Source organism: Rhamphochromis sp. 'chilingali' (assembly GCF_963969265.1).
Source record: "Rhamphochromis sp. 'chilingali' genome assembly, chromosome: 19".
NCBI classification, from domain to species: Eukaryota; Metazoa; Chordata; class Actinopteri; order Cichliformes; family Cichlidae; genus Rhamphochromis; species Rhamphochromis sp. 'chilingali'.
The window spans coordinates 31,054,150-31,124,613 of record NC_137946.1 but is presented as its reverse complement, the minus strand read 5'-3'; the positions used below and the strand labels follow the sequence as shown (position 1 = coordinate 31,124,613).

At 40.3% G+C, this 70,464-nt stretch overlaps 5 protein-coding genes across 7 annotated transcripts; 2 read left to right on the top strand and 3 right to left on the bottom strand.

Moving 5' to 3' along the window:
• Nucleotides 1–12,590: 12,590 nt before the first annotated feature.
• Nucleotides 12,591–19,099, bottom strand: mrpl22 (mitochondrial ribosomal protein L22). The gene is made up of 7 exons (XM_080866648.1): nt 19,017–19,099; nt 18,872–18,914; nt 14,426–14,558; nt 14,280–14,345; nt 13,736–13,813; nt 13,451–13,520; nt 12,591–12,887 (listed from the first exon to the last, which is right to left on the bottom strand). The coding sequence occupies exons 1-7, from the start codon at nt 19,039–19,041 to the stop codon at nt 12,679–12,681; spliced, it is 624 nt and encodes a 207-aa protein (XP_080722774.1). The 5' UTR covers nt 19,042–19,099; the 3' UTR covers nt 12,591–12,678.
• Nucleotides 19,100–19,296: 197 nt separating this feature from the next.
• On the top strand, nt 19,297–38,699 carry gemin5 (gem (nuclear organelle) associated protein 5). The gene is made up of 28 exons (XM_080866645.1): nt 19,297–19,564; nt 21,070–21,224; nt 21,902–22,083; nt 22,538–22,689; nt 22,886–22,978; nt 23,309–23,441; nt 23,988–24,153; nt 24,597–24,809; nt 25,252–25,337; nt 26,573–26,655; nt 27,614–27,750; nt 28,963–29,036; nt 29,880–30,061; nt 30,232–30,371; nt 30,529–30,700; nt 30,777–30,995; nt 31,080–31,136; nt 31,211–31,336; nt 31,522–31,617; nt 31,763–31,900; nt 33,454–33,601; nt 33,713–33,832; nt 33,939–34,149; nt 34,225–34,479; nt 34,691–34,853; nt 35,542–36,046; nt 36,288–36,375; nt 36,930–38,699. Exons 1-28 carry the CDS (start codon nt 19,423–19,425, stop codon nt 37,092–37,094), a joined length of 4,401 nt encoding a protein of 1,466 aa, XP_080722771.1. The 5' UTR covers nt 19,297–19,422; the 3' UTR covers nt 37,095–38,699.
• cnot8 (CCR4-NOT transcription complex, subunit 8) lies at nt 38,263–45,535 on the bottom strand. Of its 2 annotated transcripts, none has more exons than XM_080866646.1 (7): nt 45,451–45,535; nt 41,800–42,026; nt 41,206–41,399; nt 40,458–40,619; nt 39,695–39,839; nt 39,437–39,547; nt 38,263–39,068 (listed from the first exon to the last, which is right to left on the bottom strand). In XM_080866646.1, the coding sequence occupies exons 2-7, from the start codon at nt 41,914–41,916 to the stop codon at nt 38,940–38,942; spliced, it is 858 nt and encodes a 285-aa protein (XP_080722772.1). In that variant the 5' UTR covers nt 41,917–42,026; nt 45,451–45,535; the 3' UTR covers nt 38,263–38,939. The 2 variants fall into 2 exon arrangements, with proteins under 2 accessions (XP_080722772.1, XP_080722773.1); XM_080866647.1 differs by having other exon boundaries at nt 45,472–45,492.
• Nucleotides 45,536–46,131: 596 nt separating this feature from the next.
• fam114a2 (family with sequence similarity 114 member A2) lies at nt 46,132–54,546 on the bottom strand. Of its 2 annotated transcripts, none has more exons than XM_080866318.1 (14): nt 54,297–54,546; nt 52,547–52,789; nt 51,950–52,049; nt 51,678–51,779; nt 51,029–51,144; nt 50,771–50,905; nt 50,429–50,593; nt 50,182–50,305; nt 50,014–50,099; nt 49,674–49,769; nt 49,415–49,539; nt 49,243–49,315; nt 48,740–48,793; nt 46,132–47,817 (listed from the first exon to the last, which is right to left on the bottom strand). In XM_080866318.1, exons 2-14 carry the CDS (start codon nt 52,763–52,765, stop codon nt 47,716–47,718), a joined length of 1,497 nt encoding a protein of 498 aa, XP_080722444.1. In that variant the 5' UTR covers nt 52,766–52,789; nt 54,297–54,546; the 3' UTR covers nt 46,132–47,715. The 2 variants fall into 2 exon arrangements, with proteins under 2 accessions (XP_080722444.1, XP_080722445.1); XM_080866319.1 differs by having other exon boundaries at nt 51,029–51,129.
• Nucleotides 54,547–55,164: 618 nt separating this feature from the next.
• On the top strand, nt 55,165–59,076 carry LOC308387262 (microfibrillar-associated protein 3-like). Its single transcript, XM_080867214.1, has 3 exons — nt 55,165–55,241; nt 56,235–56,520; nt 57,884–59,076. The coding sequence occupies exons 2-3, from the start codon at nt 56,280–56,282 to the stop codon at nt 58,609–58,611; spliced, it is 969 nt and encodes a 322-aa protein (XP_080723340.1). The 5' UTR covers nt 55,165–55,241; nt 56,235–56,279; the 3' UTR covers nt 58,612–59,076.
• Nucleotides 59,077–70,464: the final 11,388 nt, after the last annotated feature.

Below are 70,464 nucleotides of genomic sequence, written 5' to 3'. Positions count from 1 at the left end.
CAAATTTAGTTGAAATTTAAATATTTTAACTATGGTGTGTGAGGTGGGCCCCTGGGTGCCTCCTGTGAGGGCTGTCTGTTTTCCACATTCTGCAACGGTAAAATACGACTTTGAGGCGGATATTTGTTTTACTTTATGGGCAACAGTTGTTCTTGCTGTTGACAAAACTCGCCTCATGGTTGACTCTTTCCCACAGAGGGGGGTGCTTTAATAAACTTATTCGAATATGAGCTTTTTTTTCCGCTAAGGCTTATTTTAGGGGAGGAGATGTACGAAATTATTTACCGGGTTACAAGCAATGATAATATCGGCTGTTGACTCCTCAACGTCATCATTTTCTATCTATTGAGAAAACCCATTGTAAAAGTAATGAAGGAAAAAACTCTTCCGCCGTCTCACTCCTCCTTGACCCGCGGTGTGTGTGTGTGTGTGTGTGTGTGTGTGTGTGTGTGTGTGTGTGTGTGTGTGTGTGTGTGTGTGTGTGTGTGTGTGTGTGTGTGTGTGTGTGAAACAAGATCGCCTGTCGCTGCAATTATGGTTTGTTTTTCAGTCTCTCAAAAGGAAAAGTAGTATTCACTAAGGAATATTTATTCGTTTTTTACACATAGGCAGCCTGTAGGTTACAAGCGGATAGAAAGTTCTTCTTTTCATCACAAGCTATGGTGTATCTTAAAGGTTTTTTACAGCGTCTGTATTATAGGAAAATAAAATACTATTGAAATCTCTACAGGAAGTCACTCTTTATTTCCATTACAAATGCCGGTGCAGCTTAAGAAAGTAAAATTACACCCGCTATTGTAAAAAAAAACAGAGAAAATTGTCATAATATTGAAACAGAATTCAGACTATGAGTTTGCGGAAAACTAGCTGCCGCTCTGTCTCTCTATACAGCACAGAATCAGCTGCTGCATCACCGCTGTGCTTAGGGAACATGACGCATCAGGTCTGAAAATGACTAGACACTTCCGGAGTATTTCCGGTAGGGTCATAAGGTCCGGATCGAGGCCTTCCATAGTAAATATGCTGTATTTGAATATGTCATATTCAAAGCCTTCTTCTTTGGGAGAGCAGATCTCATCGGACACAGGAACGCTGCTGGGCTGCAGAAGGAAATCCATCTTGCGTCTGTGCCTTAGAAATTGTGACGGACTCCACCTCTCTGCTTTTTTATTCTCCTCCCCCGCTGCACTCCCTCCCTCTAAAAACTTTTTTTTCCCAACAACAGATGGCGCTCTTCCGGAGGTTCCCCCCCTCCCTTCTCAGGATGCAATTCGACACGCTTAGCAACAGATGGCGCGCTTCCGGAGGTTTCCCCCTCCCTTCTCAGGATGCAATTCGACACGCTTAGCAACAGATGGCGCGCTTCCGGGGTTCACCCCCCCTTCTCCAGATGCAATTCGTCACGCTCATTACACACTTCCGGGGGGGAGGGGGGAGGTCAAAAGGTCATGATTAGGGCCATCAATCACTTCGGATTAAATTTTGTCATAAGCTGTATGGGAGTATCTCTCTAAGAGTGTACATTGTTAGGGTTGGCTGTGTGGCCCCAAAACGCAAAACTAGAAAGATGAGAAACAAAAATTAAAAGTAGCTTTATTGCTGAGCTCTTACAAAATACAAAGAAAAGAGGGTTAAGAGCAAATAATCAAACAACTGAGAGTCTTTTAGGAAAACATAATATGAGGATGGACACAGCCATGAGGGAGAATGCAACAATACACACACACACACACACACACACACACACACAAGACAACGAGCGAACAGGCAACAGGTGGGAGGACAGTTGAAACCAATCGCAGATAATGAGACAGAGGAAGCGGAATTTAATACAAAGCACAAGAGACTATCAAAATAAAACAGCAAATTACTAACACTGAGACCAGGATGAGGACATATGCACTTGACACAGAGACAGAAGATAAACAAACACAGAGACAAGGTTGGAGGACAGAAGAGGAATACAAAAGAGAAAAATAAAACATCCATGCAACTAAAGGCACAGATAACAGGAACAGAACCATTACACCAGGCCATCTGAAAACCAAAAACACAGACTAAACCTAAAGAACTTCAGAGCAGGAGCACAGAGCAGCATTAAATTACACCAGAGGGAACTTGTATAAGATAAGGGGGGGACAAGACATGTAAACCCTAAGAAATAACACAAAGACAAATATCAAGAACACAGAATGCAGAACCATAATACAGATGTCAAAATAAAAATTAGCAAGTTAGAGAAAATGTAAACATCCTAAAACTCAAAGCCATGGGAACCATGACCTAAACACAGTAATGTTTTTCTTTATTTTAATTTTATTTCTTCTGGGGGGTTAAGTGGCAGGTGATTTCAAAAGAAGCAAAGAACAAGAAACAAAGATGCACTGCTTGTATCTGCTGTCTTAATTCTTTGTTCACTAGGAACAGTTTAAAGCTTAGGTGAGAGAATAAGAACGTAGGTGGGCTTGTAAATCCACAGTTCTGCCTTGGTGCTCAGCTTTCTCTTTGCCAGAGCAGATCAGCACAGCGTCCACATTACTGCACCAGTTCATCTTTCAAATTCCTGAATTACTCTTGTTACTCTTGTTCCCAAGACCCACAGATATTTCACCTTCTACACTTTGGAGGGACAGCAACTCATCCATAGCCCAGAGTGGGCACTCCACCCTTTTTTAGCTGAGAACCATGGCCTCAGACTTAAAGGTGCTAATTCTGATTCCTGCCACTTCAGCTTGTGCTGCACACTATTGAGGTATGAGTTGGAGGATATCACTCAATCAAGCCAGAAATGTGCAGACTACTTCCTTGCACCATCCTCTGATCTTTGGCTGTGTCTCCAAATTCTGTCCTCATAAAAATTATGAGCAGAACTGGTGACAAAGTGCAGCTTTGGTGAAGTTCAAAAACAAGTCTGACTTATTACCAGATGCTCTGAGCACAGTCTGAATAGTACATGGTCTGAATAGCATTTAACAAAAGGCTCAATGCCAAATACCCCATACTCTGAAAGCATCTTCCATTGGACACTGCATATGAATATTCCAATACACAAAACACATCATGTAGATGGGAAAACTCCCACGTATCATGAAGTCTCCTCAAGAGGGTAAAGAATCTGCAGTATTCCCAGACCAGGATCTATCCAATAAGAGGAAAAATGAGAACCAGTAGCAGACATGCAAATTTCTCCTTCTGTTTGTGACAGTGTTGATGAATTGCCTGTTGCTGTGGAAATACCTTCTTAGACAAGGGTAGATTGGAAGAAAAAGTAAACACATTATGACTCACCACCACGCGTTTATAGCGTTATTATTTTCCACAAGCATTAATTATAGTTTCTGAGACATGTTTCCAAAAGCTCTATCACCAAGATTTCAAATAAATACTGTCATGTTTAATAATAATAATAATTATTATTATTATTATTTTATTTTATTTTTTTACTATTTAATTTGTAAAAATGTGTACACACACACACACACACACACACACACACACACACACACACACGTAGGAAAATATTTAGTATACACATCCAGAAATGCATACACTATTATATATTGTACATATATTTATTAGTTTCAGGTTGGCCATTCTTGTATTTTGCTCGTTTGTGTTGTTGTGTTTGCACATCTCTGTTGCTTGTGGGGCTCGCACACAAGAATTTCACTCGCATGTGCTGTGCCAGTGTGCCTGCACATGTGATGTGACAATAAAAAGTGATTTGATTTGATTTGATGTTCTGGGGGTCTGTAAATAATCAAACCACTGCATTCCTGTTGTCACCCAGGGACCTCCTGCAAATGACTTGTTTTCATTCCCTTCCATCAGCTATCAAAGCACAGAAAGACAGAAAACACAGCAGATGCACACTTTGACTGTTCTCCTGTAGAGAAAGTCAAATGTTACAAAAAAAACCCCAGCAGAACGACTTCTCATCACATTTTTGCACCAACATTTGACAGATAATTAACACGTTTCACAAGTACAATAGAAAAAGATACAAAAACTGACTGTCGTGCATTAAATGAATCAACAACACTGTGCGTGCATGCCAAGTTCTTGCATGTGGAAATACATGCGAGTTTCTGTTCAGTAAAGGAGAAAACAATGAACTGTAGAGCATCTGTGTGGACATTTGATTAAGTATTGTGGAGCTGTAATGAAATCTTCCAATGCACATGCACACTATTTGAATTACCTCAAGTCAATTTTACTGTAACAGTCTTTAATAGTATGTTCTCTGTCTCTGCCTGATGCTCATCGTCTCTGTATTATACCACTTTGTGCTGAGAGCTGCAGCACGGGTGACAAATTGAAATATTGAAATTCATCTTGATGAATTGAAAGACATGCGGTGCGTACACCCAGTAGGATTCTGTCAGATTGGTTTCTGTGTGTCGCTCGGTGGGTGTGTCATGTGGGATGCGATCGCTCGAAGAAGCCTGAAAACACACGGAGGGAAGCTGTCCTCTGCCCCATGTGAAGCGTGACTCTCAGGCCTTGAGTTGCAATATGCAGGTGAAGTCAGTCATGATGCAACAGTGACACCCAGTGCAAGGAAAATACTGGAGGAAACACATCAAGTATTTACTGATCATTGTGGATTATGGAAATTATTGATAATGTTAAAGTTATCTCATGTTTTAAATCATATAGTAATTTAAACATCCAATGCTTGAGCACTTTAAGCATGAGGGGGGGGTGACTAGATTTTATAATGAAAATAAAAAGTGGGCCATACCTTTTATCACCATAATGAATCATTGTAGGGTTATTTTAAAGGGCCGGCTAGCAGAGGGGTTACTTATGTTGGGCCGACTAGGTGTTTAATGATATTCAAACAGTAGATCACTGACACTGTGGACAAAGTTAGAAATCGATGTGATCACTTCTAAAACACTTAAAGAAAAGAGAGGACTGCAATATAGCTCTCATTTGCTGTTCCTTTGCATCATGTATAAAAACAAATACCTTTGAATAGCCAGAGTGCTTATGCTGAAGGCAGATATAATATGATTTAAACTGGGATCAGACTCATAATAATCCAAATACACATGCTGGCTCAATGGGAGAATAAAGGAGGAAATAGTGATATAGAATAGAACGGGAATGAAGTTTTTGACTGTCCCTGACTCAGGAACACACTGTACTCCCACATCTGCATTATATACTAAACTATTCTATATAGTTCACTATACTGCAAAACTGTTAATATTTCATTTCTCAAAAGCAACAAATATTGAAGTATTGCAATGACCTCATAATTCATCAGCACAAAATCACTTTATTTAGTACTTTATTTAGACCGTCTTCTACCGCTGCTCCATTGAAAGTGTGCTGACATATTGCATCGGTGTGTGGTTCTCCAGCTGCACCACAGCACACAGAAAGGCACTCCAGAGGGTCATCAACATGGCCCAAAAAATCATTGGACATCCTCTTCCCTCCCTGAAGGACCTGTACAGCACTCGCTGTCTCAAGAGGGCACGCAGCATCCTACGGGACTGCACACACCCAGGACACCGGGTGTTTAAGCTGCTGCCGTCTGGCAGGAGGTTCAGGCTGCTGAGGTCCCGAACAAATAGACTCAAGGACAGCTTTTACAACAGGGCAGTAGCCCTGATCAATGTAAATAGCTGACCTGACTGGATACCTCCCTGGACTTTTTAGGGGGAGGTAACAATGTTTAAAACGATAACAATAATATTTATATTTATAACAAGGTGCAATAATAATTAATGTGCAATAATAACAGTGTGCAATACACATACACTTATTCTTCTTTTTTATACTAAGTTAATATACTGTGTTGTGTTGTTTGTTACGTTGTGATGTGTCATATCGTGTCGTGTTGTGTTATATGTAGTGCCGACGTAGGACAGTTTTTCCAATTTGTACTATGTATGACTGTGCAATGACAATAAAGAGTTATCTTATCTTATCTTACTGTGAACTCAAGTGAGGCACATTTTCCCTGACAAGTGCAAAGACTGAATATAAATGTGTAAGATGAGAAATGTTATGCTGGTTATTTTAGTTATGGAGCCTTTAGCCCAGGGGTGGCCAATCTCAGTCCACGAGGGCCGGTGTCCCTGCAGGTTTTAGATGTGTCCTCGAACCAACACAGCTGATTTAAATGGCTAAATTAGCTCCTCAACATGTCCTGAAGTTCTCCAGAGGCCTGGTAACAAACTAATCATGTGATTCAGGTGTGTTGACCCAAGGTGAGATCTAAAACCTGCAGGACACCGGCCCTCGTGGACTGAGATTGCCCACCCCTGCTTTAGACCATGATTGCTGTTGGTGTGTGATATGGTTTTATACAGTTTAGCCTGTATGACATTACAACCACAGATGCATAAGTGCGCTAAACTTGTATTCTCTATGAGGGTCAGTAGGACAAGACGCAGATATCTGTATAACCAGCAACAGGACAGCTGATTGTACGTATACTAAAATGCCTTCCCTGCAATGTGTTAATTGCAATTAGCAATTTTCCTGCTGACATTATGAGCTTATTCGCTAGTCTCAAGTAACATTGAACATAACACATATTCATTTCGTAAATCATGGTACATTTTAAATGTATAAAACCAGGATATGCTCTACTGTGCAACTGACAAGTCGCTAGCCTTTGATTGTGCATGCTAGCCTTTCACTATTTCACACCTGCCATGTGGTTGTGATGTCTCTCACTGCCATCATTTACATACAGTCTGTGGTACTTATTAAGTAAATCTGTTCACCGTTTATCTTCCACATGGCTGTGAAATGACAAACTCAGAGGCATCACCAATATTATTTTTGTGGATGCAGATTTATTGTATTTCATGTGTTTTTAGAGTAAAAAAGTCTACAGGAACATAAAAAAAACTACAATTAGAAAAAAATGATGGCAGTATACTTTTTCAACGGTGGAAAACACCAGAGTGCGCTCTAGCTGACAAGGATTCAAGGTGACCACACTCACGGTGCAGTTTTTCAGCCCGCTGCTAACCTGCTGGGAATATTTAATGTTCAAAAGATCATAAGATTGTAAGTAGAGTATCCCTCATGTTATTTACCATTCATGTTGAAGAGTGAGGAGACTGTGTTGGTAGCTTCCTATTCATTCCAAAAACAAATAAGCTGTAACAACAGAACAGATGAGGACTTAAGTACTTCACTTTCTGCTTCCTCTCTTTACTCTAAGAACAGATGCGTCCCTGTCACAGAATCACAAAGATAAAGACTATAAGGTAAGGATGTTGTTGCTGTTTTTGTCTTCTTCTTCTAGGGGAAAAGAGGTGAACGTCATTTCATTGGAGGCTGTCCAGAGAGCTAACAAAGTGTTCCATTTCTGGATTTGTTTCTCAAGGGCAAAGCATCCAGCGCCGGCCAGCAGGCAGCCTGCTCTGCCGCTTTTATGCCGAAGATTTCATTTGGGAGCTAACACTATTTTGCGGCTGTCGTTCTCTGCACACTGCCACCGCAGAGAGGCTGGGAAAAAAACATAAAATGGAAAAGTTAAAAGGAAATGAATAACACCCTCAGGCACTCCCCACACAACTGGCTTCTGATTTCTATTTGTTTCTCAATCCGAGCCTCTGCTGAGCCGCCCAGCACACTGACCGACAACAAACATTAAAAACAAATGAAAGAAAGCATCATGGCATCTCATTCTTTCATCAAGGTGTGTGTGTGTGTGTGTGTGTGTGTGTGTGTGTGTGAGGTGGTCTGGGTTGTGTAGCGCATACGCCTGTGTACAGAAGTGTTTTCAATGCACAATTTCACCCGTCATGAATAATGAACTCCAGACAACTTAAATCTCTCCTCAACTTAATTCCCAGTGCTGGCAGCACGTTTGCTTGTCTTGTTGCAGGATGAGTTCATGCTTGGAAAGATATGATACATAATTCACCCCATGTAACCACCGAACTCCAACATGGCATCCCTGTGGAGGGGTGACGGGAGAGGTGTTGCTGTATGGAATCATAGTTCCTCATTTTTGATCATTTATTTATGTGACGTGTGAAAACCACAGCGCACAAAAAAACCCTCATAAATATTTCATCATATCAGTCACTTTGGACAAAAGGTATTAGGATTCTGGAAACCGTGCATAACTTTTGCATTGACTTACCCTGCGTGCTGTTGTGGTTATTGGAGACTAGTCTGAACTGATTCACATGCAGTTTAGTTCAAACATTATTTAAATCACCAAACCAAGCAGAGTCCACTCACTGCTGTTACTGATGAGCCTGGTATGCTGCGTAATCCTGCACCACCACCTTTCCACACGTTAGTCTTCACGATCATAAATACTGATTAGAAGTTTATTTCTGGGAGCTAGGGGAAGAAATTCTGTCATGCTCGTGGGGAATCTGAAAACTCTATCAGGAATGGGGGGAAAAAAAACCCAAAAAGAAAGACAAACTAAGGCAAACTTCCTGGTTCAATAAAAAAGCTCATTTTTGTATCAGCATTTCCTTAATCTCAATCCTACTTGCACATTGACATCAGTAAGATGAATTTTTTATTTCATTTATTTTTTACTTTTTATTTGTATTTTTTGATGACCCTCGCAGTAACATGCGCATTTCCCCAGCGTGGGATTAAAAGTCTTTGTCTGTTGGTTTATTTACCCATAGTCTAAATCTAATGTATGTATGGAAGTGTGTATGTTGGAATGAATGTAAGACTGTACGTGTGGCTCATGTGTTTTAAAATCCACCCCAACAATATGGGGGGGGGGGGGGGGGGGGGGACATTGAAGCTCAAGATTTAACAGTGAGGTAATGGAGCAGATAAAAAATGGCCTGGTTAAATGTGTTTTGTTTTACTGAGTGGTAGAAGCAAATAGCAGTGCCTCACAAATCCTGAAAGAAGTCCACTGCCTGTGCAAACCATTGGTGCAAACACAGTCAGTGGACCAAACCACTGTGAGGTACATGAGAGGGGTGCGGTGCCACCCCAGCTGCACTTTTAGCTCCACCCCTGCAAAGATGTAGCTTTTTATATGTTTTTTTTAAACAGATCTACATTTATATACTATGACTTTGACATAGTGGAAGAAGTATCGTCCCCAGCATCCATTTCCAGAATGTTTAACAGTAACAGAAACAGGATCAGCTGATTCAGTTCTGGTTCACAGGGACCCCAGACAGGTCACCAGTCTGCTGCAAGGCCAACACACAGAAACAGACAAGCATTCCCACTCATATAATAATTATAAGTGATGATATTGCTAAATCCACTTGTTTGTCATGCAAATGAAAGTCACCGGTTGTTACCTGTTACCTCTAATGAGGGATTTATGGTCTACTGTTTGTGTCTGTTTGACTAAGCAAACAGAGGAATTGTGGGAATTCAACAAATCTCCAGAGTCCTGACACCCAACAGCTACTGCATGTAGATCTGGCCAAGGCACTACCACACCAGGACACTGAGAAAGCTCAGAAGAACCAGAGGATCTTCTTCGGGTCACCAGGCGAAATCTTATCAAATATTTTGTACTCCTGAAGCGACTCTAATGATCGCTGCTTAATTAACTGACTGTGTGGATAAATTCAATTCACCGAACTTTCTTCAGTGTATTTAAAACATAATCATTAAAACAACTCCTTGCTTAGATGGTACTTCTGTTTTGACTCTTTACATTCATGCACTGCTCAGAGGACCAGCTTCTCCAGAGACTGTGATCTGCTCTCCACGCTCTGCATCATCCTTCTGGGTCATTAAAGCCCTCACGTCTCCTCCTCAAATGAAACAGCTTAGCCTCTTTTATGTACTGTTGACCTGGGCTGTAGAACACCTCGCTGGCCTCCTACTTGCAAATGGACAGGTGAATTCCTGAGAGCTAAAATGAGAGCTGCTGATACTGGGAGGTGCTGAAAGGTCTTTGCGGGGCAGTAAATGGTAAACAATGTATTTATCAGCTTATCTAAGAAATGCAAATTTGATTATAACATGTTTAGATGCATTGATGCTGTCTGGGTGTTTGCCACCACCTGGAATAGGCTCCTGTAACCTGTCATAAGATGCATCAGCAGTAAGGTTTATTGATGGATGGATAATGTCATTGATTAGTGTCAAAAATGAATATTGTCTGATATTGTAAAAAATCAAAGATGAATGTTGGTTTCCATCACAAAAACTCAGTGTGTGTGTGTGTGTGTGTGTGTGTGTGTGTGTGTGTGTGTGTGTGTGTGTGTGTGTGTGTGTACACTGTAAAAAAAGAACATTCAGGTTGTAACCTCAGCTGAGAGAGAATGAAGAGAAAAAAAAGGAGATAAAGCCTGTTGCTGTTTGCTGAAGTCAGTGCTTTTGTGTATGTGTGCTGTGGGACCAAGACAGCCTCCAACCTGAGATTGAGGGCACTTGTCTGCTGAAATTGGGGCCAGCAAATGGCATTTTATTTGAAAATGTACTCAGAACTGCTCAGACCTGATGTGGGCTTTGGAGGGACGGTGACAGGCAAATACACAAACTCACATCACGGACAGGAACATAAAAGCCAATTAGGAACAGCAGAGACCAAGGCTCTGGGCTTCAACAAAACACTGCGACCTTTCGAAAGTACAAATTCCCAATGAGGAAACACTTTGATGTCTCCTCCTGAGCGTCATTTCCAACGCATTCAATTCAATTTATTTTGGAGAATAACAGACATTAATGACGAGCGTGTCTGAGAAATCCAAAAGAAAAAGGCAAGCAATAAATAGATGAACACATGAAAGACACCGCATTAAGCAAACATAATTGCATTCCTTGGGAGCTTTAGATAAGAAAGCAAAGGCAGCGGAGGAGTGGATTCAAGTAGCAAATTGAGGTTGAACAGTTAACAACGAGGCCGAGCTTTATAAAGACACCTGTTGCTACCTGTGAAATCTCATTGTAAACACTGAATATTTTTCCTCCATTCTTCAGACGAGGCTTCCCAGCCAAGCAACTCACTTTCAGCTTATGGATTCCTGCAGCTCTGATAGTGTCTGCGAGTCAGACTCTCACAGAGCTGGCATCGAAGTGAAGGGATGAAAACCAGCAATGCTGGCAGATTTGCTTCAGGGGAGGAGCCGTAGCAACTGCTGTCACCCAAACATGCTTACCACATACAGAGGAGGAAGGCTGTGACAGGGTGACACTTGGGGTCTGTTTTCACCTGGGCATGCACTGCAGGAACTATGAGATTTTCTTGAGGTGCTGTAGGATGCTTTTTCCACACATGCAGCCATTTTGTGGCAGCAGTGGGATGAAAGGCACAGCTGAGGGAGTGTCACTGCTACATCAGAGGCAAATTGCAGTGTTCATGTCAGACGTTGCTGTGGTGTGTGCAAAGCTGTTAAAAGTAAAAAATCCTCCTTTTTTTTCTTACATCTGCTCACAAACTTCCAGGAATGTGCAACTTTTAAATTGGCTGCACAGCTGGTTTTCAGCTCTAGATGGCTACAGCACCAACAGATTATTTCTAACAGATGCTGTGGCACAACACTGCCCCCAACAAACACTGTGAAATCTAAAGCAATATATTTGATGTAGAGCTAACTGCTTCATTATAAAGTAATAATTAGAATATTTAATTTATCCTGTTCAGGGTTGTGGGGTTGGTGAGAGCTAAGTACGCTCTGATCAGGTGACCAGCCCAGGGTTAACACACACACACACACACACACACACACACCCATTTACACTTAAATTTAGAGTCAGCAGTTAATGTAACATGCATGTCTTTGGACTGTGGGAGGAAACCAAACTTCTCAAAGAGAACCCACTCAGGACCAGAGACAACATGCAAACCCCACACTGAAAGGCAATTTCTATAAAATAATAGAAAATAATTCTATAGAAATGATCATATGTGCATCGCTGACAAGCTTCTGATATTTTGTTTTTAAATGTTATTGTGGCATCCTGCAAAACTGCATTTGTATGTCTCCCAGCAGCAAACCTTTAATTCTAAAACAGAGTTTTTATTTATTATGAGGTTGCAGGTGTGGACGAAAAGAAGGTCAATCAAAAACGCACAAAACTTAGTTTGAAATGCGTGTTCAGCTCAGCACAGTTACAGCCGAAACCAATACGAGCACTGGAGTTGGTACTAGCCCTCAAACTGATGTTGATTTGAATTAGCATTTTAATACAGAATCTACATTAAAATATATTATTTGGGATGCCTATTTGTCATAAGAACGAGACACAAAAATACTTTTATTTACATAAAATATTTGGGGTTAATCAGGTATTTTAGTAATTTAAACCCTACTGGAATATATCATCAATATGTTTGATGTTATATTGAAACTTCTGACTGTATCAGCCCACATTTCACTGAACTCTTTGACTTTATAAGCAGATGTTGAAGAAGTGGGAATTCTTAATGTGTAATGGCAGGAACTGAAATGTACTCCCCTTCAGTTATATAATACACACTTGTATAAATTCAGCCCTTTCTTTCTACAAAATAAAAGCTTGTTTTTCCTGATAATACACTTGATTACTTTAGGCAGATTATGAAACATAATAAAAAATAAATAATTTAAGTCTTTTCTTATTTCTGCACGCTAATTGTATTTTTCATAAAAAATATTGTTGTAAAAATAAGGCTCAGAAATTCTCATGTATTTATTTACAGAAAAAAAATGATACATACACATAAAAATGGTTACAGTGAGATTGAAATGGTGTCAGATGTCTGCTCTACAGACTGTGGATGATGGTTCGGTTCTTCAGGGACTGGACGTACTCTTTGGCCTGGTCAAAGCTAGTCTTCTTCTCAATTTTGGGTGGTGCGCCCTCCACCAGCTTGACGAAGTAGTGGCAATAAACTTTGTCCATTATGCCAAACATACCCCTGCCGTGGTAACGGATCCGTTTCAGGTACTTCCCTTTGCCAGAATACGACTCGGCTGCAGGAGCAAAGAAAGGATGGGAACAGAGTGAAGTTGAAAGAGGGCAAAAGATTTGGAGGAAGAGAAAGAGAAGGGATAAGTTTTAATTTGGAAGAGTGCCCCGCGACGAAAACAGGCCAAAGTAATGAAGGCTGTGCCGGTGGACTTCAGGCTTCTCTGTAATAATGTTTGCAACTCCACATGAATTACTCTGCACAGCATCTCATCTTAAACAAGGCAACAAGCTACCTGCTTTCCATTACTAAAGGTCATTTGCTCACTTTTAAAGGCATCTTCTTGCCTTTGGTGAGAGTGTGTGAATTGATTTGACATTTTCAAGTAGTTTCAGAAAAAAAAAAAAAAAAAAAATCTTTGAAAAATGTCCCAAAAATAATAATAAAATATTTAAACAATATTGCATCTTTAACTTAAAAGCATGCATATTTAGTGCATGTTTTTATTCTTGACAACTTTATGTTAAGACACAAGAGCCTCATAGAGGTTAGCACACTGCATTTACACAGCAGACCATCTACCTAGAGGCTTTGCTCTGGTACTAATGTGCAGATGTTCACACTCACCTACAAACAGGTTGGATTTGTACTCTACATTGTGATTCTTCACTGCCATCTCCTGAGCTTCAAGAAGGACCTGAAACACACAGGCAAACATTTATTCATAAACTTCAAGCTCATAAAGGATGATGTTAGAATGGTGTGTGAACACAGCTCAAACATCTGTAGCATAAGCAGTGAAACCAGGAACGCTTTAATCCAACAGGAATTTGATTAATCTTCACTCTGAGATTGTGTGCACACAAACACACGGTAACAACCAGTTAAAAGGGTGACCATGCAGCTCCAAACCTCTTTCATTATTTTTGCTCCTTTCTTGTCATTAAACTCCAGCTGTGCAATGGCCTCATCGATGCTCATCCCTCTGATCTGGGAAAAAAAAAATTAAAAAGAGGCTGGACTAAATAATCAAATCAAAGTTTCTGAACAGCTGTTAGGACGGCAAGATGCTGGACTGCTTTTTAACTCTGGCATTGAGCTTAAGCCTACAAACCAGAGCAAGTCTATGAGAACATGTGCCACAAACACAGTAGAATGTGTGCACATACACAGTCTAGCGTTTTGAGATAGAACATATTTAAAAGAATCCAATTGTCTTGGACTAATGTGAAGTATGAAGAACAAACTGAATATATGATGATCATGACACAAGAAAAGTGATTTTTCAAAATTACAGTGTTTTAAATAAAGAAGCTGAAATAGCTCCTTGAGCATTTCTGATCAGATGACAACTTTAAAATATGATGCTAACTCTAAGTTCACGTCATTACTTATGGCTGTACACTACAGATCAGGATGGAGCTGTTGAATGATTTGAATATATAGTATGTCTTACCATTTTGGCCAAATACCACATTTTGTCTTTGCTGTACTTAATCTGCCTCCTACTGTGGTGAATCTCCTGTGGGAAGAAAAGACTTCTATCAGCTCCTGTTCAGGACATCTTTTCACTCTGCATCACACACTGGCAGAAAGACTCACTGCTGGTCTGCGAGGCTCATCAGGCAGCTGAGGTGGATACACTTTTAGGTTCCTCCTCTCCCAGGTTTTGGATTCCAGGGATGCGCTGGTGTGGAGACATGAGATCTGCTGGGAGCCACCTAGAATCTGTAACCTGGGAACGTGGAGAAAATGTTTCTGAGGTGGGTTCAGTCCAGTAGTGTGAGGCAGGTGTACACCACATCTGTCCATCTGTTATTTTCCACTTATTTAAAGTCAAGTCATTGTGGCAGCAGGCCAAGCAGGGTAGTCCTGACATCATTCTCCCCAGGAAGAGAGATGAGGAGGATAGGAGAGGGGGAAGGAACACTCCACTTATCACTTACTCCCCTGGAGGAACTGGAAAGTGATGCTTTGTAATAAAGACTTTCTGGTGTCGTTAATATTGTTTCCACTATTGAGCCGGTAAGAGATGGATCCTGTCTTTGGTGCTTTGGGGTTTTCTTTTATTAAACCTATGTATGCTATTTACTTTTCTCCCCCCCTTCCTTCCCTTTGGTAACTGCACTCAACTTCACTCAGATCAAATCCCAGTCAGACAATTATGGGAGGCTTAAGAATGGATTTTTTTTTTTTTTTTTAATAAAATAGCCTGCAGTTCATTAGCCTTCACAGTAATTTTTTAATTATGACAAATCTGACTGCCAGGATGAGATTAACCACCTGTTGACTGCTGTAAGGAGAACAATCTCAAGATTAATGCCTATAAGACCAATGAGATGATAGTGGACATTAGAGCAGGGTGATATAACCAAAAATATTTATCACGATATACATCTGAAAATACTTTACAACTCAACAACTTTATTAGTGCAAAAAACCCCCCAAAAAACCAAAAAACAAACCCATCAATGTATTTTTACTTAAACTAGCAGCTTTTTTTAAAAAATTTTTTTTTTTTATTTTTTTTTTTATGTGCATCAAAGTTATATAAAAATGTAACAGTGCAAATGCAAATTCCTCGCTGACAGTTTAACCAAAAGGCATTTCCAGTGGAAACTGGCCAACATATCCTCAGCATAACCATGTATAATATCCACAAAACTTAAAAAGAGGTTATACACACACAATACGGTAATATTATGTTGAAGCACAGTACGTATCACTCCGCGAGGCTCCTGCCTACGATAGCCGTAATGCTCCGACAATCCATCAAGCAGTTCAGCTTCGTAGCTTAGCAAAGTCGTACTAAATATTTGACAGATTTTCGAGCACCGTGTACATAAAATAGTTTCGAGGTCAGTAAACACAACTACAATTCATACATAAGGCACACGGGATTATAAGGGGCACTGTTGATTTTCAGAAAAATCAAAGGATTGATTGTAAGTGTGCCGTACAGGGAGTGCAGAATTATTAGGCAAATGAGTATTTTGTCCACATCATCCTCTTCATGCATGTTGTCTTACTCCAAGCTGTATAGGCTCGAAAGCCTACTACCAATTAAGCATATTAGGTGATGTGCATCTCTATAATGAGAAGGGGTGTGGTCTAATGACATCAACACCCTATATCAGGTGTGCATAATTATTAGGCAACGTCCTTTCCTTTGGCAAAATGGGTCAAAAGAAGGACTTGACAGGCTCAGAAAAGTCAAAAATAGTGAGATATCTTGCAGAGGGATGCAGCAGTCTCAAAATTGCAAAGCTTCTGAAGCGTGATCATCGAACAATCAAGCGTTTCATTCAAAATAGTCAACAGGGTCGCAAGAAGCGTGTGGAAAAACCAAGGCGCAAAATAACTGCCCATGAACTGAGAAAAGTCAAGCGTGCAGCTGCCAAGATGCCACTTGCCACCAGTTTGGCCATATTTCAGAGCTGCAACATCACTGGAGTGCCCAAAAGCACAAGGTGTGCAATACTCAGAAACATGGCCAAGGTAAGAAAGGCTGAAAGACGACCACCACTGAACAAGACACACAAGCTGAAACGTCAAGACTGGGCCAAGAAATATCTCAAGACTGGTTTTTCTAAGGTTTTATGGACTGATGAAATGAGAGTGAGTCTTGATGGGCCAGATGGATGGGCCCGTGGCTGGATTGGTAAAGGGCAGAGAGCTCCAGTCCGACTCAGACGCCAGCAAGGTGGAGGTGGAGTACTGGTTTGGGCTGGTATCATCAAAGATGAGCTTGTGGGGCCTTTTCGGGTTGAGGATGGAGTCAAGCTCAACTCCCAGTCCTACTGCCAGTTTCTGGAAGACACCTTCTTCAAGCAGTGGTACAGGAAGAAGTCTGCATCCTTCAAGAAAAACATGATTTCCATGCAGGACAATGCTCCATCACACGCGTCCAAGTACTCCACAGCGTGGCTGGCAAGAAAGGGTATAAAAGAAGAAAAACTAATGACATGGCCTCCTTGTTCACCTGGTCTGAACCCCATTGAGAACCTGTGGTCCATCATCAAATGTGAGATTTACAAGGAGGGAAAACAGTACACCTCTCTGAACAGTGTCTGGGAGGCTGTGGTTGCTGCTGCACGCAATGTTGATGGTGAACAGATCAAAACACTGACAGAATCCATGGATGGCAGGCTTTTGAGTGTCCTTGCAAAGAAAGGTGGCTATATTGGTCGCTGATTTGTTTTTGTTTTGTTTTTGAATGTCAGAAATGTATATTTGTGAATGTGGAGATGTTATATTGGTTTCACTGGTAAAAATAAATAATTGAAATGGGTATATATTTGTTTTTTGTTAAGTTGCCTAATAATTATGCACAGTAATAGTCACCTGCACACACAGATATCCCCCTAAAATAGCTAAAAGTAAAAAAAAACTAAAAACTACTTCCAAAAACATTCAGCTTTGATATTAATGAGTTTTTTGGGTTCATTGAGAACATGGTTGTTGTTCAATAATAAAATTATTCCTCAAAAATACAACTTGCCTAATAATTCTGCACTCCCTGTATTTTCCAAAAAACACTGTAACAACAACGGCCCGCTAGCATGCTCTACCAAAAATAGTGCTTTGTTGTGTGTCTGACGGACGAAAGCTAAACCAGTTCCACACCACTGAAGTTGCAGCATTTTTACAAACTGGTTCATCAGTTTCATTCAACGATCAAATATACAATAAACATAACAACACGAAATATAAAATATTAGAAAATATCAGGAGAAAGTAACGGACCCCTGGAGTTGTGTCACTGGTGTTACACTGTAAGAATTTCCTAAAGTTCTATAAGGAATTGCTCGTGGGAAGAACAGTCTCTTCATTCATCAGAATTCTTCTTTGTTGTTTCATAATTTCATATGAAGGTTTTAGCTGAACTCGATGGTGTTGCTGTGTGTTTGCCATATTCAGCTTGTTAATAATTTTACATCCATCAAATATTTTAACTGTTAAGCAAATAAATTGTGGTACAAATATCATACAATCACAATTACAACAAACCTGACTGAAAATAATACGTCATAACGAATCCTAATAAAAGATCCTTATTTGTTGCATCATTATTATTATTATTATTATTATTATTATTATTATTATTATCATCATCATCATCATCATCATTAATAATAATAAGTCAGCACATGCAGTCTGTAAGCAAATGTACAAAAACATTTTTTTTTTTCAAATCATTAAGCTGACATTTTTGTGAACACATAAATTCAATACGCTAATTAAAGGTTTAAAGGTTAAGATTTTTGTTTTCCATATCCTCTAAATCAGACATTTCAGTTTAATGACCCTGTTCCACATTAACTGCATTATATTGCACGCTAGAGTTGACTGGGGAGTAAATAGTAAGGGTGTTGCTGGTTCTGAAGAGCACTGGGATGTCCTATTTGTAGAAAATATTTGTGACTTTCTCTGAGACAAAAACTGGTTTATCTCAACTGTCACACAAGCTAAGCCACATAGTGCATGCAGTACAGCAAGGAGTGCTCAGATCTGCACACAGGAGAAACCCAACAGTCGGTTCACAACAGGACAAGACCCAACTGTACATGTGCACCAAAAGCATGAAGGTCACTCTTTCAGTGATGCCAGTGTTCACATAATAGTCATGGTCTCGTGATGGGTGATCAAAAATAGATCAACGACCCTCAGGACTACCTTCAAAGGATATAAACCCACCTAGAAAATTAAATAAGCGGGACTATACATCATTTCTTTTCTTTTTTTTTTTTTATAAACTGAAGCAACATCTTGGATGAGAGATGAAACGTCTTTACAAACCTAAAGAAATCCAATAGCCTTCTTTTTCTCCCAAGACTAACTATGCTGAGTTTCTTGGTTACCTAAACTTGAAGAAATAGCGGCTGTAAAATTAAGATAACTTCCTACACTGTCTTCAATTGATACCCGGAATTCCCACTCTAATGATGCAGGACTGGGTAACATAAAAAGCCAATCTGAGCTGAATTTGTCCTTCTGCAGAGAGCGTTAGCGGTACAGCTAACCTGCCACTCGTATTGATGCACTTACCGTGAGAGTAACACCGAAGGTATACTCCTAATAAAAGAGACACCTGAAAACGAGAAGACATCACTTTACTTAAACTGTAGACGAGGTTTATTATAAATACAACGAAACGGTCAACTATTGGCTAATATATCTGCATTTCTCTCACCACGTCCTGTCATTGCAGCCGCCATGTTGGTTTTTTACGACATTCATGCCTTCGCTTTATGGCAGTGTCAATATTAGTCTATTGCGTTTTCACAACGCATGTAATTCCTTTACTGTAGTTATTTATCGTCATTTAAATGTCGTGTTAAAAGGGAAATTAATAAATAGCTTTTGTTTTTGTTCAAAATAAATTTTGGAAATTATTGCTTTTAACTCGACAACCTGGGATTTTAGATTGTCCCAGCTAGGCTTCCGTCGTAAGCACCGGTAGGATTTACGACACCACGCTGTGTGTACGGTCATAAGTGTTGTAGCTACGATAGTGCAGGTAACATGTGAGAAGTTTGGATTAGGTTTCTAGGACTTTATTAAAGAAAAAAAAATATTTTTAAAGTATCCAGGGCGTCATGCGGGAACGGTCGCTTCCCGCCTCTCCCAACTGGTACTGCTCGCGCTGCAGTGATGTCAGCAGCAGCGGTTTGCTGGGCGTCGGGGCCAAAAACATCATCTACTTGATAGATGTGTCTGTATCTTCGTGCAGAGTGGCAGGTGAGTGAGCAGTCACCGCTGGACACCACACATAGCACAGACTTGATCGTGGCATTCATGTTTTAGTCCCCGCAGCCAGAAACACCGCGTTAAACTCAGGTACAACGTATCTGCCTGACCAAATCGGAGAGATTAGAGGATCTCGGGCTTTGATGGGCTGCAGTAACCAATGAAAGGATTTTACAACATTCGATGGAAATAAAAATGATGAACTTACCAAAAACACCACAAAAGTCAGTGTGAAAAAATGTAGTGACAGGCTAATCGATTGTGGTAGTTTGTATGGCCCTCATGTGCTTGTATTAATTTCTGAGAATGTCAGGGCATGCTCCTAATGAGACGATGGATATCCTTTGGGATCTTTTCTGTGATCTGTACCAGGAGCTTGTCCTGGTGCTAGTCTGTACACCCAGGTGGCGTCAGGTTGAAGAAAACACAATGGCAAAAATGTGTTTTATTGGATTTAGGTGCGGGCCAGTCAGTGTGGTTTCTTCATTCTCCAGGAACTGCCTGTATACTCTTACCACAAGAGGCCGAGCATTGTGTCCAGCTCTCCTACAGTATCTTTGTGTGTCCTATAATCTCCTCCACGTTCTTGAGACTGTGCTGGGAGACACTACAAACCTCCTGGCAGTGAAACTTAGTGATGTGCCATCCTGGAGAAGTTGGAGTACTTGCCCAGGTTCTATAGGGTCCACTGTTTTCTACTGACACTGACCCCAGCCAAATGCAATGCTAGTAAAAAAAAAACAAAAACCAAAACAGTCAAAAAAGATGAAGCGGGAAAAATGTAATTGGCCTCCACTTGTACAACCACTCCTGTTTTGAGTTTGTCTCATTGTTGCCTCACCTTTTGTTGTTGTTAAATGAGGGTGTGCAGGATGATGAAGGACACAGGGTGGTCAGGCAGGCTCAGAATACTGGCTGTTTTTCACCACAAAGCCCTCACTAAAATAGACCTATTGTATATTTTATTTTCTTATTGAAATACCAGTAAAGGTCCTTCATCAAATCATCTATTTGGATCACTTAAATGTGAAGAAAATCAATCTTTTCCACTTCTCCCACTCACCACTGATTTACGAAAGTGCCTGCACAACTAAATTAAGAAGAAGCCAAAAATAAAGGCACGTGTATGCAGATGGACTGTTTATTTAGATTGGCACTTTAAATCCAGCACAAGTCTGTGCTCTCTTTCTAGCAGTGATACTTTTAGCATGCAGGGGTGAGTCTAAAGGGGGCACAGAGGGCATCAAGTTCAGAGCTTTAGTAGCTGTACTCTATTTTATACATTTCTAATGTAAAGTTTGTATCTAGTAAAACCTCATGATTTACTATTATAGATTAAGTTAGAAGCTGAAAGCAAAAAAGTAATAATTATTAGTATATTTTCTCCAGTTTGTCTTGGGTTTATAACTGTTGGAAGCTAAAATCATAATTGAAATTAAACAGATTAATCCTCCAGTCGCAGTGAAATCAGTGTCCTTTTCTGTGTGTTTTTTCAGGTGAGCTCGTGGGCCATAAGGACTTGGTGTCCGGCTTCTCGTTTTGCCAGCATGCAGGGCAGAGTCACATCTGTGTCAGCTCCTCCAGCGATGGCAGTGTCCGTTTCTGGGACTCCAGCAGCAAGACTCTTATTAGGGAGCACACAGCTCATCAGGTGAGTGTCCTGTCCTGTGTCCACTAACACAGAAAGAGGTTTTGTGTCGTGCTTGCGCCCCCTACAGGATGTTGTGTGCTCTACACCAACTTGGAAGCAGCTTGTATGTGTGTTGTGCCGTCTCATGTTGTTTTTTTCACATTTATATGAAATGGTCCAATCTCCTTGATGAGACTGGACCCCTGACCAGGTCTGGAGAAAGAAAGTTAAGCATCAGAGCTCGACAGGACTCAGTGGGATGCGCAGCAAAAACATCGTCTGCAGCAGCTCTGTGATTCTCTCTCGAGGGCATTTTTAAAACAGTCGTCAAGGTTACTGAGGGCATTGCATATTTATTTTCCATTCTTTGCTTGAGCAGATGCCTTAAAGCAGTATTTTGTCTGTGGATTCATCTGAATAATAAACTGCATGTAATGACATGTTGGTTAAATATCATTGGGAAGATGTTTAAACCCAGAAAGGATATTTATTTGACAAATCATGAAACGCATAAAAAAACGTTAGTATATTGATTCATCATGCCAAAATGTTAACAAAGGGTTTTACATTTAGATAATAGTATCTGGTGTTTAGTATTTGCTATAAATGTCTTTGGAAGCAGCTCACTGCCCGTCAGCACACACCTGACTAAGAAGAACTTGTGACACGCACTCACTCGGGTCTCTTTTTGTCCACAGAGCTCCGTATCAGCGCTGCACTGGTCCCCTGTGGATAAAAACCTGGTGGTGTCCGGGGATGAGAAAGGCGTGGTGGTCTGTCACTGGTACCACACGGGTGACACGACCAGCTTCTTCCCTGAGCCCAGAACCATCTTCTGCCTCACCTGCTCTCCTCATACCTGGAACTATGTGGCTGTTGGGTAAGGATACCAAGAAAGACGACCGCTGGACAGATTAGTCTGCTGGATCATGAACATTAAAGCGCTTTGCATGAACGAGGGTAGTTTTTCTGCATTTTACCAAACTGACTGTCAAAGGTTACATTAACATTATAAAGTGAGTGAAGTGGGTCTACTACTAAGTGTTTCAAAGTAGTTTTTATCCATAAAAGAGAGAACTCGCTTTAAATTTTACTCGTGTGAAGGGCAACTTTCTGAGCTCAGGTTTGTTTGAGGAAAAAAATGTCTGAAGAAACCTTTTTGATCAGTCGAGCATCTAGATTACAGTTCTTTTAAAGTCTTTCACAAAGCTGTAGGTAACAGACAAAAATCTCAATAAACATGTTTTCATGATCATTTGAAGTCTTGATTGTAAATGAATCAAAATTTAAATTCAGTGAACATGATGTCGGTAACTGTGACAATGCTGCTGTAGGTACAAAGATGGGATGATCGTGCTGATTGATGTGAGTAAGAAAGGCGAGGTGATTCACCGTCTCCGTGGACACGACGATGAGATCCATGCGCTGGCGTGGTCACCTTTGGCCCATGAAGATGCCCTCTACACCAGACCTGAAGACGGTGAAGGTAACGTTGTGTTTCTTTGTATTATTGTCGGGTCTTTAGCTTACAATATAAAGCACCCTGAGGCAACCGCTGTTGTGATTTGGGCAGTATTTAAATTATCCTCTTTATTTTTCTTTTTAAAATATGTTCGTTGTGCACGAAGAAGCCAATTCAACACAAGTATATGAGACTTTTTTTTTTTCCTCTCATGTAATAGCAACCAATGGAGTGTCTGGAGGAGGTGGCTGCTATCTCGCATCTGGGAGCAAAGACCAGACTGTAAGGCTCTGGAGTACAGCCAAGGGAAAAGGTGGATTTATGTTCATTTTTAAGATTTATTTTTTAATTGATGCTGCAGAAATCAGCCTTGAAGAAGAAAATGTTTCATTCACTATGAGTGTTTAAAATTTCACTTAAACACGAGGGTTAGAGTTTAGGAAAAAAAGCACAGTGTATACAAATTCTGATCACCTCTGAAGCTCGTGTTAGATTTTATTTCCCTCCCCACACGCAGCATAAAAAGCTTCTTTTTTTTTTTTTTTTTGATAACTCCATGATATGACAAAGGTTTACCGCAGGTGATTAGATCATACCTGGTGTAAGACGTAATCCTTTTAGCATCTTCACCTTCACCTTGCAGGTGTCATGACTCTGAAGCTGCCCTACCTGAAGAGGAGAGGCACCGCAGTCGACCCCGGGGTGAAAGAGCGTCTCTGGCTCAGCGTTCATTGGCCGAAGGGACGGCCGACGCAGCTCGTGTCCAGTTGCTTCAGGTACAGTGTGTGTGTGCAATCAGTCAAACGGTTTAAAGAAGATTTTTTTGGTTGTTGACTGAGTAACAAAATGATCACGACAAGAAGTGATTGTAAAACTGTGGCCCGTTTTGAATTTTTCCTCATCACTTTAACATTTACATAACTTGCCTGCTTTAATATTTTTTCCTTCAGTATAAAAAACACAGACTTTTTTTTCTCTCTGTTTCAATGAAACTGTGATGTAGCTGCAAGCAGCAGAAATTGAAGATTGTTATTTCAGGATTGTAACAATTGGGAGCAAAATCACTTGTAATTGCTTTTTAGACCTTTTTATTTGGCCTCTAATTTTCAGGATATTGTCTGGAGGTGTGTTTGTCGAAAGTCTCTTGGCAAAATGTCAGGAACAAAGCAAAATAGAACATAAAACAGACCCATTAAAATGTAAAACGGTAAAGTGCTTTGTCAATGCTGGATTTAGTTTCCTTTTTTTGGGCTTCTTCATTAGCTGTATCCAAGAGCTTGGCTGATAATTGAGTTGATAGGCTTAATTTGGTGTCTCCCCAGTGGTGAGTTGGTCATGTGGGATTTAACCAAGACAGGGAAGCAGAGGTGGACCCTGTTCGGCACATCCTCAGAGGGTCAGAACCACAGCAGGATCGTCTTTAACATGAGTTCGGTTCACCTGCAGGATGGCAGAGAGCTGCTCATCAGCACCTCCATGGACAGAGAGGTGAGTGACCTTTGAACTTACAGTACATGGCCTGTGCCAGTATGGAATTCAGTACAGGCCAGTGGGTGTTTTTTAACTGTAAAGCTCTTGCGAGGACAGCTGTTGCTGCCAGCCCGTATCCTCCTCTGTGGAAAGTAATCGAGCAACAAAACCCAATTGGCAGTGGGCTCACGCGAATCAGGAGACCTCCTTGGTGGCCAGAGGGAGAACGAAAGCCAAAGGCAACAACCGTCTGACACCACGGTCTGATTAATCTCCCAGCACTAGTTAAGATTCACTCGAAGAAGCTTTTTTAGCCATGAGTGCACTGCTGTGTTCCAGCGTTCATCTGGCCTGTTTTTTAAAGTGGGAATTTTGCATGAAAGCAAATAAGGATTTCTGTCATTTATTATTAAACTGCCTTTAAAGAGGGAAGTTCATTGAAAGCTGGTTCATTCTTCCAGGTTAAGTGCTGGGACCTGGCCTCTCTGGAGTGCTGCTGGACTCTGCCCACCCTGGGCGGTTTCGTCTACGCCCTGACCTTCTCCCCCGTGGGTACTGGATGTCTGGCGCTCGGTGTCGGTGACAACATGATCCGGGTGTGGAACACGCTGACCACTCAGAACAAGTACGACGTCAGGTCCTTCTGGCAGGGGATCAAGTCCAAAGTCACAGCGGTAAGGAGTTTCTTTTTGCAAAGCACAGCTGATTTATGGTTAACTATTAGGGACAATAAGAGACATGATCAGTTTATACCCAGGAAGAATATAAATGGTTTACTTCACTTTAAAGTCTGTGTGTGTGAGGAAGTTTTCTGAAAGACGTTAAAGGATGAGATCTCAGATCAGTAAAGAAACAACTTCTCGGATGAAAAAACAATTTGTCGGCTGTCCGAGTGTCTGCTTTAAAAAATGATCCAGCGGAGCTGCTGATGAGACTTTGAGAGGACATTAAAGTCAGACTTATGTTATCGGCTTTAAGCAGCCTTTAAATTTTATTTTGTTCTTCAAGCTTCCATCATGTCTGAGGCTGATGATAGTGGCTAAATTATTACAAGCTTGTTGCTGTTCGCTGACACAAAAGATGAAGTGCATAAAAAAAGGGTTTCATTTGTTGTAGCTGGCGTGGCATCCGACAAAAGAGGGATCTTTGTCTTTTGGAACAGATGATGGGAAAGTTGGTATCTATGACGTCTTCTCCAACAAGTAAGGTTCATTTCTCTAAGATTAGCTGTCTGACCCCGCCCCATGCTTATCGTGTTTATTGCTTGTGCTTGTTTCATGCTGTTGCCTTGATAGACGATCGGTGACAGCACGTACAGAAGCATATATCAGTGTGTGTCGGTGGTATTCAAAACACTTTCATTGTTTATGAAGAAGCGTATGTGTTAAACTTTGGTGATCCATGCTGTGTTTTTCCACAGAGGATCATTTATGTTCATTTGTAAAATATGATCTTTGCTTGATTCCCTTTTCAAAACATCATTATGTATCTCACTTTCTTTTAATTGGCTGCCCCTCGTCTGGCTTCCACAACCGGAACTGAGGGCTTGTATGGAACACCACCTCCCCTTCCCTTTTCCGAGATTCCCAAAACAAACTTCAAGCCTTTCCTTTGAAAGCAAAACAAAATAAAACTGATACTGTGATCTACAAACTGCATCAGACTTGCCTAATTGTTAATCAAATTTGCACATATTAAAGAGCTTATACTCCTAAGAAGTAATTTCAGAAGTGTTTTGATTTTGGCACTGGTACCAATCTTTGGGGCATCATTTAGTGGATTACAGGGCTTTACCAGTGTCTGAAATGACCATACAGTGAAATCCCATCAACCAAAAGACCCAAAGCATAAGTAAAACACCTATTTAAAATGTGGCAGCTGTAGTTCAGGAGGTACAGCAGGTTGTCTGCTGATCCGAAGGTCGGTCTGGCTCCTCCGACCTGCATCTCAGAGTGTCTGCGGGCAAAAAGCCGAACTCCAAACGTTTCCTGTGATGCATCTCTCCAAGAGCAAGTGCATGAATGCTATGCTTAGAAAAAAGCACCTGTAAAAATGAATGTGAAAGAGGTTTGTGGTGATCTCATTATTTGAATCTGTGGTGTTGCTAACTTTCATCCACCAGTATTATACCAGCATTTGACAGAAAAAAAAGGAAATGCAGAATAAATCAACTTGAAGAAACAAACAGAACTTTAAATAATTTGTAAGAAAATTGCTTTCTTATTTATTTATTTTTATGCAAAACGTCAGAACTGTTGTGATTTCAGTTGGAGTTTGACTTTGTGACTTTCAGAAAACTTTTCAAAGTCTATCTTTTGCTTGTTTTCTGGTGCGAGTCTTGTGGTTTCTTCTTATACTCCCTTGAGGCCTGTTTTCCTGCAGCTATACACATCACACATCCCTAACCGAGCGTTTGTTCTGCTTCATCTCCTCCCAGGCCTCCTCAGATATCGAGCTCCTATCACAGAAAAACGGTGTACACGTTGGCCTGGGGGCCCCCGGTCCCCCCAATGTCATTTGGTAAGTTCTTAATGAACTCTTAGCAACTGCTGTTGTTTGCTCTGAACGCTCTGACCCAGCAAAAAGCCTGGCAGTGGGACACCAAATAAGCAGAGAGTCAGCGAAAAAGCCCGACCATCTCTGCACGCCTTTTCGTAATCGACCCTGTAATTGAGTGAGCTGAGAAAACACTTACTCCTCACCTCCTTCCTCTTGAGCTGCATGTGGGGAAATCAAGACGTAGGAAGTTAATTTTACCAGCTGTCGGCAGATGACATTTTGATTAGCGTATCAGTCACTGGGCTTCAAAGCCATAAATGTAATTGTTGCACTGCCAAAAATTCTGCTGATGGCTCCTAAACAAACAAAAGTAGCTGCTAATTAGTTTACCCACAGCATTGGCACCAGTTCAGCTCCATTCGTGGACTTGTGATTGGTTCAAATTGTCAGGATGACTTACAATAGGTGTGCAGAGTAGATCAGGACCAGCTGCTTCTCAGGGCTGTCAGCCGCCATGCTTCCTTTGCTCTTTACATTAAGGCTTCTACATACCTGGTGTTCACAGATTAGTCTATCTTATCTATATTACCTATAATAATGCCTGTGTATATATTGAATGGGTAGTTATAGTAACCAAGTCTTTAATTCATTTATATCTTTGGGACTTGTGGTCCTTAAAATGTTTAAGTTCGGCTCTCCTGTGTGAAGATTGCAGTCGTGAAGTCATTTCAAGTTAAAGATGCCATTACAAATTTACGATTTGCTCGAATTAATGAGGTGTCCAATTAACTAATCATTTAAGTTCTAGTTAAAAACTAAAAGTATTTACTGTAATGCAGTAAAATGTCTTTAAGTAATTGGCTTTAACACACTGTTATGTAGCGGTAAACGCTATCAAAAAACACTTGAAACCCACAGTTTGTCCACAGTAGACCTCCGTCATGAAGACACTGAGTTTTATGTTCTGTGTGGCATTCAGGGACAGCAGGAGGAAAACCTTCCTTTAGTCTGTACAGCTGTGCCGGCGAGGGCGTCATACTCCAGCACGATCCATACAAGCTGAACGGAGAGGCGTCGGACATCGACAAGCTCATCAGAGATACTAACGACATCAAGGTGGGAGGGGCTTTGATGTGATGATGATGATGATGTAATTATGCAGTCCCTTTATCCTCAGATAAATAACTCAGAAGTATTACTCACTGATCCTTTTTGATCCTAACGATTCTTTCTTTAACACGTAGTTACCCATAATGCAGTGGTGGAAACCACTGTCACGCACATGAACGGATCATATTTGTAAGGGGTGGGGTAAAAAAATTGATATAGGATTATGTGGTGATATTGTATGGATCCAGGGATGACAAATACCAATATTTTATTAATTAAATTAAAATATTCTGGAAATATTATGCACATGAGGGCTCATCTCATTCGCCACCTCCCTGAGATAATGCTAGCTTGTAACACTGGTTAACACTGGACACACTTAGAGCTAATTGCAGGATCGTAGCACATTCCTGGTTCTACAAACTTGTTTAATCTGTTTTTATATGCACAACATTGCTCACCTCTCTCTCCTCCACTCTTTGTCGTGTGCTCCCAATACGATGAAATCCTTCACTGACAAACGTGGACGCCCTGTGAAACAAAAACTAGCCTTTCTGCAAAAGCGCCGTTAATTTAACCTCTAGTTTTAAATCAGGATGATAAATCAGGATGATTTAAAACTAGAATTTCCCTCTTTCTTTTTTTTTTCTTTTTTTTTTCATGTTTCGAGAGGATGGTGAATAAGTGCTGCTGAGATTAAAATATAATAAAGCAAATCTTCAGCAATCTATTGCTAATCACTTTGGTGGTCACTGATTCCTGATGTAATTCCCAACAACCTAACTTTGTACTGAAATAAGATCAGTTATCAAACAGGACTCTAGAAATAAAAGCCTCTGTTATAGGCTACATTGCAGATAAAGGCACAAATAACCCAGCCTGACACCCTCCTCACCATCATCTCACTTCCAGCACCAAGCAAAGAGAGCTTTGTGTGCAGTTGGTAAGATGGACAGTAAAGCAGTCACATGTATAGAGACGTGTTTTTGTTGCTTTGTAGTCTGTTAGCAGGACTTTTATCTGTGCAGAGATTTCATTAAGCCCTCAGTGAACCAACAACATGTCAGGCAAAATAAAACCTGACACACTAAGAAAGCTGACAGCACAAGTTCACTCTGCAGGTCCTTCGTGCCTGCAACAGTTTGTTTCATGTCTGCTGCTGAATGTAAATAAAGGAGATTTGAATAAGTTACAAAGGTAAAATTTGCTTCCCAACAGCACAAGCTGTCTCCACACACCGACCTCAGCTGGAAGCCAGATGGGAAAGTTGTTGCCATCGGCAACGAGGATGGGTGAGTGAACGGTCTGGCGTGACCCATCTTGTAACACACCATCAGCAGCCGGCGGGAGTCCTCTGAGGGTCCAACTGTCTGCTGACAGTGTCTGGACTCGAGGCTACAGAATAATGAATTTTGTTCTGTTTGAACTGTTGCCCCCTCTTATCTATGTCGCTCTCAGGGATTATGATTGGGTGCCACACTGACACATGTAGATGTCTACACTTCCTGAACCAGCCAGGTTCAAAGCAAACCACATTTGATTTATTAGATGCAATAGAAAATGGCTTGCAGCTTGTTTGTTTCACTTTGTGGCTCATCATACGTCTTCACAAGCAACTGGATTCATGAACCTACAGAGTTATTGCACAACTCTGCACAAAGTTCTCACAGGTCATTAAAAAGTCCAAAGGATGAGGTCATAAAATGTGTTTTCTGTAGGTGTTAGAATGTATGGATGGTGTGTTTAAGATAATAAAAATTCAGGAGGGCACTCCTGAAGTCAGGAGATGCACTTTAGCATTTTTTCAATAGCTGTAATGTAACTAATAATGGTCAATATTCAGCTGTAAAAATGTAATTTTTTGCAGATATCTTGGCTACGTTGAAGTAGCTGATGTCTAAAAAAGCATATCAACAGCTGGTAAACCCACTGTACACAACCTGCCAATAGATGAAAAGCACAGCTGGTAGCTGGTTGGTGAACAAAGTCAGATATTTCTTCTGTAATCTCATACGTTGCATCCCGTACTGCCTTCTTTGTTTGCTTGTCGTCTCGGGACTACAGTTGCTTTTCATTTCTGCTTGAAGTGTTTTTGTGCTTTTTGCGACCAGCTGACCAGCTGCTCTGTGCTGCAGGTGTATCGACGTATATCAGGCTCCCAGTCTGAAGTTGCTGTGCAGCATCCAGCAGCACCACAAGATCATTAACACGTTACGGTGGCATCACGACCACAGCTCTGCACTTGAGCTGCACTGCCTCCTGGCCTCGGGCTCCAGCAACGCCATCGTTTACGTGCACGATCTCTGCTCTGTTATAGGTGAGTCCTCTTTAACATGTAGTATGTCAACCGAACTGTACTGCAATCCTCATTATGTCAATTTGGAAGAATCTAAACTGTCAGTAAAGAGCGAGTAAAAAGGTAAATGACATATTTAAGGCTTTGATGGCTGTGGTTGTATTTACATCAGTGTTTTGTTTGTTGTGCAGAAAATCCTCCAGAAAGCCCCGTGGTGCTGACGGAGCCCTATCGGAGGTTGTGTGGCCATACGGCTAAAATCACCAGCATGGCCTGGAGTCCGCATCACAACGCTCGGCTCGTCACTGTCTCATATGATGGCACAGCGCAGGTCAGTGGATGGGTGTAAACCTGTAAATGATGGTGGTAGATGCATAAGAATCTCTACCTCAACACGTTGGCTTTTCAGTTGGTAGACGTGTTTTTATGTTGCTCTCAGCATGTCGACACATCTTTGGGTTTTATTGTTGAATATTCTTGTTCTTTAGGTGTGGGATGTTCTGGAGGAAGCAGCTGTCTCTAACTACAGAGGACACGTTGGTTATCTGCTGTGTGTGGACTGGTCCCCTGTGGATCCAGATGTGATCTGGACTGGAGGGAAGGACTTCACCTTGCAGGAGTGGAGCGTCTCCAAACAAGAGTTCACAAAGCCGCCTAAAGGTAACGCCAGAACCGTAACCAGCACAAAACGGCCTTTCTGTCTGACCAGCAGGCCGTGACACGCATATGCTTTCAGGGAAAAAGATGGTCGACCTGAAAGAGAAGATGAAGGCCAATACGAAGCAGAAGAAGAAGAACAAGAAGGCTGGGCCATCGGGGGCTGAGGGAGCTGCACAGCCAGAGGTCAATGGAGCGCCGGTGACAATCGGAGAGAGGGCAGTGACGGGACAAGGGGTGTCAGGTGAAGATGACGAAGATGAAGCCAGCTCAACAAGCAGCCCAGCACCTTCACCAGGTAGCAGTTCAGAAAACAGCAGTTGCCATTTCAAGATTTTCTGCTACTTTTGCGTTGAAGCTCCAAATATTTTCTGTCTTTCAGCCACATTTGAGATGCAGAGAAAATCCTCGGCTGCTGTAAAGAGTAAAGACAAGCCAGGTATGCACAGATGTCCTTTTGAAACGGGTGTTTGGCACATTTCTGTATGTAACCGTGCGTGTGTCTATCTTAAGACTTAACTGGGCTGAAGAAGAAAAAGCCTCGCTCCATGTTGCCTCTCAGTACATCCATGGACCACCGGCCCAAAGACGAGCTGCTGCAGGACTGCATCACTCTGGCTTCTGTCAGACACCACAACAGTAAGACCACCATGCAGTTTATCGTTTTAGACAGTGATTACTGTAAAGACTATACTTTTAATAACGTTTTATTTAAAAATGTAACCCTTTTAACCTTTTTTTTTCCTGCTTGCATGAAAGCAAAATGAAGCTGATAAGCAAATATCATCTGGACTGTTCAATGAGCGTGTGCATTTATATTCCAGCACCTCCCACAGGCTGTGTCCCAGGCCAGGGAGATCATATCCATCTGGGCCTGTTTGCTGACAGACAGGCTCTGTACCGCATGTTTGATGCAGAAGGTGCGCTTTAGTTTTTCGTCTCAGTCTTTAAAGTTAAAGTGGTGAATGCGTGTTCAGCTCTCGGAACAAGCTTTAAATGGAGAGGAGTTCTTTTACATGATGTGTTGGATGACTCATCCGTTGTGACGTTGATGTTGCCCTTCAGAGGAGGGCCACGTGGAGGCGGGTCACTTCGACTCCGTAGTGTACCTGCGGCTGTGGAGTGGCGACCTGGAGGGGGCGCTGCAGCTCGCCACAGAGAAAGGAGAGCTGAACGACCACCTGCTCTCCATCGCTCCCATGGGTAAATGCAAGAATATTGACTTAACCTGAGACTGAGCCTTTGCAGAGTGTGTGACACTGGCACAGATGTAGGCAGAGAAAAAAATGTATTGGTCCTCAGGTGTATCATCAAAGTGTTTATACTATATCTGGGACCCATAACGTCGTAACAAAAGGACTAACATATTTTATTATTTTATGTTTGTTCATTTATATATTTTTTAACCTTCTCTATTCTTTTCAACTGTGACCACTTCCACAGTGTCAGTGACTTTGATCAACAGAAGCCCACTAAAAGAAAAATGTTAAAAATGGAGAGTGTCCTCTTCATGCCACCTGCAGCTGGGCCCTCTCTGTGCTGTGTTTTATTTATTTATTTATTTATTTATTTATTTATTTATTTGGGGGGGGGGGGGGGGGAGTAATTTTCTTATTTTAGACTCTGAGGAAAGTCTTCATTCTTCATTCCCACCATCGTTTGTTTGCTTTCTTGACTCTGGTAGTTGTTCCCTGGTTCCTCCTTCCTACTGAAGGCTCAGTGACTCGTATGTAGTCTCAGTTATACAACTGATGCTAATATTTATTTCAGTCTTATTTTTCTTTTGTTTTTATTTTTCTGAAGAAACTAAGAAAAAAATTCATTTCAAGTCTGTTTTATTTATATAGCACCAGTTCACAACAATAGTCACCTCAAGGCGATGTAGTATAATACAGTAATACAGGGCAAACCCAACAATCCAATAACTCTTTATGAGCAAGAACTTGGTGGCAATAGGAAGGAAAAACTCCCTTTTAGCGGGAGAGAAATATAATAATAACTAAAGATTAAAAGCAGAGCGGGGTATAAACACAGAGTGAGTGAAAAGGGTGAGTGCAGAATAAACAGTGCATTATGGGATGCCCCCAGCAGCCTAGACCCTATTGCAGCATAACTAAATGAGAATTCTGGGTCACCTGATCCAGCCCTAACTGTATACTATATTAAAAAGGAAAGTTTTTAAGCCTAATTTTAAAAGTAGAGATGGTGTCTGTCTCCTGAATCCCAGCTGGGAGCTGGTTTCACAGACGAGGGGCCTGAAAGCTGAAGGCTCTGCCTCCCATTCTACTTTTAAATACTCTGGGAACCACAAGTAAACCCGTAGTCTGAGAGCGAAGTGTTCTGTTAGGATCGTACGGTACTATGAGGTCTTTTACATATGACACGGTTTGATTATAAGATTTTGTATGTGAGGAGAAGCATTTGATTTGACATAAATTTGATTGTGACTTCCAGAGGGAGGAAGAGAAGCCAGTGTGGGGGGAAATATGCTTTCTCTTTGTTGTCCCTGTTAACGCACTCGCTGCAGCTTTCTGGATCAGCTGAAGGGTTCGTTTTTGAACATTTAGTCAGTGCAAAATGTATGTAAGCCAAGGGATAAATATCAGCTGCTGACAGGGTAAATGTCATCTTATGGCCATGTCAACAAATGGGGTCGATATTTGCTAAAAATATAAACGGCTCGGTTTCTTTACTCAGCTCTTGATCCACTTTCTCTGCTTTTGGTGTAATGGGAAGTGTTTTATTTGCTCCTCCAGCTGGGTTCGTGGTGTGGAGCCGGACAGTGGAGGCCTTCGTCAAGCAGCTGTGTCTGCAGGAGCAGTACCTGAAAGCGGCGTCCCACCTGCTGTCCATCAACAAACTCTACGAGGCAGTCGACTTGCTGCGCTCCCACAAGCTTTACAGGTTTGCTTTATTTACTGTTGCTTTGTTTTGTTCCTCTAAATAAAAAAGTTCTGTTCCAGGTTTGTTTGCTACATATTCTGGTGATATGTTTTGTTCATTTGTTATTATCAGGGAGGCCATAGCGCTGGTTAAAGCCCGGCTGCCAGCAGACGAACCTCTCCTGAAGGAGCTGTACACGTGTTGGGCTGCAGTGCTGGAGAAAGATGGGCATTTTTCTGCAGCAGCTAAGTGGTGAGAAGTGTTTAGAAAGTTTAAAGTTGCTCTTAATGATTATTTAAATTGCTTTGCAAACATTGTTAAATGGGTCCTCTCTCATTGGTTTGACATCATCTCCCAGCTACCTCGCTGCCGATGCCAGCTTTGACGCCGCCAAGGTCATCGCCAGGAAGAATGACGTCTTGTCACTGAGGACCGCGGCCAGTCTAGCAAGAATCTCAGGAGACTCCTCTCTGGCTCAGTCTCTGTCGCTGAGATGTGCCAAAGATCTGGCAGCCGCTCGAGACTGGGTCGGAGCACAGGAGGTTCTGAGTTTGCAAGACAGCCTCCTGGTTAGTAGTCGGAGTGTGAATTTGGGTTTAGAAGATGAACTGAAAGTCTGTGAAACCTGTTCCAACCCTCTGCAGGTCCACAGGCTGCATCTCTGTGTGGCTGAGCTGCTCTCTGAGATGCTGGGAGACTCTGAAGTTAGTCCTGCAGCATCCTGCGCCTCCCGTCACCCGTGGGCGTCACCGGGTGAGCGTCACATTAGCATCATGGATCGAGTGAGAGATGTGTGGGAGGAGCAGTTTGCTGTTTCACATCAGAGCGTTGGGGCTCTTCTGCAGGAGCTCAAGTCTGCAGAGAGCCCAATGCCCACTGCTAACAGTCCTCTCAGACAGGTACAGACACAAACTAGGTACATAATTGATGATACGGCTGGAAACAAATGTATTATGTATAGAAGAACTGAAGCATGCACAACAGAAGATATAAAAAACAGCTTAAATATGACGTAGAAGCATATTTGAAGCAGAGAACTGAAAGAAAACTAAAGGAAGTCTTTTAATGAATTTAGACTAAAATCTTGTCCATGTGCCTTTCCATCTGCAGGTCCTGCTGCATTCATCCCTCCACCTGACCTGTGCTGTGCTCAGCTGGTTACTGGCTGATGATGATCAGCTGGTGACAGAGCTGTGGCACGCAGTGGCTTGGCCGAGAGAGGCCGGACACTTCTGTGTCTCTGCAGAGCTCTGCAGGCTGCTGTTCCCAGATGGTACGTCCTATTAACAGAACAGTGAAGTCATCTGTCCATCAGGGTACATCATATCAATCCTAAATGTGGTGGCTGCACTACTGAGACAGAATAAGGGCAAACTGACATTTTAGCCAGAAGATGAGCATTTCTTAAGTTCTGTCGCAGTCGTTTTGGCGACACCTTGTGGTGATAAGTGTTGTAACATCTGAGCTTAGATTCATGAGACTTTTATGCATGAATTTAAATGTTAGGACAATGTAAAATAACTGTGTTTGACAGGCATTAGCAGCTTTACCTTGCAGTGTCTCTCACAGGAGTAGACTGTATTTTTGGTGGTAGCAGAGGGAGGAGCCTCTGTATATATGTGAACAGGGTGACCACACTGAGCTCAGCGGCCTTTCTGGGCATGTAGCAGTGGTAGCCTTTTGCATTGCTCTGTAGCTGTTGCAGATACTGCAAAGCCACCCAGTTCAATTTTATTTATATAGCACTAAATCGTAGCAGTCACCTCAGGGCACTTAAATATTGTAATGTTAAAAGACCCTGAAAGAATACAGAGAAACAATCAGACGAGCCCCTGTGAGCAGTTTGTATGTTGTACTCTTTTCTGCTTTTAAGTAAATAAATAAATAAAAGGAATAAACAGGTTAATCTGCATTAATAATGAATACATTTCCTGAAAATTGCTTTTCTCTCTGTTGGTCAGGCGATGTCAGTGTTAGTTTTCGGAAACATCCCAAAGTGCTTCATCACACGGAAGAAGCAGCCAAAGCTGCTGCCAGCAGTCTTCAGGCTTTTGTCCTTTACCACCGCCTGTATGAATGCTGGTGGAGGACCTCGGGAGGCAGCCAGGAGATCCAGAACGGCCTCTCCCTGTCGTTGGCTGACTCGTCTCCTGAAGATGAAATGAAGGATGAGGTGTCAAACGGAGGGCTGTTGGAGTCGGCAGAGACCCACCGTCCTGTGAGTGGGGGTTTTCATAAACTGGGCTTAGATCCATCACTCCTTCTGTGTGAGCCTCACGCTGCCTGCCAGGCCACACAGAGAGCTGTGAGACAGATCCAGCAGCAGCTCGCCGCCATGGTGCAGCAGCACAGCCAGACCCAGGGAGGGCAGCTCGACTCTGGGGAGAAACGGGATGACAGCCCTGCAGTGATTTCCACCACCAGGGAATCCTCAGACAGTCAGGACTCTGCTGAGGCTGAGCAGGGGTGAGAGCTTTGTGCCAGCTTCTTATGTTTTTATTGTTTATATGTGATTATCAGACCCATGATCATAGCACTATAACCATGATTATAAAACTAGTTTTACTGCGCATCACTTTTTCTTTGAAATCTGGCAGGGCCATGTCTAAAACTAACCTCATTCCCATCAGTCTCAGCCATCTCGTGGTCTTATTTTCTTTGTGATTAACTTTGATTGCTGAATCAGGCGGCTGTTTCTTCTCCCCAGTTCTGAGGACCCGGAGACTCTGCTGTCATTATCCTCGAAGATGTCCAAGCATCAGAAAGAGCTGGCTGAGCTGCCAAACACACTCAAGGTACAACCAAAGCTTACAAGAGAGAGTCGTCTCTCCCAAAGTATCCTGAAGGCAGTCGTGGAAGTAAACCTTTTAGAGAGGATGTTAATGTTGATTCTGTGCGTGCAGTATTTGTCATTTCAACATGACAGTCAAGTAGTAAGATATACCAAGGACCTTTGTGCTCCCTCTATGATCTCCCACCTACAGAGAGAGATCACAGAGAGAGAGGGGAGCAGTTTCATGTGTCAGTTTTGACCTGTTTCTCTGCTCACAGCTCTACCCTCAGGGTACCTGCTGGCTATCCCATCATGCTCCTTGTTTTTTTTCCATTTCTGATTAGCACAACCAGACAGTTTGACATCTTAACAGCAAGAAGTGCTTAGTATGAAGAGTTTAAGTTGCACAAATAGTTCACTATGTTGCAGATTTCTCTTCACATGTCACAGGAACTCTTTATTGTGATGTAAGATGCTCTTCAGTTTTTAGATGTATTATTATATTTGCAATTTAATATATTATTAGGATGAAACACTGATCCCCAGGGCTACAGAATGAATGTTTTTGTCTTTCAGGTGTACCCTCACCCAGATGTTGTGGAATGCTGTCTGGTTCTTCTGCATCTCAGCAAATCTTCAATGTCTTTCTCGGACTCGCTCCTACAAGAAGCTAAAGATCTGCTTCGTAAATATGGGACAAGTCCCTCTGTCCTGAAAGCCTCGCAGCGATTCCTCATCTGATTCATTTGCTGGCAGTTTGGGGACCCGCCTGATGGTCTGACTTCATGTCTCCGCTGCTACACTGACTGTTTACCTGCATCCACACAAAGCATGCTCAGATGTGTTCAGTCAGACACCTCAAAAAGCACGTGGTTCCAAACTGCAGACTTTACACACTCTGATATGTTTCTTTGAGTTTTCTGATACACTCAAAGCAGCATTTCTGCAGTTTTTTTCTACAATAAAAACAAACTTAATAAAAAGTCCTGAGTCAGCTTGATTCCACATTTAAAAGTGCCTGAAGGAGTCTCACCAATTCTGAAGCCGGACAAGGTCAAATTATTTCTATAATAGTTACAATCACAGATTGATGGATCTACTGTATATTGATAAGAACTGGGCTGGATGGAGTAATATCTATTACCTTTGAAAGCATAAGAACATAAATGTCCAGCCGGACTGAACAAGAGCCCTGAGTTTAAACCCAGTGGAGAATTCACCAAAAGAGATGATGGCAGAGGTGACTGTGTGGAAAGTTTTTAAAGCCTTATTTTGGAGCAAAATAACCAAACACTGTTTTCACTGGTGTTTCTACATATTTAGTCCTAACTGTAAAAACCGATGCATAAAATATCTGCCGCTTCTAGAGACTGAAGTCTTAAAAAAAGAAACTGATTTAAAATGATCATGAAAAGCTTTTAGAACTGTGTGTGCATCAGAAGGTAGTGAAGGTGGTCTCTCACTACACAGCTTCCCTTAGAAAAACTCATACTAATGGTCGTCTTAGCACACCTTTGATATACACACTGACATGTCAAATTTCGTTTTCAATGAACATCTTCAAAAGAACATCACAGAAGTCTTTGTTGTATCGTACAGGCTGCTTGGACGTATTTCTTAATTTTGCCTGTAAAATTAAAGCTCACCTTTCAAAAACCATCAGAATTTTCTCTGTAGCACCAAATGGTTTAGGAGTTGAAGCAAAATTTAGGAGGAGATGATTTTCCTGTTTTCAGAAAGCTGTACATTTGTGCAAAATGCTCATCTTCTCTCTCCAAAATTATCAGAATTTTCTCTGAGCACAAACTGTGATGGAGTCCATCTATATATCATTAACCCTTCTACACACAGACACACACTGTGTTTCTGTAAATCTACTTAAGAAAAGAGCAAATGCTTTTTGCTTGCATTGAAAATACAAAACAATTTAATGTACAACTGTTTAAAACAATGAAGAATGTAAAAAAAGAAAAGTGACCACAACACCTGCACAAGTGACCGTGGACAGTTTGATCTGAGGGTGAATGTACAGAAGGACAGCAGTTTGGCCAGTGAAGCATGTGAGTACCCAAGCACAATTATACACTCCAACTCCCACTGTTAAAAGTTTCTCAAAGTGGAAAAGAGCTAAAACATTTATTTGCATCAAAATTATACATTTTAATTTACAGGCCCTTCCAGCATTAACTTAAAAAGAAAGAAGGAAAGAAAAAAAAATCCCTGCAACAAGAGAAGAGTCCGGCTGATGAAAAAGACCCGACCTTTCGTGTCAATGTTTGGTCTAAAAATCACAGTAAGATCGAGCAGCTGGTCCCATGCTGTAAAGAAAGATGTCACTGATGCTGTGAGAGAGAAGAAAACAAAAAAAGCTTTTTTAAAAAAGTCTTATGAATATATGGCCATATACTCATAAAAGTGACTAAAAAGAAAGCGGTGAAGGAGCCACTGTCACTTGGCAGGGCGACGCTCAAACAAATATGCATTTAGTAAAGTCTTGCCGAGGGACGTCTGAGAGCATGTGGTGGGGGGTCTGCTGGTTGGGTTTTAAAACAAGTGCATGTTCCACTTGGAGGGTCGAGCGCTCAGTCAGTGCTTGTTGTTGGTCTCCTCCTGGCCCGAGCTGGAGATGGCGTTCTGGGGTTGGGTGGAGCCCGAGCCCAGGCCGTACAATCTCCCACAATACTTTGCGTCGTCGATGTTGTCTTCGAAGAAAAGCTGCAGACAAAATATAAAGTTTCACTGACATGACTCAAACACTGTCTCAGGTGTGCAAACAGGAATGTTGTTTGATCAAAACTTGCTTAATTTGTATCTGATTTCCATTAGTTTAAATTCATATTTATTTTCAAAGAAAGGACGTTTGGATTCACAAACATGCTAAATAAGTCCAGTTTGAGTTTAGTGAATAACATTAAATATTTAAAGTGGTAAATTACATTAAACTACTGTAATATCTGATCTTTTGACTCAGATCTCCAAAGTAACTCAAAGTTCGGATAAAGAGCAAACATGAGCATTTAATAATGCTGCAGATGCCATCGTGAGTTCTACCAGAGATCAAACCGGTATCTGTGAGAGCGTACCTCCTTCATCCTGAAGAACGCCATGCCTGTAAGCAGTGAGTCGGACCCAGCCTGATGTTGCCGTCCAATCCTCTTCAGCTCCAGTTGGTCTGCCACTTCCTGTAGCCCTCCCTGCAAACACACCACGGTCAGATATCTGTCAAAACTCATCCTGATCTGATCTGACAGATGTCTTCTATTTAAAAGCGAAGCCATTAACAGCTTCAAGTCTAGCCGAAGCACCAACTCAGATGTAGTGACTCAATTATCCAGGTTTACCTTCAGGTTCTTGCAGCTTTTCATCAAGTACTTGACGTCATAGATCGCTGGGAAAAACAAGTTGAGGATCTGAAAGAAGTCGTGCTCCTCCTCGGGAAGGCGTGCATCCGTCAGGAGCTTCACCAAGTAGCCAAAGTCATACCCACTGAGGACCAAAGGACAAGAGGACAGCTGGGTTACACTGATGATGTCTAAAGAATTACTTACAGTCTTCTCTGCAGGAACGAGACTTATTTAAAATTATTTCCCGAAATGAAATTGAGAAATTAGGTGGACTGTGTCTTGGAGAATGTAACAGATGTCTAAACTGATCAGGTTCAGCCTTTTCATTTCCACCAGTATCCACAACTTTTAGTCCCAGGAGCTTTAAAGGAAGTCAAATGTTCCCTTCTTTCAGCTTATTGCTTCTTTGGGACACTAAAATTATTTCTCAGAGTTTAATTTAGATCCCGGTGGCCATGGAATCCATTTCCTTCAAACCTCCTACTCTTTGGTTAAAGTTCCTGGGATAGAAACAACGCTAAAAGAAACAGAGATTCAGAAACTCGTTGAACACCTCACAGATGCAGAAATATCACAGAAATATCACAGAAATACCTCTAAGAAAACGGTTCAGTTTGCTTTAACACTACACATGCTGATCTTCATTCATGGTTTTAGAAAGGTCTGCAGAGAGCAACGTTACACCATTTATTTATTGTTAAAATCATTTTTTTATTGTATACAACTAAAAGGTGGTGTAGGGTGCAAACACACGACTGACCTGTGGAAGGAGAGCCACTTGACGTTTTCACACAGCACCAGGCCGGACGTCATGAGGAGCTCAGCAAAGTAGAGCGTGTCGATTCCCTCCTCTTCGTGTTTTTTAAACTGGAGGCCAGAGTTCTGAAGCAGGTCTATGGAGTCTTGCGAGTACATGTCTTCTCTGGAAGGAGAACCGGAGAAAAACACATTTAGTAAATTCACACTGTTTAAAAAAGCTTCACGCTTTGAAATGTGCCTTTTTAAACAGCCAGCAGGTGGCGAATCCCGCAGCTGCAAAAAGACCTGCGGTTGTATAGACATCTACGGGGGAAAAAAACAACCCTTTGGCTCTTTTGATCTCATCAGGAAGTCACAGAGCAAATTGTCAGTTACTATTTCAAAACTTACCAAATATGACATAATGCTCATTTTGTATTGTCAAAGAGGGGAGCAAAGCAGGGTATGTCTGAAACTGTCAGTGTGCAGTTTGACCCTTAACTACAGGACTTTAACCAGAAGGTGCTGTAAAAGCCAGCTGTGTCCATCTTTTACATACAGTCTGAGTGCAACAATCAATTTACAATTGCTCTAACATGATTTCAACTTAGTTCCAAAGACATGTAGACATATGGTGGAGATGAAGTTATAATGCAGCAGGTGGTTAAGTCAGCCCTTCTTCTCTACATTCAGTCACAGTCAGTACACTAAAACGTTCAGATGGTTGCAACACAATGAAAAGAACGAGGATTTAAAGAGAGTCCACTCACGTAAGGTTAAACTTGAAGTTAAACTGCCACGTTGTTGTGCCAGGGGGATAATCTCCTTCCTCATTCATGAACGTGAGCCCAAGCTGGATGATCTTCAGGAGGTCGACATTGCACCTCAGCAGCTGGTACTGGTAATCCACTGTGCTCCGAAACTCTCCAATCGGTCTGACAACAACTCCGGGGAACTCTGTGTCCTGGTGAACAATATCAACAAGTGTTTGTTTACAGTTTTTCTTCACTCAGAAATCTGTCATTACTCACTGAAATAAGAGCCTGAGAGCAGTGAAAGCTAAGGAAATGAGTAGCCATGAGTCTTTTAAGGACATTTAGGTAAATTTTACGATTAAATACGAAAATAATATTTGAGATCAACTGCCCCCCCCTCCACAGAAAACATCAATAAACAGAGATTTTAAAAATAAATAAATGGGAGCAGGAAAAAAAGATACCAATAGGGCAGGTATCTAGAGACAAATGTCATTTGTAAAACCACAGCTACTAAATTAAAAAAAGACTATATCACAAAATTCACCTCAAATTCAACTGTGTAAAAACATTGGACAAAGAAATTAGGCCATCACGCCAGAGACTCACCATTGCAATGTAATTGTAGCTTTGAATAATCTGCCGAATCTTCCTCATTTCGTCCTCAACATTGCTCGCCCAGACCTCACAGATTATCTGACTGGAATCTGTAAGTGCGGCTGGCATGTTGGCAGGTCAGGTGAAAAAAGCCCAACAAAAGCACTCGTTACCGAGGCGGCGGGCGGCAGTACACCGAAAAAGGAAAAAAAAAAAGAAAAAAGAAAAAAAACACAACTCTGGGGGAAGATGAAAAGAAAACTGGTATCAGAAGAGAAGGCCAATTAATGCTTGTAACACGAGAAAAGAACACACACATATGGGAATACTTTTCATTTTCACATTAATAGAGAGGTTTGCAGTCAAGTCACTTAATTATCTGTATTCTGGTAAATTTTATTCATCAATTTGTACATCAGTTCATGATCGTAGGGTTGCCAGACAGTCAGACACCTGAGGTCGGTCTTATAAAGCAGGATTGGGTCTTATTAACACAACTTCAGGGTTAACTCTTTCCAGTGTTATGAGGCTAGTCCAGTGCTAAAGAACTCACGGCCAAATTTGTTCAACAGGGTATGTTTGAGATATGAAATCCACGCCTACTGACAGTTCAACCAATTCAATCAATTCTCTGGAAAAATCTTTGGGAAAACCAAAATAAACAAACAGAAAAAAAAGGTTTAAAGATCCACCAGACCTCAGTGCATGAAGAGTCAAGTTTTTGTGTTTCCGTGATGAGAAATTTGGGTTCTCTTGATTTTTCCTTGACAGCTATGCAAAATTTTGACACAACTTTATTGCAAATTACAAATTTGCACATAGGTTTAAGTCTACGTGTGAACTCTGTTTTCATAATTATCATTTACCTATAAAAACCAGAAGTGAAACAATGAAACTGTCGCTTTCAGCTTGTAGTAAGTTTTTACGGTGTTCACATTTTCTAATAGTATAGTTATGACCTCCACTGGAAAATTAGTTGTTCTCTTGCTTATTCATCAGTATGATTGGTTATATGCTGCCTCCACCAGCTTTTTTATGTAAACATGCTTTTAACTAGATAGAGAAACCCTGGGTAAACTTGTCGGGTTGATAACTACCTCCGACCACTTACCGTAATTGTCGGGCTATAAGCCGCTACTTTTTGCACAAGCTTTGAACCCTGCGGCTTTTAGTCAGGTGCGGCTTTTCTATGGATTATCCATGATTTTTGTCATATCGTAAGACGATTTGTTTTGTTTGTTCCGCTGTTGTACGGCACTACGTTGCCTGGCGGAAGGGCATGTGATCAGACACACAGTATCGGGGTTCAAGAGTGGTGTGTTGGTCACGTGTCCATCCGCCAGACAACATAGTGCCGTACAAGTAGCGCGAAAAACAAACTTCAAAGTAGCGCTACACGTTCAGCGGGAGTCGTGGATGATGTGCGGCGATAAACTTGCGAAAAGCAAGTTATGCCCAACTCCACCGGTGGATTCTGACAGCGTGGAAAAGTGTGAAAACATCAATGATCACCAACGGATTTCGAAGGGCTGGACTGCTGCATGATGGAGAGGAGGACACCGCCACGGCCCTTCTGAGGGTGTTCGACTCTGACACTGACAACGAGGATTTCTTTGGTTTTGAAAGTGACAACGAAGGAAAGAAGCTGAGTGTGGATGACGAAGCCACCCTGAGCCTGTTCATATCCAACACTGGAGAAGAGGACTTTGGTGGTTTTAGTGGGCAGGAAGATGATGGTGAATGACTGACTTTTCTTCTTGTTAAAGCTGTGTCACTGCACCTGAGCCTAAAAGGTAGTCCAATCTATTTTTCTGGTGTGCTGTAGGTTATTGTTATGTACTACATTTGTTACTCATTTATGAAGCACAGTACATGTTTCCTACTTGTAATTACTGCTACTTGTACATATACCTAAAAGGTTATGCAAATATGTACTCATAACTTGTTTTTCAAAATATTAATAAAAGGGGTGTGTCTCCAAACAGCCATCTCTTTCCTGACAATTCCCTTTGTGCATATTCTCTTACATATGATAAGTCAACATTGAAACACCTGCGGCCTTTAGTCAGGTGCGGCTAATGTATGTACAAAACAGGATTTTCCCCTGATTTTAGCTTGTGCGGCTAATATTCAGGTGCGCTTTGTAGTCCGGGAAATACGGTAGTTAGATTGCTTATATTAGATAAATTAATCCACACAAAAGAGATAAAATGGGTACGATGGTTATACCATATCCGATGAAGCCAGTACAAATTTTTGTGTGATAAAAACATTGTGACATCAAGCACAGGATGATCCCATGCGTTTAGTGCGCATACGCTGTTGTATACAACCAGGATATGAAGGTACATGAGAGAAACTAGCAGCTGGAAATGTGTGACCCAAAAATAAACAAATGACTTCTTCATCAAGCACAGCTTGAGCTCTCCGTAGTAACAATCCATATGACAGGAAGAGCAAACAGTGGATGGAAATTAGTGATACGGTTGCATGGTGACAGAGGGGCACCTATTCCTCTATTTTTCAAGTTGCAAGTGGATCTCTAAAAACATTGTGCAACTCCTGAAAAAATATGGTTACTTTACTTTAGTAAAAAACTGTTCAGCAGTTATACTTCCTCTTACAATTTAAATAGTGAAATAAATACTATAAACGGTGCTTCAGCTAGTCATATGTCATCACAAACTTCGTTTTGAAATATGTAAAACGTTAGTAAATTAAACCCACTTTTAAAAAAAATGTTTAAAATCAGTGGGGTTTTTTTGTTTGTTTGTTTGTAGCAAATTCCTGGTCAAAATCTCACTGGTGGACATAAAGAGAATAAATACATACATATATAGATAAGTACGTAAATAAAATCCTGAACTTTACTACAAAGACTACGGTATACAACGTAACGTAAAAAAATTAATATAACCACTAAAAACAGTAATCAGTACTATAGTCATATGGGTGTGAAACACGAAAAAACAACCGAGGATGTGCCGTTTAAACACGCAGCACTAAGAACAAATCAAAGGTATTTTAATTGAAGGCTCTTTCAGCCTTCTACCCGTTTTAAGTGTGGGTTATTCTACACATCCAGTTTTTAGAAGTATCGAGCTCATGAACTTTGACAATGCTCCAAAATAACTACCCATATAAGTACCCTGTGCTGACCACCGAGCGGCGACACTTTGTTCTTGAAGGACTTTAACCTGTTACTGAAAGGTGTCCCATTATAGTGATGCCTGCTGTTACAGTGACAGGTATAAAGCGCCTTTGTGTTACCATGACATCATGAAGAACTCACATTGGCTTTTGTTTACGATACTAGACTAGCTAACCCAAATGCTAAATGCTAAAATGAAAAAAGCACAAGGGTCTTTTTTGGGGGGAAATTGTTGCTAAAAGTTTGAGAGCTTTTAATAACGTGCAGCTTAATTTTTTTTTTAATAAAACTGACGACACTGCAAAAAAAAAAATATTGAAGCTAGCACGGCGTTTAGCACGAATGGCTAACGTTTACGAGCTAAGCCTCGCGTTGTCGGGAAAGCTACCATCACGGAAACGGAGATTACATAAAAGCAGCTCTGCTTTTCTACATCTCATAGTCTCACTATAGTTGAACGCACTTCAACTACACCACAGCGCTGCTGTGGAAGAATAAAGAAAATAATTTACCTGAAAATTTCTTCAACGTACCCTTCCAAGCTAGGTGATAGCACCCCTATCTTCTTCTTCGCTTTCTTTCTGCTGTTGCTGCTTCTTCCTCTTTGCGTTTATTAGGTGAGAACCTTCAAATGGGCACTGCGCCACCCATCGAACCGGAGAATATAAAGTGATAAGATGACATGCTGGGGTACATTTGTTTCCATTTTTGGATATTTTCATCTTTATTTATTTTTTGCTTTCAAATATATTTTTACTTTGAATTCCCTAACGTCTAGATGGTTTCACTTCAGACACTTCAGGATTACCTTTAAATTTTTTTGTTGTGCTTTAACTCAGATATTCATATATCTACTTCTTATAACATATACATTAATAAATTTCACTGGTAATCTAATTGTAATGTTGTAAACTGTGAAAGAGGTGCTTTTACATTGATCTGGATAATCCCTCCACCATAAGAACTATTTTCTACCAAAGACACAACCACAGTGAAAACAGTCAATTAGCCAGACTGAAAAATTGAAATGATAATTTCTATAAAGGATTAACAAAAAACATGTCTGGTTTCTCATCAGACCAAGGATTCTGTCACGAGATTAATTTAGTCACGAGAAGCCAAAGAAAGTATGTGCGCACACAAAAAGTCAAAAACCACTGACAACATGTAACCCTGCAATTTAAACACAAAAAGCTTGAAGGAAGCACATTTATTTGAATCTCATCTCAGTAATATGCCATAGCGTACAGTATATTGCTCCATATTACTCCGAAACCATAAATTTACATGCCCACAACACTCAGCTGTTAGCAGTCCTCTATCTTCTTGGCAGACAGAAGTTTTCATGTTGGATAGATGACAAAAGGGGAAAGCAGGCTTATAACACTGACACTTACAATCATCATGTTTGTATACCTCACTAATGAGTTTTATTTTGCTGTGCACTGCTTTTTTATTTCATTGATGGAAAAATTGATGAAACAATGGTTTTCTACATGGTACCTACAGGCTTTGGGGATGGACAGTAAGGACAAAGCAGACATGGAGTAAATTATAAGCTGTGGCAGGACAGGATGTTCAAACTTTTTTGATTGTCAACATTTGAGCTTGTACATTTTTGTACAAGAGGTAACCAATCAATATAAAGTTGGTTCAACGGGAGTTTCAAGTTAAATGATAAACTGTACAGTATAAGAAAAATGAGGTTCATTTTGAATTTGTGAACAAAGCTGCTTAAAAAGAGACCAAAAGTATAGAGCAGGAAATGAAAATAATACGTCCCTTTCAAGATTTATTATTCTATTTCTCCTAAACAAACTGCAACTCTGAATCTCAACTCAGCATCGCTTAAACATTTAGACGATTTCTTAAAGGTTTATTTAAAATGCTCTTACAGAATGCAAGGGCATTAATGTAAACTATTGAAGCTATGTGACCAGCTTGTTGGTCTTTTTTTTTTTTTAAATGCTCCACGACTTTTCTATCAAATCTAGTAAAAGTGGTGCAGTCGTAAAAGAAATGTTGGCTCAAAGTCTTCTTTAAATCTGAGGCTGTCTATAGAGAAAAAGAGACGTTGGCTAGAACGAGTGCTGACATGCGATGGTGCAAAATTTAAAATTGATATTGGATGTAAACCTAGAAGGATGTGGGTTTAAAACAAAGGGAAAGAAAACTCCAAATATCATCCTTCAGTTAGCCAAAAAGCAACAGAACTGTAGGCTTATCACATTCAGTCTGCCCCTGATTTAAGGACAAGTTGCCAAAAACTAAAATTATTGTGTCTTGAAGATTTTAGCAAACACACTTAGAGTCCAGCTGCTCCAGGACCAGCAATGATTTGCTTTGCAGTAAGAGTGAAGCCTCATGTCTACATCTTACCATTTATTTTGTTAAGATGTTCTTTTGGAAACAAGTTATCACTGGTTGGTATCCTGTATGAGATGCCTGAACTAAGTGAATGAATAACACCCAAGAAAAGGTAGTGTATTTTGTGCAATGAAAGTAAAAATTGTTCTGCGTTCATTATAAATCCACACTGTTCTTCTTCTTCTGTACACCAATGACTTCATATAACATACAGTCCAAATAAACCAGCAATGCGCAGAAAGGTAACACTGTTTGACAAGAAAACATTTTCTCTCCTAATCTCAAAGTAGATTTTGTCTTGAGCTGAAAAACCAGACAACTTAAACATTTTAAAGATATGTCAGTTCTCTGCTGAGACTCTGAGCCCCAGCTTAGTGGCTGTAGTGGAGTGCAGAGGTCAGGTTAGCGGGTCACTGCTGCGTAAGCTGAACTCTCCTCTCGATGTGAGATATCTCCAGTATTGGCATAAGGAGCTGGAAGGCATCCTGGATGTAAGATGCACTGTTGGATGCCTGTGTGGGATTTAAAAAACAAAGAACACGTTAGTATGAAATATCAATCTCCAAATGTCCATACTAATGTCTGTTAATCTATATGGGGTTTTAAAACTCAAACTTCTACAAGCAGAGATCCTGATGAAGCAGGATGAAGTGGTGTGGAGGAACTAGCCAACCAATTTTAAATCAGCTTTTGCTTTTGGTCACACTTTGTATAAAACACCATAAAATCAAGTCTCAGCACAGTTTTCTCTGACTATTAGAACGTAGCTTTCGTGTTGAATAGCTGTAAATCTTCTCCTGACATCTAGTCATGTTTCAGTCATGAGCTGAAATAATATTTCTTTGACAAAAGTCTTAATTTACTCTAATATCATTGTAGCACAGTCCTTGTCAAGACAACCAAAAGTTAAAGTGCTCTGAGCAGCAGATAAATAAATTGTTTTGTTTATTTTAGCTATAGTAAATATTTTTGATATACTTTTCTTGCAATTAAGTAACAACGACAGTCAGATAACTGATTCTGTTCTGTTCTTCTGCTGAAGCAATGAGCTGATACGACTTCTTAGTTTTAAATTACAGGAAATGATTATATTGAGGTTTCTCCAGAACCCTACTGGCTGGAAAAATCAGACATCTAAAGTAAGTCATCAGGAATTTTACAGACAACACAACTAAGGAAATACAGACTAAATGAAGAAGGTTCGAGAATTGACCCCTGTGGGACACCAAATTTAAAAGGAAAGACGAGAACGCTTCTTGTTTTACACGAACGGACCTTTAACTGACATACTGAACTGCGAAGAATCCCAAAAGATGAGGATCTCTATAAAGTAGACAGTGCCAGAACCCCTGGTGTGTTGTATGTATTCGAAAAACAAAAACATTTTGGACAATTCATTAATGAACATATGTTGGCTGCAGTAATATGACAAACCTCTAAAAATACTCCTGTTATCAGGGGGTTGAGGACTTCTCCCTTCTCGTTTGACTGTAAAACAGAAAAAAATTAAATTAAAATGATATCTCTGTGGAACAAAGAATTAGTGGTTTGGAAGAGAAAACACTGCAAAGAGAAGCATAAATTAGGGTTTGACATAAAAACAGAAAAATGTGGATGGAAACAAAATGATGAAGTTTGTGGCTAATGCAGATCTCCTTCTAAAATGATATTTATAATATAATAACTGTGAGACATCAGCTGAACTGCTTACTATGATTCCTTATCAACAGTGTGATAATATGAAGAAATAATAAACACGTGGAGGTCAGATTAACAATAAATGACATCAGTGGAAAATAAAACATCTGTTACTTTTAAGACTTTAAATTTACATAGTAAATATGAAAATCTAAGTGTGGTGGGACAAATGCTTTACAAGCATCAGGTATCAGTGACGCCCTGACGTTAAAACAGATGGATAGGATCTTGAAACTTACCCCTGCTGCTGTCAGGCAGGAAGTAAACTTCTTGGACAGCAGTGAGATTTCTTTACACAGGACAACAGTTAACCTGAGAACAGACAGCATGACAAAAGGTATACAGTTAATTAAAGTGCACAGAAAAAGTGAAATATCCCCACCCCTGAGTCCCCCGCTCATGCTGTCTTACTGTGACAGGACGCTGGCCTCTGCACTGCCATTGGAGAAAAGGATCATCTCAGCCAGTTTGTGGAAAAGCTCGATGGATCTGGCCGTCAGCTCGGCCAGACTCCTGATAGCTGCAGCATGAACCTCCTGACAAGATCCAACACACACACCATTGCTACTTGGTCAAATCCTGCAGTCAAGTATTACCCTCAAACGTCCAATACTTGCAATGTTGGACACTGAAAAAATATATATATGTTGATGATGTCAGTAAGACATACCTCCACACTATGCTTCTTCACATCCTCCTCATTTACATCTGTTTCCACATGCTGTTTGGTCAGCTCACTAATCAGGCTGGCGGAGCTCTTACAGGCCTGTTGGATGTTAGCAATCATACTTTAACAGGAAATTGGCGAGTTGAGAATTAGCAGTTACTGTAAATCAGAAAGAGACCAGTCTAATAGATTTAAAAGCTATGAGTGTATCTGACATATTTCTGTTACTTTTCCCATCAAATTAACGACAAGGGAGACAAGTTAAGGTCCTTGTAACATTTCGAATAATGAGTCAGAAACTGGCAGGAATATGATTCTGCACAGTGAATTGTTTGAGCTGTACCTTGCTCAGTTTGTCTGCAGTTGCAGAAACACTGAGGCCCTCCATGGCCTCCTTTAACTCCCTCTCAAACTCTAATCCGTCTTCATCTGCAATTAGAAATGCACCATCATTTATTTCAGGTTCTTCTTGCAGCTGTGAAACTTTTATAGCTGATTTAAAAGACATTACCTTTACTCTCATCAACTTCCTCATCATCGAACTCCACCAGGGAGAAGGAGCTTTTGATTTGGTCGAGCTCATCTCTGAGCTCAACCAGCTCGTCTCCTGATAGAGTCAAGAGCACCGACTTCACCTACAGCACACACAAGAGAAAATACTTTACTAGATTCCCCAGAAATGTAAAGCATAGAAACAGTGTCTTTGTATGTTTTTAGCTACAGCAGAAGTGATATTTTGGCAGAGACTTTCATTGTACCTTTGACTCACTCTCTCGAGATAGAATCTCCAGAGCTTCAAGGTGTGACAGACCCTGAAATTCATCAAACAGCATCCCGTAGTGAGCGACCACCTTCTTGTCTGAATTTGCCGAGTCTTTGTCTGCTGACTGCAGCTCCTCTCGCTCCTTCGCCTCCCTCAGCACCTGAGAAACAAAGAGTGACAGAGTTGAGAGAGTGTGACACATGATAAGGGACACGGCTCCAGAAATCTATGTCATCCACTAAGCTTTAAAGTCTTCATATATATATATGTTCCCTCTTGTCCATTAAGTTTGAGTGAGATTTTAGGATTTTAGCTTGGTTTTGTATTTACTACCTACCTGAGAGAGAGTGGCGTTCCGTCTCATCAGTCCTTTGGTCTTTTTAAAGCCAGGATCACCTTCTGCTATCACGTCCATCGTCTTCTTCCCAATGAACTCAAGAGCATCTAGACCTCCTGTTATCACGGTCTTACCCTGTGAGGAAGCCCAGTTTAAACTTTTCTTTAAAATATGAGCTAAAATAAATTCCTAACTTTTGTCAAGTGAGAACAGTCGCACCAACACACAAGTGCTCTCTAGTTTTAAGCATCAGCTTACCGTGCTCTGGACGACGCTACTGAGTGACGACAACATTCCCATCGCACTTCCCACTGCTGACGATTCATCTACTGCTTTGTCGGGCTCCATGCTGGTGCCATCTACAGGAGAAGACACTAACGACATAAAAATCAATGTCCAAGGATTACACGAGAGAAAAAAATAATAATTTAAATGGGTCAATTCAATTAATTTCATTTTCATTTGGACAAATCTTTCCTTCACAAAGCTATGGGACTTGAAGGAACTCAGTAGCCTAAAGATGTTTAAATCAAAATGAAAGTAAAACTCTATTAATTTGCTGCTGTAACATCAGAAACGGAGTACTAAAGCAAATATATCCACTTAGCAATCTACAGGATCAACAATTTTCTGCCACACTCTGCCAGCTCCTGTCTTATCTGAAGTACCGGTGTTGCATTTTGCTTTTATATTAATTTTGAATTCTTGGCAGATCTCCATCAGCCAGTCCTCTCTGACTGAAGTGATCAACATCTGATTGGTTCATTAGCAGCAGATGAAAAGTCAAATCAAATGTGCCCATTAAAGTGTTTTGATACATCTTGATCATCTTGACTGGAGAGCCTGGCTTTATTGATCCTCCAGGTTCTAACAAACATTTTTCATATTCACAATAATGCGGCCTTACCCTTCTGTTTCTCTTCTTCCTCCACCTGAGCTGACAGTTCGGTTGGACTGGGGATTCCCAGTGATGTCTCAGCCTTCTCGATCACCTGAGTGATACCTTGGCCTAAACAGACAGAAGACATCAGTACATATAGCAGAGAAGCTTTAACAGTAACAGAATGAAAAAGGCCAAAGCAAGACTACGTTTAAACAACAAATGACTTGGTGTTGTACTATTTTTCAGAGGAGCCAACTGTGTACTTGTAAAGACTGAGTGATGTGTTGGATACTCACCCACAGTGGTCACAGTAGCTGTTGCTGTGGATAAGATGGATTTGCCCCAGCTGCCCCAGTAACCCCAGCCACCCTGAGACACGGTCGACTGATTGGATGTCTGAGAATGAGGACAGAAGGAGAAAGAAGAAAAGACACAAAACAGATGTTGTGAATGAGTAAAACAGAAAGATGACTTCAACAAGTGCCTTTTAGTGGTTTCACAGAAAACCATTAAAGATTATGACAAACGCAGCTTGTTTAAAACTCACATTTCACACAAGAATAACTATCCAACACATCAGACCATTTAGTCTAAGCCCATTAGGTTGTTAAATCATCCAATAGATAATTAGATGACATCGCACATCAGCAGGGTCATTAAGAATCTCATGTGAAAGTGTTATTGCACCCACGCTCATCAGGTATCACACTTCCCTGTGAGATAGCTTTACAGTGTCAACGACCAAACACACAAGCTTCTTTTGAAGATGTTTATGTGACATGATATGTTGCAGGATGAAAAAGAAGTCATGATGGAAATTATGGCTTCAGCTCTTCTCTTTTTGCAATCATCTTTAGTTCTTCGAGTATGAGCAGTACTTCAATTTCTACTACCTCTGCTGGCTGCTCATCCTCTTTTGGAGTCTCCTGAACTTTGGCCGCAGGCTGGGTTTCTGGCCTCCTCCTGGCTTTTCTCGTCGGAGCTACATCAGTGGAGATGTCAGGTGTGGATGGAGAGGAGCTGTCAGGGGTTCGAGCGGGAGAGACATTCTGCTTTTCCGGCGCTGCCTCTGCACCCTTGGCTGCTGCACAAGAAGCTTCACTGTCTGACATGTTACCAAATGTCTCAGTGCATACCTGGAAAGAAAGAGGAGGAAAAAAAGGCACTGCATAAACTCTGGCAATAAACAAAATGATTTGCTTGTTGCTTTGGATAGTAGCGGAAATGCCAGGTACTGGTTTGTAGTTAACTCTCTTGTGCACTTCTCACCTCATCACGTGTCAGTCGACCTTTCAACTGAGTCAGTCAACTTCACTTGTGAGTTTAATTTTTTTGTTTAATTATTATTATTATTATTATTATTATTATCATTATTAATAGTAGTAGTAGTGATAGCAGTAGTAGTATTCAGTTTCAATCATGAGTAAATTCAGTTCACCTCCCAGAGGAGTCCGGGTTCCTTTTTTTTTTTTCCACACTAACACACATTAAAAAAGTACTGAAAATTTTACCTTCATATTATGAATATTTTCAAATTAAAAGTCCCTTGATGTACATGGGCTGGGATTTCAATTTGTGTTACTTTTTCAGAATTTTTAAACCTTCATAACTTTATAAGTACATTTATAACTTTATAAGTTTTTACAGTTAAAAAGAAAAAAACAAAACAAAAAACCCAACGACACTTAAACTTGGATAAGATCTGCAATCGAAACATTTCAACAAAATCACAGCTTCAAAATCAGGATTTTATCAAAATGTACGTACAAAAGAAATGAAAAAAGAAAAGAAAGGTAGAAAAAAAAGAGACCTTTTATATGAAATTAACTGTTTTAGGGGGGGGGGGGGGGGGGGGGTGATACATTCTAATGTCAGGGAGATAATCACTAATTTCAAAAGACTTAGTCTTGTAACAGTGACTCCAGTAAATCAAACTTGTGAGGGAATCTCTGCGTCTTTTCATAAAAACAGAAATATTTTGACCGGGGCTTCACAAGAGGAAGAAACACTACATACTGCTCTGTTCATAAGCTGTTCTACTCATAAAAACGAGGTGCACTAAATGTTTCTTTAGCTTGGCCCTTAACCAAGGCTTTAACCAACTCTAAGGAGATGTATTTTCTTATGGGTTTGAAGCAGAAGCTTTTCACATCTCCAAGCGTTAAATCGTGGAGCTGTCAGGACAAATCTAATTATTCTTACAATATGAGATTAATGCATTAATCCGACTTTGCATTGCTTTTAGCTATCCATGGGAGCTGGAGGTAGTGATGCTGAATCATATATAAGTACATAGAAAGTCCAAAGTGACAAAGAAAACAATCATCACACAGAAGAAAAAGTAGGAGTTTGTACAAGTATAAAGATAATCCATAAAAATGTGTGTGTCACGTTTTCTTGTAGTCCGTGGTAATAGTTTAGCGCTGGGATCAATACGTACTGGATGTTTACTGGATTTACTGTTAAGTTCTCCCTTTCAAAACGCTTGCTAACAGTTTAGGAGAACATCGAGTTCGTGTCTTGCAAGTATCCTTTACACGAGCGTCAGCTGTTTTTCTAGCATCGACTGCTGGTTCAACTATAATAAACTAATAATTTAATGAGAAAAAACAAGCTACCTTAAGTTCCTTGCTATTAACTCACCTTTTCTCCTGCTCAGCTGTCAAAGTCGTAATGTTAGCAGGTGACGTTAGCTCAATCAGCTAATAGTTGTAGTAGTTTCCGCTTCCAAATTAAAAATTAAGATCCGCCTTTTATTGTTTCGGTTTGCACTTTAGTATCTACACCTTTAGCAACTTCTAGTTTTCTGACAAACACTTCAATGGCTCAGATTTTCGTGCTGTGGTTTTTCCACCCGGATTAGCCACGTCATATTTTGTTTTCAAAGTCTAGCTGTTAGCCACAATGAAAAACACGAATTCCTGTTATTCTCTTCAAAATAAAAGTATGTAGCACATTGATGCTCACAAATTGACTGTAACGTCAAACGTATTAATCTTTATAGAAGAGAAAAAAAAATGTGCTCAAAGTTTAATTTACAAAAAGTACAAACTCGAACCGAAAAGGTAGGTTAGTAGTTTAGGGTTCAGTTTTTGCAATATTATTTTGAAATGAATCAGTCCCATTAGGGGGGTCTGTCGTCCTGGATTAAAAAAAGAAAACAAGACTTCCGGAAACGTCAAAATAAAATGCGCTTAGTTAATGTATTGCTACTTTAATAATAATAATAATAATAATAATAATAATAATAATAATAATAATGTTTAATTCTAACAACAATATACAAATACAAATGACTATTAAATCCCTTGTTATTACTTATTGAAAAAAAATAGAGAAACACGATTAAAGATAAAAACTGCTAATGAATCATTGAATAAATAACAAAACGTTCAGTACATAAACTGTTTGACTTAGATTATTTCTTATAAATCGTGTAAAAATGTAAAATAAATAAATAGGCGACAGTGACGTGATCTCACCTACCTGCATGGAAGAGTTGACAGAAAACCACGCCCATTCACTCATACCTGTACTAGGAAGTGAATGGATCGGATGGATTGTGCTTCCTTGGCTGGCACACTCAAGGTAAATTACTAAAATAATTGTAAAACTTCACACTGCAGGCGAAAGCGCATCAAATCCGACTTTTTTGACCCTATGCGACCCATATCCGATCATGGTATGACGGTGTGAACAGCACAAATCCGACATCCGAACTGGGTCACTTTCGTACGTGGTACTGAATCCTATACATATCTGATGTTTTTTGCCACTTGCTGATGGTGGATTTGGCTGCCTTGGTTTCTGTGGGCAACAGGTGGGAATTTGAATGGTTTTAGTTCGAAAACCATTATCGTGCCTGGGACGCTAGTGCGGTAACAAGAACCAGTTTGTTATTTAATCAAGCTGTGTCTGACCTATGTTATATTTCTGTTTAAAACTCGGTGTATTATAGCACCACCACAGTACCTTTTACTGATACTTTCAGTCTGTAAACGAATTAAGGAATTGCCCACTTTTCCGATAATTTATTCTGAATTGTTAGTTTAGCGCACTCATTAAGCATCACTGTAAATGTGCCTCACGCCTGTCCCGTTCGCCGTATACTTAATGTTATAACCGAGATTTCTTTTCAGTACACTTACACAGGGTTCAGAAAAGATAGATTAAAAAAATGAGCTAAAAGTGACTTCAGAGCAAAATTATAATGTTATTCAAATAAAAGGGTGATGATTTTGTAACTTAAATGTTGGGACATGGAGAAAAATGAGATCAAGAATTCAACAAAGTGCTCTGAAAAAAAAAAAAGATTAAAAAACAAACAAACAAGCAAAAAAAAAAAAAACCTCACTGGAAGAAGAGCTTAAACACAACATTTAAACTCAAGTGATTTCCTTTTAATTAAAATTGTCCTGTAAAGGTTTTATGTCCTGATGATTACTGCATAAAATACTAATATACTAAACATTCAAATTTGTGAAATGCAGACGTACATATTATAAAGACACTAAAGAGCTAAGGGCCTGTTGTCATATGACGCTACATCAGATTTGACCGTTGACTTTTCCTGTTTTGCAGGTTTGTCTCGTCCCAATGTGAGCTGAACCTGTGGCTCTTTTCAACATGTTTTTGCCTCATAATCCTCACCTCTCTCACTGGCTCGCCACATTCTTACTGCTCAATTGCTGGAAAGCAGGTGGAGCTCACAATGGGTCAGAGGTGGTGACCTCAATGCAGCGGGCTAGCATCCCACCCATCGTGGTGAAGGAGGGGTCGAGCATGCTGATTACGTGTAACGTGACCGGGACCCATGATAACATCAGCTGGTACAACTCTAAAGGACCCCTGCAGGGTGACGACGCAGGTAGGACGAGGAAATGAAGCAGCGAGATTTTGATCAGCTTCGAGTTCTTTTCGTCCTGCATGGCTTTTTTTTTTTTTTTTATCTGAAAGCAATCAAATGAACTGAAAAACATACTTTCAGAGTTAGTGCTCGTGCTGATATTTCAGTGGCATTTAATTCTGAAAGTGACAAAAAGGTTTTATGTAAAGTAAGACACATAAGCACTGCCTTTCAACCAGCATATCAATCACTTAGTCAATCATTGTTACTGTTTTTACCATGAATAATACTTTAGTCACAAACAGTATGTGGAAAAAGGAAGTATGCTTCATTTCATATATAAAATTTTGTGTGTTCAGACACTGAAAACTACGGAAGAGGATTAGGGCCACTGGAAAAAAAATCTGAGATTAAAGTCAGAATTCTGACTTTTTTCTCAGAATTCAGGAAAAGAAGAAAAAAAAAAAGACGTACCCACTTAGTGGCCCTAATCCTCTTCCGTAGAAAACCCCCTGCTGGCCTACACTATGTGACACACTGCATCATTATTTATCTAACACAAACTGCAGAAGCAGTGTGTGATGAATTAAGTACATCTCATGATTCAGTAGTTTGCTGAACCACCTTTAACAGAAATAAATTGAAGGTCCGTTCATAGCAGTTTAGTCCGGTTGAGGTCCGGACTTTGGCTGGGCCTGTGCAACTTGTGGATTTGCTGCTGTGCTTAGGATCATTGTCCTGTTGCATGAGCCAGTTTTGGCCTAGTTTTAGCTGTCAAACAGTTGGCCTTTAGCAAACAGTTAGTGTGAGGTGTTTAACAAAAATCAAATACAGCTTATCAGCACAAACATGATGCTGGGTATTATTGCCAAACACATCCACGTTGGCCTTGTCTGTCTAAAGGACATTGTTCCCGAAGTCTTTGAGTCTGTTCAGATGTAACTTTGCAAACCTAACTCATGCTGCCATTTTAATAATTGGACTTCCATGAATTTTAACATAACATCCCGATGTGCTATAATGTGTTACACGATGTTGTATTTAAATAATTGTAGACCCAGGACACTGGCATTGAATAAAACCACCTTCTGTATTTGTACACTTGTTACCATGTCACCAAAAGGTCTCTGTAGGTATTTTAATTTTCAAATACTAAAGAAATCCAGAAATTGTCATTCTGGTTGACTTGCTGAACTATTTGTCAGCAGGTGACAGAGATGTGTACTGATTAGAGTTTGGAGAAAAAGAATGACTGCCTTCTATTTCTTGTCTTTGACAAATTGCCTTAGGTAATGCTGCTGGTTAAGGAGATGAAGGAGATTTGAACGTTTTAATGAGAAACTTTGTGGTAAAAGTAAAAATATGTTGTGCGTTATTGCCGCAGGTGGAAGGTGGCAGATTCAAGAGGAAGGCATCCTGAACATCACCGAGGTCTTGTTTGAGGACCGCGGCAGCTACACCTGCGTTGCCTCGAGCGCCAGCGGCGGCACCCAAAACTACACGGTGACTCTTCGCGTTGCCTACTCTGACAGTGGCTTGGGGCTGCATTTCGTCGTTGTGTGCCTGGTGGCCTTCACCATCACCATGATCCTCAACGTGGCCCGCCTGTGCATGGTCAGCAGCCACCTCAAGGAGATGGAGAGGGTCATCAATGAGTTCTTCCGGACAGAGGGCACAGAGAAGCTGCAGAAGGCATTCGAGGTTGCCAAGAGCATCCCCATTGTCACTTCAGCCAAGACGGTGGAGCTCGCCAAGGTCACGCAGTTCAAAACTATGGAGTTTGCCCGTCACATCGAGGAGCTGGCCCGCAGCGTGCCTTTGCCGCCACTCATCCTAAACTGCCGGGCGGTGGTAGAGGAGACGGGGGAGACCGGGAACCCTGCGTCAGAACACATAGAGTCGACTGTGGCAAGAGGGAACAGACAGATTACTGCCCCCCCCAACCCCGACAAGGATGCAGAGGAGCAGGCACTGCTTTCAAGCAAAGGGCAAAGGAATGATGGAGGTGGTGACTACGTCAAAGTGTCTGTCCATACAACTTCTGAGAAGACCGTCAGTGAGGATAGAGGACCCGCTCATGTGCTCCCACCAGGCATACGAACATCTGTGTGATATAAGTAATGTGAATCCCATCAAAAACTAATTTCTGATTGCAAATTAGTGATCAAGAAATTGTTAAATTGTGCAGCTGATTATTAGATAACATTCTTATCTCCTCCCTTTCTTATTTAATTGTGTCACCAAGTCTTGTATTGAAACATCTTGTTTATGATAAGTTATGAATTCATCTGTGGACATTAAAATACTGTTTTCCTTCCTGCTTAAAACTGAATTTCCTTCATTTTGCACATCTATTCCTACGTTATGCTTGCAGTAATCTCCCTTTTTGCACATAATGCAACACACACAAACACACACTAACGTTTGTTTAATTAGTGATGATGAGGAAAGTGCAAAAGGTCCAGCTTTGTTCTCAAGAATCAAAAGCTGTTCCCTAACAGTTCCTCGGTCTCATTTTGCCTCAGTTTGATACAGCAGAGAATAGTAATTTTTTTTCCTCCTTTACCCTCTTGAATATATTGTATTCCTATTTTTTTTTTTTTTTTTTTTCCAACCCTGCGTGTTGGCTCACCTTTAACTTTGCCTTCTTTGAGTTTTTCTGCACACAGCCGATGAAGCAGCAAGCGCTCATTATCCTCTTTCAGATATCATTTGCTACTCTTCACTTGCGTTCGCTTTGACAGTCAGTGAGCTTCCACAGAGCAAAATGCTGCAATGAAATGTTCTCGTATCGCCGTGTCGATTGTTTTCATGTCAGCGCTTCCTGTCACTCACTTGAAACTCGAAGGCAGATGTAAAAGCCGGAGAAATAATCATCCCAAGACTTATTCCTGTGTCACATATGTGTTTGTGTAGTCATTTGTGAGTAAGGATAGCGGCTAATTGCAGGTTGGGTTTTTTCAAAATTGAATAAGTAATATGAAGCATTAAAGGGAAAGTAGCATAAATGTGATTCTTTAAATTTTTTTTTTTTTTTTTTTTTTTTTTTTTTTTTAGAATAAGCTGCAAATCTAGGATGCAATCATCGTGGCTGTGATGAAAAATTCCTGATTGTTTAATGGTCATATATATAAATCATTTCCCGATCTCTCTATGCCAGCAAAAACATTTTTATTATGAAGTCAGTTTATATTTATTATAACTTTCTGTGGCATAGTGACATTCAGCATCTGCAGAGTCATTTATTTCATTGTGAAACTTCAGATTAATCAAGTATAGAAGGGAAGCACTGATATGTCTGGTACAAGATGTTCACTGACATACATAGCCCGTGTATGTAGAAATATGTATATATTTTTTCCATTTGAAAAACAATTTAACTTAAGGATGTTTTCAGTATTTTAGCCTTTTCCATAGAATCTGTTTTATAGTTCTGAGATTTCACACCCTGAAACTAAATCAGCTGTTAAGAAAATGTTGAAAACCCTTCACATAGAGCTTCTTACATGTCTGTAACACACGTCTGTGTCGTGTGAGTAAATAGTGAGTCATAGTGGCACCCATACTGATTTAAGGAGTGTGACATGTTGACAGATTAATGAAGTACAAAAGGTAAATAATGACTCCTGGCACAATTCATTGTTTTCATTAAAACTTTATTAACAGCACAGAAATGTGTTTGGCAGTGTGCCTCCAACACCAGTATTGGTATTTGTTTCCATGGTATCTGTGAAAATATTTACAGCTTTGCAGGCTTCTTTACTGCGCATGTTAAAAAAAAAAAGGAAATAAAAGCCTGTATTATATAGTATGAATCAGCACTGAGTCAGTGGCAGAACCTGAATTGTGTTTGCACATAATTCTACTGCAGTTCATAAAGGGAAAGCAAAAGCCTGTAATTCACAATTAAAATGTGTAAATGTCTGGTAGTTATTTACAGGCAATGCTCCAAATGAGCCACACAGTGGAGCTGTTGGGTTAAGCATCTCCAACCCTGCTACTTTCACAAGCTGTAACACTCCTGAAGGAAGCTTGTGCTTGCTAACAGATGTCAATGAAGACTTGATACCAGCAGAGAGAGATTTAGTGCTGGTAGCTGAACTGTCACATCTCATGGGCAAAGTGTTGATTTGAGGCCCATATGTCAGTGTCTTGCTTGGATTAAACACCGGATCCAGTTTAGAAAGCTGTTGTTCTTGTTGCAGACGCTGTCATTTTGCAGGAACTTTAGGTGAAAGTCTTTACATCTGGGTGAAGCTGGAAGATCTGGTAAAATCATCCAGACACATGTAAATTAATAAGGCTGGATTGTTATCCATTTTTATTTAAATGGAGCTGATCTGGTGTGTTAGCTTGACTTAAGGCCTTGAATTCAAATGTTCCCCAGGCAGTGATGCCTACTTTAATCTCACTATTTTAAAATCTTTAGAATAACTGGAATATCCTCAGACTTTGAAATAAATGAGACTGTACAGGGGTGTGCAGGTTAACAAGGGAAGACGTATGAACATTTATCCATGCTCGTTTTTGAAATCCACCCAGATACATCATGGACAGATGAATGGATCTGTAAAACATGGTGGAGGCCCTGTCATCAGCTGGATTTCAGCCAGTGGTCTTGGGATCTTTCAAAATTGTAATAATTTTGAATACAGAAAAAGTACCATAACTTTTTTATGAACCATCTGGAAAGCATCTGATTGGCAACAGCTTCATTTTTCAGCATCACAATGATCCCGAACACACTCCCAATGCAGTAAAATAATGCCAGAATGGAAGTGCTATCAGCCGTGGACTGGCCTCTCCAGAGCCCACACCTCAACATTACTGAGGCGATGTGGGAGTATTGTTACAGAGTACTGACTTTCAAGCTCACTAGAACTACACAAACTCTGTTTTTGCTTCATATGCTGTATTTCCATGTTTCATGTTCCTAGCAACATATAAAGAAATAATGGATGGCTCAAAACTTTTGCATTGAACTCTATATTTTGTGGAGGTGCACAGTCAAGTACAGTTTTAAAGCAATTATCACAGCTTATATAAAAGACTAACATATATGTGGGTAAAGGGGAAGTAAAGAAATATGTTTTTTTGCCATATAAAGTACTTTTGCAAATTATTTGAATAAACTTTTTATTCTTTTAAGAACAAATGTGTATAAAGATAAAGGTGTAGGTGTTCTCAGGTCACATAAAAACACAATGACACCCCTACGTTAATCAAATCCTCACAAACACATAATTAGAATGGGTCTGGTAATGACAACTTTTCTAGGACAGACAGGCCACTGAATTCAGAGAGTGGCCTGAAAACAAAAAAGCCATCAGAGGATCTGCAGATTCTTCAGGTACAAAGAGATCTGACATACATTTGACCTGCATGAGCTGCAGGTCCAGGAAAAAGCTTTAGAATTCCAGAAAGAACATTTAAAGAAAACTAAGGTTGGCCAGTTTCGTGACAGTTGTTTGACCACAATAACAGCAGGCATATTTGGCACCTACCAAAGACAGCTTTTCGGGAAATGAACCTCACACCGGCCATGAAGCATGACAGGGGAAATGCTGCCTGAGGGACTGGGCAGCTTGCAGTCACTGATTCAGCTATGAGTTCTGTCTCATATCAAAAAACCTGATTGAAGGAAATGTGAGGCCATCTGTCCAAAGGTTGCATTTGAACCATAGGTTTGTGTTTTCAATAGTAAAATGATGATGATGATGATGATGATGAAGCATATCTACCAATGAATGGCTCAGGAAAACAATTTGCAGGAAAACCTAACTTTTTGCAGTAACTTTGGAAAAGTGGTTAAAGGTTTTGGAAAGCCAACATCAGAGTGGACAGTTGTGAAAATTAAAGATTGTTAAGACAAAGACAACACCAAGTCTATTCTTTTAGATCCGCCGTCCGGTTATCACAGAAAAGCAAACGCCATTTTTCTGCACCTCGATCATCTTTGTGAGACTCCTCAAGCTCGTACAGTTACCAAGTCCGCCCTACCCGTGAAATATCAGTTTGGCGGACATCCCAAATAACAATAACCTTGGGCCTCCGTGTTGAATAACTCAAAAAAATCCATCCTTCTTCCTTTTCCTGTCCTATCTGGAGGCGAGCTTATCTAAATAGAATTGATTGGCCCGAGCGATCATTCATCATGTCGGGCCAAAGCAGACGTTTAAGGAGGGGGGAAGGAAGATTTTAAGGACAGGATATTTCCAGCAGGCTCCGGTGTCATTGAGGTAAACTAAATGAATCGATTGGACCAAAAAGGATGGCACTTTCTGCGTGTGCGCGTGTGTGTGAGGGAAATACAAAAGAAAAAAAAATTCCTCCACATACTTGAGCATGTGTGTTTGATTATGTATACATACTTAAACGAATGAAGCCGGTGCATGCAGTAAATCTGGGTCTCTTGAAATTAAATTGCTCATTAAATCGGGTTAGAAGAAAATGATTGCTAATTCTATTTTATTTGCAATCAGCCTGAAGGAGCTTGACAGAAAAAAGGAGCGCAGGACAATAGCTGATAAATTAGATGACACAATGAGAGAAGTGCTTGTTATATCTGTTCATTAGATGCAGCAGGCATGATTATCTCTACTATTTGCTCTGTGTATGTGTGCTTTCCCTTCATCTTGCATCCTCTCAGATTTGAGCTGCTTGTACACTGAAGGACAAAGGATACTTAAAACTTTTTTGCTCTGCTGTACTTTTATAACAGCATGTTAAGGATATCTGCCATTCCAGATCTGCCTCAATCAAAGCTTCACTACCTGCATTACACCCGTTAATATTAATGGCTGGTGAGGTAAGGGTTCTGTGGATCCCAGTCAAGTTAATTGTTACCAACATGGATAAAAAAAATATTTGTAATGCTTCATGCTGTGAGGATATCGCCGTGTTTAAAAGCTCTGTTCTCTAAAATGTCACCGTGTGCTTTTGCATTTGTGTTTTTCAGCAGATTAGATGGAGTAGAACAGACCTTTAAAAGCAAAATATTAACCACATTTGTGTGGTCTATAGCATCGTTTTTGGCCATGTGGTGCTAATTTATAGTAGCTGGTATAAATGATCTATTATATATCTGTATATTATTATAAAAAATGTGACCTCATTGACCTGAAAATGAGAGCGTAAAGCAAAATCCAGAGATTTCTTTTTAAAGTTTTATTAAACATGAGCAGATGATCTTTGTAGATTATCTGCAGTATAGTGGCACACTGTTGGGTGGTTCTAATAAACATAGTCAAAGTTTTAAATGATGAGGTAAACATATGAAAAAGTGATCCTTGTGTAGCAAAGATGTGGCTTCAGAGTGTTCTGAATGTAAGACAGAAACAGTTTTTCCAATGAATGGATGGATAATGAACACAGCAGGATGCTGGGCTGGAAAGACAGAGAAATGTAAGCCAGGAACACTGTAGGAGTCTCTCTCCAGTTTGCACATTTGGTAAATACTGCACATTTGTGGAAATAAATGTGGCTTCTCTATTGTTACTAAGGTGATGCTACCACGGTATTTGTAATTAATTCATGTGGCAGAGATTCAATAAGGTGCTGGAAACATTCCTCACAGTTTTTGGTGTGTATTGGCATGACAGTATCACACAGTTGTAGATTTACTGGCTGCACATCTATGATTTAACTCACTTGTTCTATCACATCCCAAAAGTGAACTCCTTGCCATGTTGAAGAAACCAGCTTTGAGATCTCTTAATGCTGTTCTCATTAAGAGATGGACAACAGAACTAGAGCAGGCTGTGGTGTTTGAACGATGCCCAGTTGGTACTAAAGGAGCCCAAAGTGTGCCAAGAAGCATCCCCTACATGATCACACCCCCACCAACTATTGACACAAGGCAGGATGGATCCATGTTTTCATGTTGTTTACACCAAGTCCTAGGCAACGTTTTTCTAGTCTTCTATTTCCCAATTTTAGCTGTCTGGAGTGGCAGCATGTGTAGTATTCTGATGCCCATCTGCTTCAAGCCTTGACCTGTTGTGTGTTTAGAGATGCTCTTGTGCATACCTTGGTTGTATTGAGTGTTTTTTTCAGTTACAGTTGAATTCCTATCAGCTCGAAGAAGTCTGGCTATTCTCTGCTGACCTCTGGCATCAACAAAGCCTTTTCTCCCAGGGAACAGCTGCTCATTGGATGTTTTTCTTTTTCTTTTTTGTCCCATCCTTTGTAAACCCTAGAGATGTGTGGGAAATTCCCAGTAGACCAGCAGTTTATAATACCCAGAATAGCCTACTGCTAAAAAAACACAACATGTTAAAAGTCACTAAAATCACCTTTGTCCCCCTTTCTGATGCTCGGCTTGAACTTCAGCAGGTCATCCTGACCTTTTCTAAATGACTAAATCCAACAAACCCCTTCCAATCGGATTGGCTGATTAGATATTTGAACGGGTGCAACTACATGTATAAAGTTTTACTGTGTAAATTTTGAACAACAAAGGTTGCTAACAATTTATGAACATTTGCATTTTATTGAATTTCTGACCACAGTGATTCAAGATCATTCAACAGACATGAATGGCAACAAAATTAAATAAGACCCCAACATATCATGTCAATGCCTAAATCAATCAATCAAACAAACAAACAAACAACACTGTCAGCTAAACTTAAATGTCTTTCTCCCTATAACATCATCATTTCCAATACCAATGTTAGCTGCATGATGATGTTATAGGGAGAAAGACATTTAAGTTTGGTTATTTGGTGAGTTTCCAAATAACCAAACATGCCATAAGATTATTATTCAAACACTATTCCAATTCCAGTCCATTTACCTCCTACCATTGCTTTGGTGGCACCTTGCATGACCAATGAGGGTGAGAAGTGTGCATCACTCCACACTCAGACTGTTTTGCACCATGGAGAAAGCTATTTCTTGTACTTTCTGTCAGTCCTGCTTTTTTATTTATTTATTTTAACAAAGGGCTGCATAAAGGAAGCTTTTATACTTAGGCTACTTTTAAACTGTATTTCTGTTTTTGCATTTACACAAAGCATCCCAAATGCAGGTTAGACATCCTTATTTTCAGATAATAATAATTTTAAAAAAAGCCAGCGTGTCGAAGCCTGGCAATGGAGCCAAGCAAACGTGGTAACAAAGTGAAGGGGAACTGATATCTGACCCGAATCTCTGCAGGGTCTCACTGCAACAAACCACACAGCTGTCAAGGGCTAATGGGAAATAATGGCAGAAGCAACATCATAGCAGCTCAATGGGGACTGGGGTGAAGGTATTGGGGTCACGTCTTCCAATGTCTCCTTGTATTCTTTGACAGATACAATCTGCAGAAAGTGAAAACATCTCGAGGGAAAACATGAAAGTGGCGAGTGATGACGTTGGCCAAATGAAGGTCACACTGAGAGAAGTCAGTGGGAGTGATTGTGTGCGCATGAAACTTTTAGGGAGTTGTAGGTCAGTCTGGGCTACACACACTGCGCCTTAAGACTGTCACAGTAGAAACTTCTGGGCTTGTCCGAGAGGTCATTTCTCTGATATTTTTCCTTCCTTGATCCAAAACTAAATGTCCCAAGGAATGGATAGAAAGTAGCGCACCTTTATTTGAGCTATAATTTCCAAAGCATTTTCTAGAAACTTGCAAAAAGAATGAAAGAAACAAATACAATCACCCACTTTCGTAATGAGGGGTTGTATATAAGTACACTTGCTAAACATTGTATCCATTTTCTCTGTTTGAAGTACAAAACTTTATCAAATGGTTGGTGCATAAGGAAATGATGCAAAAAGAAAACCAAACATATATTCTGACCTCACTTGTGCTTTTTAGGTATTAATAATGACACATACTGTAACTTGAAAAAGAGCAATGAAAAAAACTAAACAGAACAAAAGCCAAGAAATTTGCTTGTTTTTTTCCGCTCCTTTTGCACCGAGAGCAATTTGATTCCCAAAAGTAGCAAACATGGCTGCTTGCAGGCTATAATTTCTTGCATTATGTGAGTTTTACCAAGTCAATACTTAAATCACAGCTCTGGTGTAGAGAAATCACCACAGAGGCCCGTTCCTTTCCATTATCATTCTTTAAATCAGCAAAGGTAATTTTAGTAATTTTTGTAACGTCTGTTCAAGCCTACAATTTAAAGCCTAAAAGCAGCCAACGGCGATACTTTATGCATCATGTGGCTATTTTTGCATTCATCCAGCAGGCAAAAATCAACAGGCTTCACGTCCACAAAGTTGCAGTTTTAAGTGTATTCATATTTCATACTTATTCGATCTTTGCTTCCATTCACGTCGACATTATTTTTCTTTTTTGAATGAAAAAAATCCCAATAAAATTCCAGATTGTTTAGAAATGCAAAGACGTTGTTTCAGCACAAATACATTTTATTGTAGTACAGTGGTTGTAGAGTTAGCCATCAGTGAGCTGTCACTGTTGGAGAACACATGTTTGTTATGTATTTTTTTCTTTTTGAGTACTCTTGACCCAAAACAAAAAAGACCTGGATTAGGTTTAGTCTGTCACATACCAGTCCTTCATTTCCTGGAAAATCACCCACCAAATGGGCTTCTATGTTGTTTTTCATGCTTTTATCATCACACACACAAATATATATATGTGTGAACGGTGTCTGACACATAAACTGAATTTCACAAGACATTTCGACATTTTCACACAGACATTACATAGCTTTTTAAAATTCTTTAGTAGTAAATTCTAGTTTTGAATAACTTTGTACTGATAACTGACATGTGTAGCCGACTGAGACGAACTATTGTCCTTCAAGTGACAGCTGTGATGTTAATGGCTAGATTTTTATTTTAGTTTCATTTAGCAAACAACCTCTGGCGTGTAATTTGGAATTTCGACAGTCGGTTTTGTGTTGCAGCTTTTGTTGTTGCTTTTGCACATATTGTGCTCTCACATACAAACTTCACACCACACTAGCTCAGCTAACAACATTCTGGCCTTGTAGTTATCAGGCCTGCAGTGACGACTCTCTGGGCTTCACTTGGCAGGGCAGGTAAATTAGATGACTCGGCCTTCCTCGCTCCGCACGTCTCGACTATGTGGCTGATGGGCTAAAGATCGTTCCTCGGCACAGACTCAGGCAGATTTACTGAGTGCCACACACTCTATAAATATGCAATAATGAAACTTATGAAATATTTATTGACCATCTTTTTGTCAGACAGGTGGGATATGCTCCTCTGTGAAATAAGACTCTGGAATCTACTGGATAACATTACTGTAATGACTGCAAGTTACTATTCAAGCCACTGTTCAAATGGAGGGTTTTAGCTTGGGTTATATTAGCATAAATCAGCCTAAACCAAGCCTTCAGAGGCAGTCTCAGGCTGCAGAGTGTTCATTCAGGGCTTGCCAACATGGGCTCCATATGAGCTGCATGGCAATATCGTTCTGTCATATTTAGGTCATAATAAATGGCAAGTCAATTATACAGCCTGTGCTCAGTCTTCAAAGACATCACACATTACTATTACAATATACGGTGTGATGTTTCATGATTTCAGTAGGCTCTAAGGGAGTGATGGAGAAGTAAAGTCAGTAAAGTTTTTGAACAGTAATGTGTTTTGTTTCCTTTCTGTAATGTAGAGAAGTCTATCATATATTATTACACAATTTAAACTGACCAAAACAATGAAAAAAACAAATGCATTTATGCTTTGATTTCATTTGCCTTTATTTTAGTTACATTATATATTATAGTTACTCTTTCTCTTTTATTCTCTTTAGTTACTTTCTCCCTGTATTCTTTTTAAACTTTGCATTTCCCCACTATGATCTTTCACTAAACTTTTCTTTATGCATTTCTATTCTATGCAGTCTGTCATTCACAGTGTGTCAGGGTGAAATTAATGTGGATAAAGACAAAGGCAAACTGATTTGAATTAATTCATTTCTCCCTTTATTTTATTTATTTTTTAAATAAATTGTATTTTTCTTGTAGTTTCAGTGCTCCACAGTACTGCAGCATATTACAGTTTAAAATAAACAATAGCTTTGAGATTTAAGGGGGTGATTTTGTGTTTTAGTTTGCTTTGATTTAGATAAACTGTGATTAAAAAATATCCTAAACATACAGACTAGGCAAATAGTGGGACTTGGTTTCCTGGCCAAATAAGTCACATGATCGTAATCGCATCACGTGTTTCATGGCAACAGACCAAACTGAAGGCGGAGCCAGTGAAACAAGCACAACACATGAATATGCCTGTTACAACAAGCCTGATGGAGCTACAGCAGGGAAGATATTCTGTGTCTGCTGATATGTGTGTGTCACTGAATTCACATGTTGACTACAAAAGATCTCACACTGAAGCTCTACATTTATAATTTCATCAGCAACTGTTTTTTCTTTGTCTCTTATGCTTTGGTCCCCTGTGGCTGTTTACTACATTTCTACTCAGGTCATATTTGCTCAGGTACATCTGAGCTGAACATAAACAAATAAATTGCAGCTAATGGTCAACACATAATTACTTTCATTTTGTTGTAATCTGAAGGGCTGTGGGGGCTTAAACGAGACAAAAATGTCAAAAATAATCACTACTATAATTACTACCACATGTGTGAAATTAAATCATACTTAGTTTAAGAAATCTTGAGTTATGGCAAAAAAAACCAAGTGTTGGGAAGTTTTTAACATCTAAAATCTAATCAGTCCATCATGCACTTCTATCCTTGGCTTTTGCTTAATCTTTGAAATCTTTGCTCTGAAGGATTTAAGCCATTTCTGAAGTTTGTAGTTTTTATGCTTTCTTTTTATGAATCCTTTTTTCTCCGGTTTCCTTCTTTGTTGTTTATTTGGCCTTGGGTTTTCAGACAGACAGCAAACAGAAACATGGAGAGTTTACTTCCTGTCTGAAAAGCCAGGCTTCACTGACTGACTGGTTAGGCTGATAATTACAGTGATTGATTTCTCCTGCATATAGCAGTTTTGTCCCTTTCCTCTCTGTAGCGCCACAATGAGATGCACCAGAGAAAGGCTGCTGATACTAAGGCCAACTTGTGTTTTGTACTCTGACGATGAGAAACAGCCATGTCTTTTGTTTTGTGAAAAAAATGCAAAGAGAGGGGTATCTGATGAATTTCATTGTATCTAAACACTGGATCTAAGGGACCGACACTAGTCTAGTCCATTTCCATTAAACATAAAAAATATGCCATTTCCCCCAAAACCTTGCGTTGCAGAAATCTGTCAAAGAAATCTCTTTCTTTATAAAGGAAAGGCTTTCTGTAGCCTTTCAGGACCGTTAGAGTGGATTCATGCAGTGAAGATGGCTGCAGATGAGGAGGAAACGAAGGTTGAGTTTTTAGGATTAAAGGAGCGTGCCCTTGCGTCATTCAGTGAGCACAAAGAAAGCCGTCTTGTCCTCGTCATTCCCACGAGAAGTCCTATCGCTTTAATGGCCCATTTCTCCACCCTCCACAGCCTCATGCTTATTTCTCTGATGTTCTTATTAAGCTCCCCTGAGTGGCTGCTCTTGTATGACACTGACAATTTATGTAACGTCTTATTTCATGTCCAACTGCAAACCTAGGAGGCCACTGTCTGTTAGTGTCAATTAATTTATTTGGCAGAAGTCAGAACTGATTCACATGAATCATGCTGAAAAGACCAGAACCGCTCGCTTGTGCAGAAAAATATCAGCCCATTTTTCTTTCACGCGGCGTGTCGGATTTCTAGCAGTTAGGACGTCATTTTTTTTCTCGAGGTTTTCGTGTGACTCAGAGCTCCATTGACTCCCCGAATGAGGAAAAATCATACCCTCAAAACTCAAATGGATCTTGGCAAGGATGGAACGACCATCTCATCTGCTGTAATGGTTTTATTTTATCGTTTTGCGTCTCGCAGCTGAATGGTGCCGCAGACAAATGCTGTCAGTGTGTGTTTGTTCATTTGGCAGCACTTTTAACACATTGAGTTTTTCAGGAAGCTTTTATACGAGAAGAAACGC

Coding starts and splice junctions, on each gene's coding strand:
- gemin5 (XM_080866645.1), top strand. CDS start 19,423: ATGCGGGAACGGTCGCTTCCCGCCTCTCCCAACTGGTACTGCTCGCGC. Junction 24,810..25,251: donor TCAAGTCCAAAGTCACAGCG/GTAAGGAGTTTC, acceptor CATTTGTTGTAG/CTGGCGTGGCATCCGACAAA. Junction 30,996..31,079: donor CAGCCCAGCACCTTCACCAG/GTAGCAGTTCAG, acceptor TCTGTCTTTCAG/CCACATTTGAGATGCAGAGA.
- LOC308387262 (XM_080867214.1), top strand. CDS start 56,280: ATGTTTTTGCCTCATAATCCTCACCTCTCTCACTGGCTCGCCACATTC. Junction 56,521..57,883: donor CCTGCAGGGTGACGACGCAG/GTAGGACGAGGA, acceptor TTATTGCCGCAG/GTGGAAGGTGGCAGATTCAA.
- mrpl22 (XM_080866648.1), bottom strand. CDS start 19,041: ATGGCGGCTGCAATGACAGGACGTG. Junction 14,559..18,871: donor CCTTCGGTGTTACTCTCACG/GTAAGTGCATCA, acceptor CCACGTTCCCAG/GTTACAGATTCTAGGTGGCT. Junction 12,888..13,450: donor CAAATCCAACCTGTTTGTAG/GTGAGTGTGAAC, acceptor TTGCTCCTGCAG/CCGAGTCGTATTCTGGCAAA.
- cnot8 (XM_080866646.1), bottom strand. CDS start 41,916: ATGCCAGCCGCACTTACAGATTCCAGTCAGATAATCTGTGAGGTCTGG. Junction 41,400..41,799: donor GCTACAATTACATTGCAATG/GTGAGTCTCTGG, acceptor ATTGTTCACCAG/GACACAGAGTTCCCCGGAGT. Junction 39,548..39,694: donor AAAGCTGCAAGAACCTGAAG/GTAAACCTGGAT, acceptor GTGTGTTTGCAG/GGAGGGCTACAGGAAGTGGC.
- fam114a2 (XM_080866318.1), bottom strand. CDS start 52,765: ATGTCAGACAGTGAAGCTTCTTGTGCAGCAGCCAAGGGTGCAGAGGCA. Junction 52,050..52,546: donor AGGATGAGCAGCCAGCAGAG/GTAGTAGAAATT, acceptor CCTCATTCTCAG/ACATCCAATCAGTCGACCGT. Junction 51,145..51,677: donor GGAAGAAGAGAAACAGAAGG/GTAAGGCCGCAT, acceptor TTATGTCGTTAG/TGTCTTCTCCTGTAGATGGC.